Genomic DNA, 63,833 nt, shown 5'->3' with positions numbered 1-63,833 from the left:
TTTCCACAGGAATAGATCTAGTATATCATTTTGTTCTAACACGTGAAACCTACACGTGAATGCGCTACCATGGGTACCGAATTTGGAATCTACGCTGCGGGAGATTAGCGAGTGATCATGTGCCAATTGACGACCGCGTTATCTATAACTATACGACCTCTAATTTGCAAATCTTAATGAAACTATAAAATATACAAGTTGGCGCCAATTAAAAAGTGTCAAAACTGTAGCACCTGGGATAAAGTCTTGCTCAATGAGCATTCATAATCGAAACAAATAAAAAATTCATCACATTGATCATATGATCATGTTTCAAACATGAACTAGTTTTTGTATTGCAAATTAAAGAAAAAACTATTATAGATTTACTGATTTTATGTAGCTAAAATGTTGTTTTTGCACATGACTGATAAGATATAAATGGTTTAGAATCATGAAAAACAAGGAGCTGCGTTCAATAAATGCTTAATGCCGCCAGTGGCATCCTTGTCGATAGATTTTGCACCTAAGTTCAAAACGAGGTCAAGGTCAAACTGCGGTCAGGTGATGTTTGAAGATGAGGAATGGTCACAGTTTACATCTGTATTAGTATCAATTCATTCTTGTATGGGGTATTGATGCTAGACGAAACGGTCCCATTTGGTTAACCAAGAGATGGCCCATATAAATCAACCTAAGTCCAAAATGAGGTCAAGGTCAAACTGAGGTCAGGTGATGTCTGAAGATGAAGAATGGTCACAGGTTACACCTGCATTAGTATCAAGTCATTCTAGTAAGGGGTATTGATGCTAGACAAAACAGTCCCATTTGGTTAACCTCGTATGGACGGACAGGACAATCACTATATGCCTCCAGCATCAGTAGAAAAAAAAGTTCCGTACATGCCTGTTGTTGAATGCGCGTCTGCATCTAAAATTACAAGCTGTTGAATTGTGCATGTGTTATTTTCTGCCAAGAAACATGTAATGTAAGTTGGGTAATAATGCATGAAACGCAAATCTAGCAATTAATTTATGATATTTAGTAGTAGTTTACTACATGTCAGAAAACAAGAGGCCATGAAGGCCCTGTATCGCTAACCTGAACTATTGACCTAAAGATCATCAAGATTAACATTCTGACCAAGTTTCATTACGATATGGTCAAAAATGTGGTCTCTAAAGTGTTAACTAGCTTTTCCTTTGATTTGACCTGGTGACCTAGTTTTTGATCCCACATGACCCAGTTTCGAACTTGACCTAAATATGATCAAGATTAAGACTCTGACTAAGTCTCATGAAGATATAGTCATAAATGTGGCCTCTAGAATGTTAACAAGCTTTTCCTTTGATTTGACCTAGTGACCTAGTTTTAGACCCTACCTGACCCAGATTTGAATTTTACCTATAGATCATCAAGATCAACGTTCTGACCTAAGTTTCATTTAGATATGGTCATAAATGTGGCCCCTACAGTGTTAACTAGCTTTTCCTTTGATTTGACCTGGTGACCTAGTTTTTGATCCTACATGACCCAGATTCAAACTGAACCTTGAGACTATTAAGATTAACATTCTGACCAAGACTCATGAAGATACAGTCAAAATGTGGCCTCTACAGTTTTAACAAGCTTTTCTTTTGATTTTACCCAGTGACCTAGTTTTTGACCCCAGATGACCCAATATCTAAATCGTCCAAGATTTTATTGAAGGTAACATTCTGACCAAGTTTCATTAAAATTGGACCAAAATTGTAACCTCTGGAGTGTTAACAAGTTTTTCCTTTGATTTGACCTGGTGACCTAGTTTTTGACCCAAAATCAACCTCGTCCAAGATTTTATTGAGGGTAACATTCTGACCAAGTTTCATTAAGGTTGGGCCAAAATTGTGACCTCTAGAGTGTTAACAAGCTTTTCCTTCCATTTGACCTGGTGACCTAGTTTTTGACCCCAGATGACCCAATACTTCGAGTGCTTTGTGCTCAGGTGAGCTAATAAAACATTGCAGAGCGGGGATGAACAAAATCAAGTAATAGCCGCAGCATAGTGCGGTTGGCACGTGACGCTACGTCAAACTTCTATTTTTAGTATCTATTTTTACTTTGACGAGCATGTCGTACACAAACCACGAATAAATGTCTGAATGAAATTAATTGTCGTTTTTGTTCCGACGCATACCTATGTTTATTGTTGATGGAGCCTCCATTAACTACATGAAAGCTGCAGGTGAGTACAATGTACATTATCGTGGTCATAATTTTTCGTTGGGACTTAATTTCGTGGTTGAGCTGAACCATGAAATCTACAAAAAATTAATCCCCCACGAACAATAATGATTTCACAGTAGCCTGTCTTTCTCTCAATAAAACCTTAAAACATATATGACAGAAAGGTGCATTCTACATGCCATCTGATGGCAAACATTCATTACCTTGACAGTGAACAGACAAGATTTAAAGCTGCCTTCTGCATGTCATCTTAATATGGCACACATCTGTGGCAAATAAATAGAGGATATCACACGAGTGTCTTTTCATACTGAATTTATTAAACAAGTGGAATAAAATAACAAGAGATGTCCGTAAGACAGCCAAGCTCGACTATTCGAAATATTGTCCCAGAAGCAGGAAAATATTACCCAAAAAGGTTAAATATCAAAAGAGTTTAAAGTTCAAAAGGGGGAATAATTTTACCAAAATGCATATCAGTTATGGGACTTGCTGCTATCAACTAGTTTTATAACCCCAAAGGCACATGTGAAGTTTCAATTCAATATCTGCATTAGTTTTGGAGATAGAAACTTGCATGTAAAACTTTAACCAGAATTTTCAGTCCAAAAGGGGGCATAATTTGCCCAAAATACATGCCAGAGTTATGGGACTTGATCCAGTGGGGTAAGTAACTGATTTAGAAAAAGAAAAAATAAGTTTTAAATCTATATGCCTTTTAGTAATAGCTGTATGTACTTGCACGCAAAACTTTAACTAGAATTTTCTAAGTCCAAAAGGGGGCATAATTTGGCCAAAACGAAGGTCAGAGTTATGGGACTTGCTGCTATCAACTAGTTTTATAACCCCGAAGACACATGTGAAGTTTCAAATCAATATCTGCATTAGTTTTGGAGATAATAACTTGCATGTAAAACTTTAACCAAAATTTTGTAAGTCTAAAAGGGGGCATAATTTGCTCAAAAAACATGTCAGAGTTATGGGACTTGACCCAGTGAGGTTGGTAATTGATCTAGAAAAAGAAAAAATAAGTTTCAAATCTATATGCCTTTTAGAAATAGCTGTATGTACTTGCACGCAAAACTTTAACCAGAATTTTCTAAGTCCAAAAGGGGGCATAATTTGGCCAAAATGAAGGTCAGAGTTATGGCACTTGCTGCTATCAACTAGTTTTATAACCCCGAAGACACATGTGAAGTTTCAAATCAATATCTGCATTAGTTTTGGAGATAGTAACTTGCATGTAAAACTTTAACCAAATTTTTCTAAGTCCAAAAGGGGGCATAATTTGCTCAAAATACATGTCAGAGTTATTGGACTTGACCCAGAGAGGTTGGTAATTGACCTAGAAAAAGAAAAAATAAGTTTCAAAGCTATATGCCTTTAATTGATGGCTGTATGTACTTGCATGCAAAAACTTAACCAAGGTGTGACGCCCACGCCGACGCCAGGGTGAGTAGAATAGCTAGACTATTCTTCGAATAGTTGAGCTAATAAAATGTGAGGCTCTGCCAAGCATTTTATTAATTTTATTCAACGAGTTTAATCAATCCAATGTCGAAAGACGCAAATGCAATATTTTTATCACATGTAAGGTTTTCCTAAACATCAAAATTTATTCTTTCTTTACCTAGCTATTATAGTCCAAGTAAATTCGACCAGTGACTCCTATAAATAAATGATGTCAACGTCAAAGCTTTATTACACTAGCATATTATAAAATTTATGTAACAACTTTATTTCACTCCCGTGACATCAAACATGTGATAATTTGAAATTCCTTCGATCGGATTAAAGTTATAGAGAGGACCAGAAATACTACATACTAGTATTTGACAATTTGAATCTGCAACATAGACCTTCAGCAGACATGACCAGGTTGTCATACAGCAAACATTTTGTCCAAGCTATTTCGAGACCCTTCAAAAAGGACATAGACAGAATGGAAAGGAAATACTGAAGGCTTGACACATGATTTCACCATATGATCCAATACCTTAAATGATATGACCTTTAGTTATGCTCTGTTAATTGTCTCATTACGGTTAACCCTCTATGGGCAGAACAACAGACCACTGAACTAAAACCAATACATCTTCCAAGAACTTGAAGACATTATAAAAGCTAGCTGTAATGGCCGCTTTGTGCAATGGAGCAAAACCTTTGTAAACTTTACAACCACTGCCAAGTATAGTCTGAACAATGAATTTAATGATCTTTATTCATTTTTTGATCATTTCTTATACACATTTTATGCTGACAAAAAACATTAAAAAAACAACAAAATACACTACTTATTAGTAAATTTATGCTGCAGACTATAATATGAACACACTACTGAACTAAGTTCATATACAGAAAATATAAAAAAAATTTGATTCTGGAAAAACAACGTATGCTGAATCAAGTGTGTCTGTTTGAAACTTCCATAACACCTTTCATTTACTCCTTGCAGAATGTGTTAAATTAACTTTCTGATAAGTTTTGAGACATAAATTATAAATGGAATGGTTATGTCAGCTTATTCCTGTCCATTGTAAAGATGTGTAACACAACTGTCCATTTTTGTCCTCAAAACATATGACAACTGTTTTTTTCACACTGGTTCCGAGTCGTCCCATTGTGACTACATCGAGAGCTGTCATTTCCTCATCATGTGGTTTACATATCGCGATGAAAAATGAGTGAAATCTTGAAGGATCACCTGCAATTATAGCACGAAGACATACTACAATATTACCAGTTAACCCTTACCCTGCTAAATTTCTATAATGAACTGGTCCATCTTTCAATTTGGACAGTACCAATAACTGTTAAAAGGGGTACTTACAAAAAAGATACTGACTTAGTGGCGAAAACAGTGCAGATCATGATCAGACTGCATGGATGTGCAGGCTTATCTTGATCTGCACTGGTTCCAAAGGCAGAATAACTCGCCACCAGCAGGCTAAGGGTTAAATAACATGAGAAATCATGGTATTATTCTATCAAAAGAAAACCTGATAAATCTTTATTACACCTTTATCAAAAACTTACATTCTTGTCATGATTTCATTCTACTGTGACTTGAGCAAAATAATTCACAAGGTTTGGTAGGAGGGATTCCCTTGCTATTCATGTTTGAAAACCAATTCTTTAAGGAAAGTTGCAGCCAAATTTGTCATGTTGGACACGATTGATCCTGTCTTTGACTAGTGCAGATCATGATCAACCTGGTATGCACTCCTTTTAACAGTTAATACTACTGTCCAAATTGAAAGATGGACAAGTTCATTATAGAAATTTAGCAGTGTAAGGGTTAAACAGGAGAATTTTACCTTTCATTTTTGATATTGATGGTATAATAGCATAGAATGATTAGCTGAAATTGATCTAGAAAATGTGCAACAGAGTTTATGTCAATAAAATTTAAGGATCAGCAATAAAGCAAGGGCTGTCAGAGGTCAGCAACGCTTTACTATTCAAAAGCCTTGTCACTATAGAAAATTAACTGAATGCAAACCAAAAATCAAAGAATGTGTATAACTTTGTTAAAAAGCAAGGCAGAGCATGACTCTGTGAAAAGGCCAGAGTTATGGAACTGGAATATTGCAAGTCTGTGAAGTTTCAATCCCTTTCCACCAATGCTTACTGATATCTGGCATATATACAAAAACTAAAACGAAAACAAGAGGGCCATAATGGCCCTGTATCGCTCACCTGTTATCATTGCTGTTAAGGACAAGAAGGTCAAAAAATCATAATCAAGATCAATCAAAAGAATTATGAGAAAATATAGTTGAAACTTTCTTAAAGTTACTTCAAATAAAATTATTTTCAAATCAGGCCAGTAGTTTCATACAAGTTTTCTGTATAGCCATATCGGAAAATGAGCCCCATCCCCCAGGCGGCCACTTTTTCAATGAATCAAAATTATTTGAAGGAAATTGGTAGAGGGTCACCCAAGAAACATTTATGTAAAATTATTTTGAAAATGGACCAGCAGTTTCTGACAAAAAGATTTTCAAACTTCTATATAGGCATATAGGGAAAATAAGCAAAACCCCTTGCGGCCATGCTTTTCGCTGAATCAAAATTATTTGAAGGAACATAGTAGAGGGTTACCCAAGGAACACTAGTCTTGTGTAAAATTGTTTTGAAATTAGCTTTCTATATAGCCATAAGTCTGAAGGACAGGAACAACAAAGGGAAGAAATTTAACCAAAAAGAAAAAAAAAATTCTTATAAGGTACAGATATGTCAAAATACACCTAAAGATTGGAGGTACCATCCATGTTGTACCACAGAAAAGTGGTCTCGGTTTTTTCCTACGGCCAATAATAAAAAAATTACTAAATAAGCTAATTATAGTAACATAAAAGGGAAGTAATTAAAAAAAAAATATTGTAAGTGAACAAAAGAAGGATCTGCCAAATAAAAACAAGAGCACTGCAATGCAACGCAAATGCAGAGCAATATACACACAAAACAGAAGTCATATGACCTTTGACCCCTAAGTGCGACCTTGACCTTGAAGTGAGCCATCTGAAACATGCCCTCTGCACGTTGCTTCGATGAGGTGAACATTTGTGTCAGGTTTCTTTGAAATCCTTCAAGGGGTTCAAGAGTTACAGAGGGGAAGGGAAATTGCTAACCAACAGACAGATGGACACCGAGGCGATAACAAAATACGTCCTTTCAGGCGTATAAAAAGGAATCGAGATCTTATGGTGATACAAGTTGTGTGCAAGTTTGGTTAAAATCGAATCATAAATGAAGCTGCTATTGTGCAGACAAGGTCAAAATAGCTAATTTTGGCCCTTTCAGGGGCCATAACTCTGGAACCCATAACGGGATCTGGCCGGTTCAAGAAACGAACTAAGATCTTGTGGTGATACAAGTTGTGTGCAAGTTTGGTTAAAATCAAATCAAAAATAAAGCTGCTATTGTGCAGACAAGGTCAAAATAGCTAATTCTGGCCCTTTCAGGGGCCATAACTCTAGAACCCATAATGGGATCTGGCTAGTTTAAGAAAGGAACCAAGATATTATGGTGATACAAGTTGTGTGCAAGTTTGGTTAAAATAAAATCATAAATGAAACCACTATCGTGCAGACAAGAAATTGTTGATGCACGCACAATAGCAAATCCTGGCCCTTTAAGGGGCTATTACTCTAGAAACCATGATGGGATCTGGCCAGTTTTCGAAAGGAACCAAGATATCATGCAAATACAAGTTTTGTACAAGTTTTACAACCAAAATTGCTTGCAAAATGTGGTTTCTATCGTGTTCACAAAAGCTCACCACGTGACAAGTGAGCTAACAAACAAGTTGAAAGAAGGGACATAACTTAAAGAAAAAGCAAAACAGAATCTGTGCACTGTATGTCAGATCTTCACAGTAAAACACATGTGCAGTTTCAACCTATTGACAAAAGTGCTTAATAATGATATAACAACAACAACTTTATTTATTGAGGCAACACAATTAGGCAAGAACAATATTACAAGTGAGCCTCAAAATTATCTTAACTGAAAATTGCACATAAGTCATAAAAGGGGCGTAACTTTGTAACAATGAAACCTGTGTTTTCATACAAAAACTAAATCAAGTGGGGGTAAAGACAAATGAGTGAGTGCAACAGTTGTACATAATCTGTGAGTAGTTAAGCTGAAACATTTGTTGCCAAGTTGAGGCAAAAAACTGCATGGTACAAACGGTCACCTACAAAATTACACTTTCTAAATATTCCTACATGGTTTTCTGAGTCCAGGTCAAATACTTTCTCAGATACATGCAATGCAAACTTAAAGGCCCTTTATATTTATTTTTGACTAAGTCATGGGCCATAACTTTGGTTCAGCTGGGTGACATCACAAATAATAAATAAAGTGACCTTGTCCTAGATTTCATAAAAACAAACATTTTGACGAAGTTTCATAAAGGTGGAGTTGAAAATGTGGTCTCTAGCGTGTAAACAAAGTTTCCTAGTTTTTTTACCCCAGATGACCTGTTAGCAGTTTCATTAAGATAGAGTTAAAATTGTGACCTCTGAAGTGTTAACAGTCAAATTGTTGATTATGCATGATGATGGAAGATGGACACAGAATGATCACATGGCTCATCTTGAGCACTTCTTGCTCAGATGACCTAACAAAAGCGGTCCATAAGACAGCGCGCTTGACTTTTCTCAGTGCTTGACTTTGAATTAGAGCTTTACCAGTAAAAACTTTATAAAATTTTAACAAAAAAATTCTAAGTTAAAAACGGGCATATCTCTGTCAAAATTCAAATCAGAGTTATGGTGTTTGTTTCTTATGGTATAGACTTTGATCGTAAATAAATATTTTAAGTTTCAAGTCAAAAGCTTGATAGTAACAGAGATATTTGACTTCATCAAAAATTTTAACCAACGGCGTCGGTGTCGCTGGGGTGAGTGCAATAGTTCTACTTTTTCTTCAAACAGTTGAGCTAAAAATTCTAAATTGCAAACCAAAACTTAATATTTGACTACAATAAAGAAGAAACTGAGTTTCAAAAAGAACCATGAGAAATTGAAACTTTCTGTACCAGGATAAACAAGAAAGTCTCCACCAAATTTGCTCCCAGATGTGAGGAAATGACCACGTTCCCAGAAATCCTTGTAAACCTTGTATCGTAATTTTTCTTCCCTTGTGCTTGGGAACTGCCAGTCAACAGTAATACAGGTCTTTCGTCTGTGAGCACATACTGAAAAATACAAACACTGCTAGAATAGTGGTTCTACACAGGTGCCTACTCTTGCCTGAAATAATGTTTAAGTGGCACTGAGCATCTTCTCCCGATATTAAAGCTGTGAAGTAGCAATATTTGATATAAGCTGTGTCTGTGTGACATAAAATGCAACAACAAAATATATTCACAAAAAATATCATTGAGAAATGTTTCAACATTATCTTTATCTCTTTATAAAACTAGATGTGTGTCCACTGTATGCTGTTGCCCCCGCTACCTGTCACTGTACATGGTTTCATGACACTAGGTGAGATATTTTTTAACAAGAGCTGTCAGTGGACAGTGCGCTCGACTATTCTCAGTGCTTGATAGTATAATATAAGCTATGAGTAAAACTTTAATATTACAATAAGCATATTCTAAGTTGAAAAGGGGCCATAATTCAGTCAAAATGATTGATAGAGTTGCCTCCTCCTTTTTACAGACTGAGGTCATGATGGTAAACAAGTATGCAAAATATGAAAGCAATATCTCAATGGACTTTGAAAATATTTGGGGTGGTACGCAAACTTTAACATTTATTCTAAGTCGAAAACGGGCCATAATTCAGTCAAAATGCTTGATAGAGTCACCTCCTCCTTTTTACAGACTGGGGTCATGATGGTAAACAAGTATGCAAAATATGAAAGCAATATCTCAATGGACTTTGAAAATATTTGGGGTGGTACGCAAACTTTAACATTTATTCTAAGTCGAAAAGGGGCCATAATTCAGTCAAAATGCTTGATAGAGTTGCCTACTCCTTTTTACAGTCTGGCGTCATGATGGTAAACAAGTATGCAAAATATGAAAGCAATATCTCAATGGACTTTGAAAATATTTGGGGTGGTACGCAAACTTTAACATTTATTCTAAGTCGAAAACGGGCCATAATTCAGTCAAAATGCTTGACAGAGTTGCCTCCTCCTTTTTACAGACTGGGGTCATGATGGTAAACAAGTATGCAAAATATGAAGCAATATCTCAATGGACTTTGAAAATATTTGGGGTGGTACGCAAACTTTAACATTTATTCTAAATCGAAAAGGGGCCATAATTCAGTCAAAATGCTCGATAGAGTTGCCTCCTCCTTTTTACAGACTGGGGTCATGATGGTAAATAAGTATGCAAAATATGAAAGCAGTATCTCAATGGACTTTGAAAATATTTGGGGTGGTACACTAACTTTAACATTTGTGTGACGCTAACGCTAACGCTCACGCTCATGCCGACGCCGGGGCGAGAAGGATAGCTCCCCTATTCTTCGAATAGTCGAGCTAAAAAACTAAAACATAAACTTTTAAGCACTTTATGTATATTTTTAATTAAGTCAAGGACCATAACTCTGGTCTGGCTGAGTAAAATCCAAAACAGAATACCAGGTGCACAACACATGCTATATAAATTCCTCTAATCCTTTATGACTCTAGGTCAAATACTTTTTGAGATATATGAGACACAGATATTTATGTTTTAAATGTATATTTTACTCTTACAGAATGAAATCCAAAACAAAACTCTTGAGATACATGCAACAAAAACTATAAGGCCTTTTTATGCATATATTTGACTAAGTCAAGGGCCATAACTCTGATGTGGCTGTGTGAAATTTAAACACCAGGTGCACAACTTCACATGCTGAATGACAATCGTGTGAGATCTTGTGACTCTGGGTCAAATCATTTATTTTCAGTATTGTTATATTTTTTTGCCCTTTGGAATCATAGAGTCCATTCAAAAGATGTGTAATAGAGTTAGGTTTACGCGTAAGAGGTGTTGCACATTTCATTATCTCTCACGCATTCTATGCTTCCAAATGATCTTTTTACAGATTTCATTTTAGATATGCACAGACAGACAAAGGACACTCCAGGTACCCCCTGCCCCCTCAAAATTGTGTGTGTGTGTGTGTGTGTGTGTGTGTGTGTGTGTGGTGGAGTGGGGGGGGGGGGGGGGGGGGGGGGCGGCACAAAAGTGCCATCTAAAATACCCAGCCAGTTGGTATTATGTCTCCTGGAATGGCTGCTAAAGATAAGTTGGACTATATATGCTACCTTCATGTATCTGTACTAGCATATGCTCGGGGCGTATTGCCGGAATCTCTACACTGTCTGGATCCATTTCGATTTCTTTATCAAATTCAGCATCATCAATATGTTCTCCATTCTTCCGTCTCTCTAGCAACAGTTTATTTCTCTTATTCTTTTTCCCCTCTATGATGTCTGGTAACTTACGTCTGATCTCATTTCTTCTCTCATCTCGGAACAGTTCAATCTGTAATCAAATCCTGCTGTTAAAACTAACAAAAAAACTGACGATATGACTGATTGTAAAGTGGGTATTGATAAAACAACCCTCACTCAGCGATTTGAAAACAATACATATTACTTTAAAAGCTACTTTTCTGTCTGGTTGATTTTTTTCAACATGTTCATTTCTTTCATCTTTGCCGTAGAATGTATACATGACCCCAAAAATGATGAAGTGAACATAATTGTTAGATATTGGAAAAAAGGCAAGAAGATTTTCTCCATTATTTAGTGTTACACTTTTGCACTTTATTAGGATATATTTCAAAAATCATAATTATGCCAATATTAGACCTAAAAAAATTTTTTGTTTCCAGTATCCCGACCTACCCTAAATTTTAGGCCCGACCCTAAATGTTTTAATGGCCTTGGAGAATTTTTTTTCCAACTTTTTAACAAAAATTTGAAAAACTGCACTTTTTATGCTCTAAACATGGTCAGTGATGTTAGAAATCAACTTACTGATGCTCTAAAAGTATAACCCCCTTATTTGTATTCATTTTTTTGACTTAAAAATAATTTCAGAAAAGTCCCACTTAATAAAGAAAAAAATAAATAAATAAATAATAACCAACCTACCAACCCTATTTTTTTAGCATGTTACCGGAAACAAACATTTTTTTTTTGTTAGACCTTAAGTTTGTTCCACTGCTCACTTTCACAGTACCTATATTTTAAAGATTTGAGAGCATTTTTTTTGCCTCAGTTGTGTGAACAAGTCACTTTAAAATAATCTATGTTTAGACATTCAAAACTACCATGTAAATTCACATCTAGATAGATCAGAAGGTTGCATGAAAGACTGACATTCAAGAGGATTAGAGTTTATTCTATCTGACACAAGACAATTAAAGTAATAAGTCTCAAATCATTTACCCTCCACTGATAATACATGTAGGGAAGCTGTCAGTAACTTGCAGAGAACAAGCAACGTGTACCAGTAGAGAATCCAGGGACTCAGGTTACGTTAAATGACTGTTATGTAACCTTTGAAACAGTGTTGAACAATGGAGAATACTGTACATAATAGAAACTTATTACAGGCCCACTATTCACATACCCATGTCAAAAGAACACACAAACAAAGATCACCTGTTGTCTATAGCTCTCTTCTTTTTGCTGCTCATATTGACTAATGTCCTCCCCACTCGGTTTGTTATATACCTCAGTAACTACTTCAGCAACACCTGTATAAGACAACACACAGTCTTACGTTAAACACAGAGATGATGTTAAAACTCATGAATCACTAAGGCATACACTATGAGAGAGGTCCTTGGGAACACTTGTAGTTTGTTCATGCTTAACTTTTGACAAAAGCTTGAATATCTATGGAAAAATCACAATTTTAATGACATTTTTTGCTAATAGAAATTACTGTGAAACTTTTCATAGCTGTTAGTCAACATGATCATTGTATCATCATAATGGTCAAATAAAATGCATAGGTCTGTGTGTTTATTTCTGAGATATTAACTATATTGTATGAACTCTGCAAATTTCAAGCACATTCGAAAACATTATTTCGAATTGTTACAGGTGAGAACACTTTTATCGTAAATGTACAGATGAGATGACATTTATATGTAGGGTTCAGGCTTTTTTTTCTATTATTCAGATGAATGATGTTACCCTGTAATTTTGGTTGTATTAAACATGCAGAACTGCCTTCAGCAGCATTGTATCACTTGCTTGGCTGGCTGCTTCATACAGGTATGACTGTAGTGCATCATTTAAAATTGTGACCATTTCTTTTAAGTATTTCAGGAACATGGATGTGTTTTAAACAGAAAAATTTAAAACAAGAGTTGCTTGTTAAACACATAAGAGGTAACTATGTATGTAATTTTAATTGCTGTGACCATGTCCTTTGACTTAACCCTAATCCTGCTGGCGGCAATTGACTCTGCCTTTGCGACCAGTGCAGACCAAGATCAGCCTGCACATCCGTGCAGTCTGATCATGGTCTGCACTGTTCGCTATTCAGTCAGTAAATTTTCAGTAAACACCCCTTCGAATAATAAATGGTATTGCCCAAATTGAACGATGGACCAGTCCATTATAGAAATTTAGCAGGCTAAGGGTTAATGACTTCAATCTACCAACTACCAGCAATCATTCTATGATGTATTAAGCATTCTCCAGATATTGATCAAGAACCTTTTTTAGTCTCCAAGTCATTGTGACCTTGACATTCAACCTACTCTCCAGATATTGATCAAGAACCTTTTTTAGTCTCCAAGTCATTGTGACCTTGACATTCAACCTACTGAGTCCCAAAATAATAAAGTTCATCTACTGACCACTGGCAACTATTCAGTGAAGTCTGACAACTGGCATTTATTTAGTAAAGTTTGAAAACTGTAAGCTAAAGCCATCTTCAGTAATTGACTGTAAACCATACTCATTCTCAAGGTCACTGTGACCCTGAGCTTTGAGCTACTGATCTATTGATCACAGGCAATCACCTTATGAAGTTTGACTACATTAGGCAATGCAAAGCATTCTTTATTTATTGAGTAGATACCATTTCCAATCTCATTGCTTCACTTGTGAACAGCAGTTGTTAAATTCTTTTCACCCATTTAAAGATATTTTAATCGTACACAGATAAAAAAACAAACAAATATCACAGAGCTGATAAAATAATGAAAACAACAAACCATTTTCTAGAAGAAGAGTAACTTCCTCTGGGATAAGCTGTAAAGGTAAACCAAGGTGTGCATTCTGACGTGGAGCTCGTGGCAAACAACCAATCAGGGTTCCCACTATCCGAAACTTTTCTCGAAGACTCCTTACATCTGCATAACAAGAGGGTCATGATGACCCTGAATCGCTCACCTGAGTAATATAGGCCACATGTTTCAAATGGCAGACTAATGCTAAAATATTAGAAAGTAGGTCAGTTGGTCAGTAGGTCATGATCACTGAAAGTCAGTTTTAAGATTGGTGTGCAAAACTGTACATGTCATCCAAATTTCATGGCTGTATCTTAAAAAACAAGAAAGTAGGTCAGTAGGTCAAGGTCACAGTCAAGTGACTCCTAACTGCTTGGGGTCATCAGGTAATTATAATTAAACAGTCTAGGAAATACGATCTGATAATTTTTGAAGTATTTATTCCTATATAACTCATACAACAAATGAACCCCAGGGTGGGGCCTCTTTTCACCCCAGGGGCATAATTTGAACAATCTTGTTAGAGATCCACTAGGCAATGCTACATACCAAATATCAAAGGCCTAGGCCTTGAACTTTCAGACAAGAAGATTTTTTATTTGTTTTCCTATATAAGTCTATGTATAACTTGAGACCCCACAGGACGGGGCCTCTTTTCACCCCAGGGGCATAATTTTAACAATCTTGGTAGATGACCACAAGGCAATGCTTCATACCAAATATCGAAGGCCTAGGTCTTGCGGTTTCAGACAAAAAGATTTTCAAAGTTTTTTTCCTATATAAGTCTATGTAAAACTTGGGACTCCCGGGATGGGGCCTCTTTTCAACCCAGGGGCATAATTTTATCAATCTTGGTAGAGGACCACAAGGCAATGCTTCATACCAAATATCAAAGGCCTAGGTCTTGCAGTTTCAGACAAGAAGATTTTTACTATACAAGACTAAGTAAAACTTGGGACCCCACACCGGGCGGGGCCTCTTTTCACCTCAGGGGCATAATTTGAACAATCTTCATAGAGGACAATTAGATAATGTCACATGCCAAATATCAAGGCTTTGCGCCTTGCAGTTTTGGACAAAAAGATTTTTAAAGTTTTTCCTTTCGGTTGCCATGGCAACCAGAGTTCTGCATTGAATTCAATTCTTTGAATAATTTTGAAAGGGGGCCACCAAGGGATCATTTCTATTAAGTTTGGTGTAATTTTGCCCAGTGGTTCTCAAGAAGAAGATTTATTTAGAAACTGTTGACGGACACATGATGCACGTCACACGACGGACAACGCACGACGGACATTCAGCGATCACAAAAGCTCACCGTGAGCCTTTGACCCAGATGAGCTAAAAATAACAGGCAAAGCTTTTAAGAAAGATTTAGGAAAACAGCCAAGGAAAAAAAAAACAAATTAAAATGCTGTTAAAAGGACAGTGAACTCTCTGCACTATTAACCCTTAGCCTGCTAGTGGCAAGTGATTCTGCCTTTGTGACCAGTGCAGACCAAAATCAACCTGCACATCCATGCAGTTTGATCATGGTCTACACTGTTCTCCATTCAGTCAGTATCTTCTTGGTAAACACCTCTTTTAACAGTTAATGGAAGTGTCCAAATTGAAATATGGACAAGTTCATTACAGAAATTTAGCAGGGTAACTGTTAAAATGTATAGAAAGGTAAAGTTATAGAAAATTGAATGCAAAAGGAAAATTTAAATATACAAACTGCCATGCTTAGTTTTAGCTATTGTGAAAACTAAAAGAATTTCATATAAAATATATGCAATATATCCTCAAGATTTAAATTTGCATCAAAAGTTTCATGTAACATGTTATTTTCATTTAACTGAGAGGATAAAATTTTGTATGTTGTTGTTTGAAAGTTTGATAACCAAACATGAACTGGGAATGAGGATATAAGGGTAGTCTGGCTACCGGCTAGATAATCTTTTTTTTTAGAAAAAATAATTCTTTTATATATTCTGACTTCATCAGTCTTGGCTCTGATTATCTATGTTCTGAAAAGAAAAGGGATGTAATTATACAAAATTTGAATAGCCTCAGGAATTATCTCCTGTGAGCAAAACATAGGGTCTGAACACAAACTAATATATGGGCAAAGCACTGCAGATTTAGGATAAAGATAAAAGACAAATGCCTGTAAAAAAAAAGAAAATAATGAGCACAAAATTACTGGTCAGGCGATGTTATAAGAACCAATACAGAGGAACATTAAAAACTAAAGAATAAACATTACATGTATTTTAGTTTTGGGCAGGCGGAGTGTAGTTTTGGGATTAGGAGGGGGTGTAAGTTTTGGGATTATTAGTTTATTGGTTTGATTGTCATATTAAATGCATCTGAAAGTCAAAGAATGATTTTATCTAAGAGACAATCACTGCATGAGATAAATCGTTTCAGTTCTAACACAATAATTTTTAAGCACTTTATATGTATTTTCTAATAAGTCAAGGACCATAACTCTGGCCTAGCTTAGTAAAATCCCAAAGAGAACACCAGGTGCACAACTTCACATGCTATATAACAATTCTCTAATGTTTTATGACTCTAGGTCAAGTACATTTTGAGATGGGACAAAAACTTTTATATTCTGAATATGCCAAGGGCCATAACTCTGGTCTTGCAAAGTGAAAAAAATTCAGGTGCACAAATTTACATGCTGGATAATATTCCTACATGGTTTCATAACTCTAGGTGAAATATTTTTAAGATATATGCACACAAACTTTTAAGCACTTTGTGTATTTTTCACTAAGTCAAGGACAATAACTCTGGTTTGTTTGAGTGACATCCCAAACAGAACACCAGGTGCACAACATTATATGCTGTATAACAATCTGCTTAAGTTTCATGACTCTAAGTCAAGTACTTTTTGTGATTGATGTGACACAAACTTGTATGTCCTTTGTGCATATTCTTGAACATCAAGGGCCATAACTCTGGTCCGACTGACAGAAATCAGGAACAAAATCTCAGGTGCACAATTTCACATGCTGAATAATAGTCCTACGACAAATGGACAGACAAGGGCAACTCTCATGTTTAGTGTTTCAACCAAGTTGGATGTGTCAGTAACAGATATGCATTGTAAATAGTACAATGTACATGTAGTGTGATGGTATTTTTGTCTTCTTTCTTCTTCTATAGTGATGGCAAACTTTCATTATGGCCATGCGTTGGGGTGGTGGTGGGTTGTAGAGGAAGTTAAAGACTTGGGTGGGGGAGGGGGGGGGGGGTTGTAACTTGTAGAGAAAGTTAAAGACTGTCAGGTTCTCGAGGCTACTCAATCCAACTAGTGCTTCCTAATAGTTGTGATAAAAAATGGTGCAAAAACCTAACACCATAAACCTTAACTGTGAATTATATATACACATAAATTGTTGTGCAGAAAGAAAGACATCAGTAGGGTTAAAAACAGGATAAAAACAAAAAGATGACTCAAGTGTCCAAAGCGATACATGACACAAATGACAATTTATGTCAATTTACTCAGATTGAATCATAATAACCCTCTACCAGGTCCCAGAAAAGTCACAGTTTAGCAAATGAGTGTCGAGTTTATCATGTCAACCAGTACATCTTTATCATCGGACAAAGTGAGCAGCATCCGAATTTGCATGCACCCGAATACTGCAACGTTTTGTAGCTTTCCTTCTTTCTTCATGAAATGACCAAAAGTTACCTTTAGAATTCCACACCAAGTATTCTTTACCGCACTGATGTATCTTAAAAGGTTGTTCTTGTGATGACATGATGTTGTCGCAATGTACCTGAAATGTAAACAACGTCGGCTCATGGGAGCGTCCATATTTAATGTTGCACAAGAGTCAAATGTTTTCGTATCACCATGAATTTATGCATAAATTAAAAACGGTAAACTATTTACTTATTTTGTCATTATTTAATAAATTTCAATTGACAGGTGATTTTTGAATATTTATTTTCAAGTGGCTTTTATCAAATTTAACTTGAAGAATAAAACCTTTATGATGCACATTGAATATGGCAACAAGAACCTGGTTCCCTTATTCGTGGAAATAACCAACCAGAAAAGGAAAATAACAAATGACATCCGTATTTGCCCACACGTGGGATATCTGGCGGGAAATTACTGGCGCCGGTAAAGTGAACGAAACAAAAAACACAAAATGGATCCAGCTGCCGATATTGATCAAAGGCAAAGGGAGATTCAGAGAGAGTATTTAGATTTTCTAGACGATGGGGTATGTTTTTTGCTTTGTGTAGACATACATCAGGCATGAAAATTATGCCTCTATCTCGTAAATTCCGAGCTTCCTCATTTATCGGAGCCTTTGCAGCTATTTCTTGTTTCTAAATTTTATGCTTTTGGTGGCAATCCATATGACATTTAAACCGGAATAAAAGGAACATCGTAATATGAACTTAGGTGCTACCTAGAAGGCAGAGCTCCCTTGAAAAATCACCAGTGCCCCTTGAAAATTAAAGGAGTGCTGCTGGAATGACCTGGAATTATGGATCCGTTTTAGGAAGTTTGTTCTTTAAGATCTATTAAAATTTTCATGAATTAATGATAATTCCTGATTTCTGAATGAATGTCTTAGAATGCATTAAGTATTCAATACGGCTCCCCGTGCCGTCCTCCTTTTTTCCTGGTTAATCAGGGTTATATAGGAAAAATACCCAAGAGCATTGTTGGTAATTAGCTATCATGTCCGAGCGTTATTACAAATATGGTGATACAACATTCTGCGGACTGCTGAATCTGCATGAATCTGCAGTGTATAATGGAAATATGCCAGCGTCCAGTTGGCTACCTGTATGCCTGGTACAGAGAAGAACTGTTAACCTTAGTGATGGGCCGATTAGCGGATATAATCGATTGACGGCTAGAAAAGTCCAACCGATTCCGATAATCGATTATGTTTTCTCAGAGTCGATAGCGGGTACGAATCTACACGGGTATGGACGAAGGTTTCCGAAGGGAAATACGGTGCGTGAGAATTTATGTTTACCTGGAAATATCCGAAATATGGACTACCTGCATACATAACGGATAAAAAAGAAGTATGCCGACAATCAAACGTTAGTATTTCGTTTCAGTTATCCAATGAAAATGGATTTAACATCTTACAGTTAGGCACAGCTGTTAACATGGTGGCGTCCATAGCGTCAATAAAAGTGGGGCAAAATAAATTAGAGAAACTTTGATAAATTTTCGTATTTTACAACGGTATGCCCGAGGGAATTTATCTGTTGAAACTGGACACTAATGCCGTTAGATTTCCGTGTCCATAATGTAATTTCAATGGAAAGAACTTTGGTGTTTTTATGCAGTTGCAGTTGTCATCGAGTTGTCATGATTTTTTTCTGCTGAAATTCCGTTTACCCAGTACCGCTGACCAGTGTACATATGGAAACAGATTAAACTCTGATTTTTATCTGATCATTTTTTACCAAGCTTCATGACATTGTTATATGCCATAGCAACAAGCAGTTGGAACATGGTGCTACTCAGTAGTGTCAGGCTATGGTAACCATTGTATGAAAATATTTTATATTACCGAAAAATAACTGAATTCATTTAATGATTTTCTACAATCACTATTTTTGTCAGCCAGAGAAAGACTGAAATATCTGTACATCCTTGCTGTATGCTAGATATGTTACAGGTACAGGTATACCAGTCAACTGTCACAAATGACAGCTATGAGTCTATGATACATGTACACCAGATTGCAATTTATTGTTGTTTCCCTGTCTGCAACTAATTAGTCATTACTAAACAAGTTTCTGTTTACCAGGAACCGGCTTTAAAACATCTGATTAATGCTAGTTCTTTATTTTTCAAAAGAGCATATGAATTTTAAGTAAAACAGTCATTTTAAAGACATGACTATCTGAATAAACAAGTATGAAAATAAATAACATTCAACCGATTATTTTTCCGATACATCGCATCGGTTTGCTAACCGATTCCAACCGATAATCGGTTGGAGTTTTCCAACCGATGTCCCATCACTAGTTAACCTTAGGATAAGCAATATACAATTATACATGTGTATGAAACAGAGAGAACAATATTTCGGAGAAGCAGTATTTTAGAATACTGAACTGTTTCTATATTACTTTATAACTATGTCCTGAACGGCCATTACATTACAATCACTGGATATAAAACCCAATTTATAGGAAACAGTAACCACTTGCTGTAAAATGTTTTTGTCTGCAAACACTGGATACCATAACTAAATAAATTCTTTATGTACAGATGATGACCTTTTAGTTATGGAATTTTCCTCTTTCAAAATCAACAGTATAAGACCACAGAGGTTGCGAAACTGTTGGACATCGGGTAAATTTTGATCCCCTCCGACGCGATATATCAAGTTAACAAGACCGAGTGTCGGATCAAAATTACAGGTCAATATGATAAAATAAGAAGAAATTCCTCCAGGATTTCGCTACAGTTTGCGGGAAAAAAAACCATTATTACTGTAACACGGAATCCTCAGAAATTGTTGTCAAACAAGTGCTTGTTTGATAAGTCCTTAAAATAGAAACAATAGAAACCCCTCACGACAATTCTAAGAATGCACGTATCATTGGATGCGTTGTTCCGACTAATCGTGGATTGTACTCGATTTATGTACGCATTCACTTTCTCTATCGATAGCGGATGAACCAGACGGGGAAAACTCTGAAATTCCGAGGGCATCTTTCTCTTTCAGTGTCGACATCAATGTGACTGTGTGTTTTGAGCGGAGGCTAAGTGTATCTGTGATATAGAGGATTTTGATGACAAGGAAAATTTTGAGGATTTTATGCAGATAGACTAATATAAATGAACTTTGTGGGGGAAAAGACAGCAATGATATAGAAAATGAATATGAAATCTTGATGTCTGAAATCTTTTTATCATTATGTGGAAGTAAACTTAAGGGATGTAATTTGTGTAATGCTATCAATATAGACTATGTATAAATACCAGTTTTAAAGATAAGATACCAGTTTTATTAAAAAGATTTCGGTCTGACCCAGTAAAATATCTGGTCCTGTAAACAAATCATGTTTACCAGACCGACTGCCCTGTGAATTTTCAGGGTCTTTCGTGAACACAGACCAGCCCATAAAATGTTAAGTTCACTGTTCGAATATTGCAAAAAAGTAACGTATACATATAATTGTGATGTTCAAATGTTTTGTCAACAAAATTTTGATACAAAACCTACATATAACAATTTTATGCCGAAAATTCCATTACTTCCTAATTTTGAACAATTTACTGACACCCACGAGAATCTTGCAGGTGTGCACATGCACTGTTTTTGGAAAATTCTTGATTAAAATAGAATAGGCTAAGTTAGAAATAGACTGTATCTACATCAGCAAATACGCAGTTTAAAATGTGTCCATGGAAAAAGTTTTCATGTCCACTCTGTAACTCTTGAACCCCTTGAAGGATTTCGAAGAACCTTGACACAAATGTTCACCACATCGAGACGATGTGCAGAGCACCTGTTTTGGATGATTCGCTTCAAGGTCAGAGTCATACTTAGGGGTCAAAGGTCATATGACTTTGTTTCGTGTCCACTCTGTAGCTCTTAACTGCTCGAGGATTTTAAAGAAACTTGGCACAAATGTTCACCACATCAAGACAACTTGAATGTCTTCTAGCTTTCTCAGAATTATGTAAAGACTTAGTGGCTCCTCATTTGAACATGAGTCCCTTTTGGAATAAAAGAGCTTAATAATGGGTACCGGTAAATGTTATTTTCAGGATGACCAAGGGATACATTTGCAGAAAGTTCGGGATATGATAGCAAACAGTGAGGTGCGGCTTATAGTCAACATCAATGATCTGAGGCGAAAAAATGCTGCAAGAGCCACTGCGTATGTATATTTCTAAGTTGATTGATATGGTCTTACGGTAACATGCAACTGTCAATATGGGTCGCGAGTTTGAATCCAGATCCAGGCACTAGACATTTCTGACGGTGTCCAAGAAGCCAGGTCTGGCTTTTCTTGGGTAAGACGGCTTCAGGTGTATTGGTCTACACACTGGGCACTTTGAAGAAGCAGATTATCCATAAATTTGTGAAAAGCTGTATCAAAAGACTTTTCTCTGTTTCTCTTTTCTAGGGGCTTTCTCTTGCTTTGACCTTTTGTTCAGATTGCTTTGCGTTCGCAGTTGTTTAGGATAAATTTGGAGGCTTTATGTTTAAAATTCCTAAAGATATATTTATCATTAAAAGAGCACTATATATATCTGATGTATTTTTTCTCAATGAAAGATTGATCAGTGAACTTTGATAAATTTGCCTACACTGATGTCAATAATTTTTGGTTTTAGTGTAAGGATAACACATGCTTTTTATACCCCCCGAAGGGAGGCATATAGTTTTTGAACCGTCTATCAGTCTGTCCGCAATTTTCAAGTCCGGTCCTTATCTTTGTCATCGATGGATGGATTTTCAAATAACTTGGCATGACTGTGTACCACAGTAAGACGACGTGTCGCGCGCAAGACGCAGGTCCGTAGCTCAAAGGTCAAGGTCACACTTGGACCTTAAAGGTCATTTTTCATGATAGTGCATTCGTGTCCGGTCCATATCTTTGTCATCCATGGATGGATTTTCAAATAACTTGGCATGAATGTGTACCACAGTAAGACGACGTGTCGCACGCAAGACCCAGGTCCGTAGCTCAAAGGTCAAGGTCACACTTGGACGTTAAAGGTCATTTTTCATGATAGTGCATTCGTGTCCGGTCCATATCTTTGTCATCCATGGATGGATTTTCAAATAACTTGGCATGAAAGTGTACCACAGTAAGACTACGTGTCACGCACAAGACCCAGGTCCGTAGCTCAAAGGTCAAGGTCACACTTAGACGTTAAAGGTCATATTTTATGATAGTGCATTGATGGGCGTGTCCGGTCCATATCTTTGTCATTCATGCATGGATTTTAAAATTATTGGGCATGAATGTGTACCACAGTAAGACGACATGTCGCGCGCAAGACCCAGGTCCGTAGGTCAAAGGTCCTAAACTCTAACATCGGCCATAACTATTCATTCAAAGTGCCATAGGGGGCATGTGTCATCCTATGGAGACAGCTCTTGTTTTGTATTATGGTATCTGCAGAACCTGAGGGATTGGTTATGCCTAAACCCGGTAGGGTCAGGCAACCAACGTATCTCAAGGGATTCTGAAGAAGTTACAATGCAAAATGAACATGCGCTATTAGCCTAACGCTATTCTAGCATAAACTGTGTAAAAACTAATCGTAGTATATTGCGGTGTTTTAAATGTTTGTAAGCTATTCAAGACATAATTATACTTTCCATAATCTTTGCAGACTGTTGAATGAGGCATTCCAGGAATTGATAGCACTTCAGCGAGCTTTGAAAGAGTTTGTGGCCTCGGCTGATCCTATCTACAGTAAACAGCACGAGGAATTCTTTGTCGGATTTGTTGGAAGGTGGGACAAGCAGTCACAAGCTTGAATTTATCTGAACCAAGAGATTTATATGCTTAAATTGGTTTAAAGTGTCAAGTGATTAATTCACTTCTTGAGCTATATATATGCTGTAGGTTTTCAGTGTAGTTTGCTTGTAGTAACCATACATAAACCTCACGATCCAGTGTAACCCCAGTAGCCATAAATAGATTTGCTGATCACATAATGAAATCATGTTTTCAGAACATCTTAATTTCTGTAGTTTTATTCTTTCTTTTTATTTGTTAGATAGTCGATGCCTTACAAGGGTTCAGATCTGCAGGAATTGAGCCCCTTGCGGTGTTAGCCCAAGTAGTTTAGTATCGAAGCATCAGAACTATGAACTACGGTAAACAGTAGAAAATCCACAAGAAGACATTGTTCATTTTCATTTTAACAATCTTATTAAGCCTGATGATCAGATGTAATTATACTGAACTTTATTCATAGCACAGTAATGAACTGATCATCATGTTCTCTCTCTCTGGTATGCCTGACAAAAGTTGTTTAAAGCAGAACATACAACACTTAACTTCCTTCATTGTATAATGAGGAAAAATGAGCTTTGTTAGAATATTTAATTCATGACACATCATGCACTTGTTTTGTGTGTTTTACAGTTTTGGAGGGAAACATGTTTCACCAAGGACACTTACATCAAGGTTTCTGGGCAATCTTGTCTGTGTTGAAGGAATCGTTACAAAATGTAAGTTAACAGTGTACCATATGTTCACAATTTGAATATATTCTAAAGAAAGGAAGCTTTCTAGATATGTTATAGAAAATGTATTCCTGGTTGTTCTTGTAGTAATATGATATAACGGAACAATTTTTTGTGTATGTCAGGTTCTCTTATCAGACCGAAGGTTGTTCGAAGTGTGCATTATTGTCCCACTACAAAGAAGACTATGGAGAGAAGATACACAGACATGACATCTCTCGAGGCATTCCCATCAAGTTCTGCATATCCAACAAAGGTATGGCTTTGCAAAGTATAGTTTTCAAGTGCAGTAAAACTGTATAAAGAAAAGACTTGATTATGCAGAACCATTAAATTAATCTGGAAGTGCAGAGGTAATCTGTTGCCTGATTTGTGATGATCCATATGTATCAGTGCTTGAGTGAAGTGAACAATAAATATAAAGAAGAATGCAAATGTAAACAGTAAGTAAAGCTGGTGACAAATTAAACACAGAAATGGAAAGTCACATTTCAAAGACCTTTTTTTAAAAAATTGTCCTGAAAAAAATAAGAAAAAGTTTTGGAAAATGTTCAGGAAGTTTTGCATGGGAGTCTGTTTAATCTGTATATATTTTGACAGTTTCAAGGCCAGTTGTAAGACAATATTGGTTACAGGTTTTATGTTGATTGTTGCACCACAAAATGTAAGATGATATTGTTCGCAAAATTTATTGCCTAGTCCGGGTCAGTTCTGTATTGCTATTTTGACTGTTTCAGGATGAAGATGGAAACTTGTTGGAAACAGAGTACGGGCTGTCTGTATATAAAGATCACCAAACATTCAGTATACAGGAAATGCCGGAAAAGGCCCCTGCTGGACAGTTGCCAAGAAGTGTAGACATTATCGCTGATAATGACCTGGTCGACATGTGTAAGGTAGGTCTGTGAAAGAGTTCTGATAAAATAATAATAAAAAATGAGTGTTTATACTGTATATACAGCATAGACCTATATTCATAACAAAACTCAAGACTTGGGGTTGAAGATTTGAATCCAATAAGTGGCATATATTCTGTAATGATTGTAGATGATACGTCTGAGATTATTTGCTTCCAACGTCCTATTTGTGTCAATGCACGGAAGGAATCAAGGAACAATGTGTTAGGATGACTTACAACAACAGTAAAAATACCGAAAACTAGCTATTGAGTCCAAAACAGATCTGTCATTTACCCAAAGTTATCTCAAAAAGTTGACTAGTTTAGACAGATACAGACTGAGATTATACATAGAGTATTTATTTCCATTTCAGTAAATTGTAAAAGTGCTGATAACAGTTATTTATAAAGTGATACTTTCTTTATAGCCTGGTGATAGAATACAATGCATTGGAACATTCAGATGTCTGCCTGGAAAGAAAAATGGCTATACCTCTGGAACATTCAGGTAACTGCATATACTGGTATTTCAACGTGTAGTAAATGTTTCCATTTGTAAAACACACATGAAGGTTCTGGTGCCCCCAACTAAATGAGTATATTAGTTTGCTGTTTGAAGGTTGCAGACTATCATTTCTAATCAGTAAGTATAAGCTTGGTCTTGCAGTGATCAAACTTCATCGGATGATAGCTTGCGGCCAATAGGTGTTTTATATAAGGTTAATAAGATTACCTCTTGGGCCAGTACCTTGATGGACTAATGACAGAAGCCTTGGGCCTGAAAAAAAACTGCATTATTTACTATAATCAGTAGTTGACCCCTGTTGTTTTTGAGGTCATTAGATCAAAGTTCAAGCTAACAGCCTACAAGTTGTCTGAACAGAATTGTTCCAGATACCAACTGGAAAACAGTTCTTAGTTTCAAGATCACTGTGGCATTGATATTTTATTATATATCGACCCCAAAAACAGCCATATGTGTTTTACAGATACTTCCTTAGAATTTTTTGTGTACGACATTGCTCCAGAGTGAGCCCCGTACATTAACGGAAGAAGAAGAAGAAAGCTAAATGGTGTATTTTGTCAGTTTGATGTAACCCAACTGGAACAGAAACAAATTGTTAAGTGGTAACCTGGAAAATGTTGATGTGTTTCTTGTATATTTCAGAACAATCCTATTAGCAAACAACATACAGCTCATGAGTAAAGAAGTGTCCCCAACATTTTCTGCTGAAGATGTGGCAAAAATTAAGAAATTCAGTCGGCAGAAAAGTGTAAACGTGTTTGATGTGCTGGGTAAATCACTAGCACCTTCAATTCATGGACATGAGTATATCAAGAAGGCAGTATTGTGTATGTTACTTGGAGGAACAGAGAAAGTGTTGGCTAATGGTTCAAGACTTAGGGGAGATATCAATGTTCTGTTGATTGGAGATCCGTCAGTGGCGAAGTCACAGATGTTGAGGTTGGTAAATTAAGGATATCGTGATCAAACTTTCCATGATAAAAAGCGTCATTGGTTTTGGTCTGGATGGCATCTCAGATTGGTTTAATATTTACTGATTTCTGGATTTCGGCCATTATTCAATTCTTTCTGATCATTTCAAAGTAAATCCAAGTTGACAGTTTTAGTGCATTAAATCAGATTGTTGAACAGAAGTGAATTTTCCTTTAATTGTATATAAAACATAGAATTTCCTTTGGGGCGGCGTAGGGGAGGCACTTGCTTTAAGATTTACAGATGATGTCATCAATTACAGATGCCACTGGGTGTAATATGTTTATATCTTTTCATCTAAATGTTCAAGTGTTTTATATTTAGATACGTGTTGCACACAGCACCAAGGGCTGTCACTACAACAGGTAGAGGATCATCGGGTGTTGGTCTGACTGCAGCAGTCACAACTGATCAAGAAACGGGTATGCTTTCTTCAAATTCCCTAATGCATATCTGTCTGATAATTGAATTTAAGTTTAACAAAACGGATTTGCAAGCATGGCGTTAAAGTTTTTATCAACAACCAATTTTCAGCTTTCTTGTAGGATGTAAAACTGTTAATTTTTGTTTATTATTTAATTATGATATAGGGGATACTGATTTGTCCACCCACAAAAAAAACCCAGCAAAAAACAAACATCCTGCTAAGATTGATACGGCATTAGTTGTAGAAGTTGCAACAACTTTTTTAAACAGAGATACAGTCTTGGAGACTTACACTATACAATATGAAATTTCAGGAGAGAGAAGGCTTGAAGCTGGTGCTATGGTGCTTGCTGACAGGGGTGTTGTTTGTATTGATGAATTTGACAAAATGTCCGACATGGACCGTACAGCTATACACGAGGTCATGGAACAGGGCAGAGTAACCATTGCCAAGGCTGGAATACATGCCAAATTGAATGCTAGATGTAGTGTGCTGGCAGCAGCTAACCCAGTCTATGGAAGGGTGAGTTACTGGCTTCTTAAGGGTATTTCCACCAATTTTGATATATTGACATCAATTTTGCATTCATTGGGTGGGAAGATAAAGATGGAAATACTTGGTTAAATTGTAGGCAAATGGATTTGTTTTTCATTAGCAGGATGTCAGTTTAACATCTTTGCCTTGTCTTGATAGTCTTTGTTTAATTAAGCTTTCAGCATGTCCATTATCTGGTAGGAAAACCTACAACAATCTGTGAAAAAAAAATGTTCATATATAAATAGTACACATTAATGCTATTTTAATACTGAAGTACTGTTCTAGGCATTGTCAATAACTGGAATTTTATTTCAAAAGTTTAATTATTTTGTATTTCAGTATGATCAATTCAAGACCCCTATGGAGAACATTGGCTTGCAGGATTCACTGCTGTCACGTTTTGATCTCATCTTCATAGTTCTTGACAAGGTAAGTATTAGTCCAGTCTTTGACAAAATTTAGTTTGTGGTGTTCAATACCAGGGCTCCGGAAATTTTGATAACTCAATCGGTCCGAAACGAAAATCCTGACATCTGCGCTACCCCACCCACCGCATTCCCAATATTACATATTTTGTAAAACGTGATAGAGTAAAGAAATAAGCATGTCATGCATTAAAACTGAGTTACCGGTCACCGCGTGTTTCCATACAATGAAGACAGTTACTCAGTGTTATGTGTGATCGTTACTTTGTTTAAATTTAGATGTTTTTTCCGAGAAAATACTTGTAAGGATAAAATTACCGAGGCATTGACACCGTGTGCGTAACTAGTCTAAAAGCCAACGCACGTGACCGGTACCGTATACACGGCAGATACTTTGTGATGTTTCATCATTTTTTGACGGAATTCTATAAAATACAATGCGTCAAAGTGAATTACACGACACATATTCTCTGCTAAACAGTCTCAGTATTCTAAGAATACTCTGCCGCGGACACATATTCTCTGCTAAACAGTCTCAGTATTCTAAGAATACTCTGCCGCGGACCGAATGTGTACGTTATATGAACGCAGAGGTCGAATTTCCCGCATGTATAGTACCAAAAGGTCACGCGTGTTGGCAACGGATATTTCATTTCACTTATGATGTACTTAATAAGCAACTACATTTTATAAAGTTATATGTTCTCTTCTGATGTAAACAAAATTTCATTTTGAAACGTTTTTTAAAAGACCGATTTGATAAACAGCGCCACTCCGGTTTTCTTTATCATTCGTGTTTGCCAGTCCATTTTTTTTCTTTTTCTTTTTTGCACAGTCAGGTTGCAAAGACGATTTTCTGCACTTGTTTCAACTGGAGCCCCAACAAATGTATCTTGTAATTTTTTCAAATCAAGTAATTTGTAAAAAAATATTTTGATCGGTTTTCCGTGTGATGTCTCATTATAATGTACAATTATAGCTCTTTGATTAAATGCAGTGATCATTTGTTTTTTACTGTGATCAAACATAGTCTTTTGAAATAAACCATCCGTCGGATTCCAAATAAAAGAAGTGGATCCCCGTCGAAATGATTTGGATCCAGTCAGACATATTTGGAAACCAGTCAAAAATGCAGTCGGCTGTCTGCAAACATTAAAGGATGTGCCGCGCGAGCACTGGTTGCGTCACGTGCTAATTACGGACCGATTATCAAAGTGACAATCAGACCGTCTGACACGTTCATTGATTATTTGAGGGTGCGACCAACAATTTCCTGCTTGGCAGGTGATCGTGTAGTGAGATATCAGACCGAAATTTATACTTTTCTCCATTTTTACGGGACCGATTTTTTTCGTTTTTTCACTTCATGAATCGGTCTGAAAAGTCAAAAATCGGTCCAAAACCGACAAACCGGCAAATTTCCGAAGCCCTGTTCAAGACTTTTAGTTAGGTTGTTGTGAGAGTTTGGATTCCAGGTGAGATGCATGTTCTCGGATGGTTGAATGAAATCAATGGATCTATGGTGGTAGTTTATCATCCTGTAGGGAAATTGTAAGGTATTTTGTTTGATTGTGTAACGCTGTTAGGAACTCTAGGAACATTGTATATAATTGATTTATAAGAAACAAAATGTGTTAGAAAAATTGCGAAAAATAACTCGATAATTGTCAAAACATTTGATTTCTCTTAGCTGAGGTCTTTTCCTGTGTGATGGAATGATGACTTTCTTTCCAAAAATAATTTAATACCTTCAAACTGAAATTTGCTTGTACATACAGATGGACCCAGAGTTAGACAGAAACATTTCTGACCATGTGTTGAGAATGCACAGATACAGAAGTGCTACAGAACAGGATGGTGATGGTAAGTGTTAAAATCATTAAAAATTGGGTGAATTTGAAAATACACCGAGTGTTTTATTTAAAGTTGTATCAAAAAGAACTTTGCTCACTTTGCACAGTAGGGTAGTCGGAAATCTATAAAAGATCGTAAGAGTTTTAACCCCAGATGCATCTTATGTTTCACTATTTATTAAAAGAAAATCTGAAGTCTTCTGACTGTAGCACCATTTTAAGAGCCTGAACGTCAAGTTACAATGGTACAAAGAATGTAGGTCAAGTTAGTTCTAAAGTTTGATTAAAACTCCTGTCCCCACCAGAAGCGAACATTTATTTAAATTGGACAGTTTCTTTTCAGGACTCCATTATCAGTACTTTCATATGTACATGTATGTAAAAATATTTTGCAGTACTACCATTTGGCACTGGAGTAGATATGCTGGCAACTACAGATCCTGACTTGGAGGATACTGACGAGACAGAGACACCAATTTATGAGAAACATGACAAACTATTACATGGAGTTGCCAAATCTAAACAGTATGTACAGCTTGATTCAGTCAAGTAGCATTAGGCACCAGGTTTGTTTTGTCTGATGGGATTTCCTTGGTTTAGCTCTATTAAAAAAAGAAATCTAAAAAGTGATTGCTGCCACAAGTATAAAAGCTGTCAAATTTACTGTGTACTTTGTCCAGCCTGTGTATCTTTAAAAAATTATTTTCCAACTGAGTAATATAGTGGCTTTAATTTATGCTTACATATAAGCTGCTTGGTCAAACAGAAATCAGGGTTCCAGGAATACTGGTTAGGATACCTGTCCACCAATACTGGCAATACATGACTGAAATACTGTTGAAAAAGGGCAAACCCGAAACAAATTTAAAAGTTATAAATGTTTTGCAGAAGCAAAAACGTGCAAGTTAAAAAAAATACATGAGGTCTGGGAATCTTGTCTATCATATGGTTATATCTTGCAGACAGAAAATTGTGAGCATGCAGTTTATGAGGAAGTATATCCATGTAGCAAAGGCACTGAAACCGGGTTTAACACAGCCTGCTGCCGAGTTACTGGCGGAGGAATACTCCAAGTTACGTAGCCATGACAGCATGACGCAGGATAATGTTGCTAGGGTAAGGTTGCATGTTCTTGCTAATATATCTTGTATATTCTGGGTAGCAGAGAATGTTAGTCATTTTAAAATTCGGAGGGGCCTGCCAATGAACAGATTGTTCATCAGTTAGAGGAAATTTTGGGGAAAATAGTTTGTTGAAACAGAAGGTGTTGTGTAAAAATAGACAATTTAATTATTCAAATGACTATAGGTTGACATTTGTAAAGCGCCCCATACTTACCCAGTCTTCCCGCATAATAGTCTTACTGGTATATAAATTGAACACAGTTTTTATTTGTCAGTTGATATACTGATAAAAAAAAAAAATTTCAGTCAGTTCTTTGCTTGCATGTTTCAGACTGCCCCTGTGACAGCTAGAACTCTGGAAACGATGATTCGTCTGTCGACAGCTCATGCTAAGGCTCGTCTCTCCAAGACGGTGGATCTAGAAGATGCCGAAGCAGCTGTAGAACTCATTGAATTTGCATACTTCAAAAAGGTAATTTTGTGACACCTGTTTAGTATGGCATAAAAATGGGGATCAGTTTACCATCTGGAGGGTTCTCAAATAACTCGCCTGCCCATTAACTAAAGTGTCTGAACTTGGTAGATTTTGTGTGACTATTGTTTAGGGTTAATTTACAGTGGATTAAAGCCATACATTTAGGGATCAACAAGACACGAGTTAAAATGCGAAGTGGCACTTGAATAGAAAAGCTTGATGGCTCTTTAGATTAATGTGCCCGATCTAGTTATCCTCTAATTTTTAGCTCGACTATTCATAGAATAGTGAGCTATTGCACTCGCCCATGCGTCGGCGTCCGCATCCGCGTCCGCGTCCCGATTTTGGTTAAGGTTTTGTATGTAAGCTGGTATCTCAGTAACCACTTGTGGGAATGGATTGAAACTTCACACACTTATTCACTGTGACAAACTGACTTACATTGCACAGGTTCCATAACTCTATTTTGCTTTTTTACAAAATTATGCCCCTTTTTCGACTTAGAAATTTTTGGTTAAGGTTTTGTATGTAAGCTGGTAACTCAGTAACCACTTGTGGGAATGGATTGAAACTTCACACACTTATTCACTGTGATGAACTGATCTACATTGCACAGGTTCCATAACTCTATTTTGCTTTTTTACAAAATTATGCCCCTTTTTCGACTTAGAAATTTTTGGTTAAGGTTTTGTATGTAAGCTGGTATCTCAGTACTTACTAATGGGAATGGATTGAAACTTCACATACTTGTTCACTATCATGATCTGACATGCACTAAGCAAGTCCCATAACTCTACTCTCTTTTTTTTTCAAAATTATGCCCCTTTTTCGACTTAGCAGTTTTTGGTTAAATTTTTGTATGTAATCTGATATCTCAGTATCCACTAATTGGAATGGATTGAAACTTCACACACTTGTTCACTGTCATGATCTAACATGCACTGTGAAGGTCCCATAACTCTACTTGGCATTTTTACAAAATTATGCCCCTTTGACTTAGCACTTTTTTGTTAAGTTTTTGTATGTAAGCTGGTATCTCAGTATCCACAAATTGGAAAGGATTGAAACTTCACACACTTGTTCACTGTCATGATATGACATGCAGTACAGAGGTTCAATACCTCTACTTTGCATTTTACAAAATTATGCCCCTTTTTCAACTTTTGTATTCATTCAATTGACAAGGCTGTTGAATAGTCGAGCGTTGCTGTCCTCCGACAGCTCTTGTTGTACAATTTGGCAGTGTTATTTATTGAATGATCTATGATCATGAATTGTATTTATTGATAGGTAGAGAAGAAGCAGCGTAAGCGACATCGAAGCGACGGTGAGGATGAGGGAGAGAGCAGTCAGGATGAACAGGAGACCGATAGTCAAACAGACAAACCAGCAAAGAAAAAACAGTATGTAATAAGTATACTGTATTCAAATTAAGAAGATGGAAAGAAATCGAACTTTTCTGAAGTTAGTGACCATACTTGTAAAGATAGATCATATTACATACATTTTAAAGGAACTCGGTTGCTGGGTGGTTATGGTTGGTTGCTAACTTTGAATCACTAACTCCTTTCCTTTCCGAGTTGTCCTTTGAGAGGAAGATAATCCAGTTGGTTTGTGAAGTCTGTGGTTCTACCCAGATGTTGCTTGTGTCTGACATGTTGCTGTAATACTTGAACTGTTGCATTGTGACTTAAAAACTAACAAACTGAACTTGATTGTATATTGAAAAGTATACATTTGTGTTTCATATTAATTTTGAGAATGATTGCATTTTGGTACTTTAAAATAATAACATGATTTTCAGGCGAGCTGCTCGTGAGAAGCGTCCAGCACGTGAAGAAGGATATGATCCCTATGATTTTGAGGAAGATGAGGCTTCTGCAGATGAAAGTAAGTAGTTCCTCCCTGGCCTGTCATGTACTTCTGTCATGTTTCTTAATTTTAGCACAGAATTTGGCATGCATGTTGCAGGAAGTACAGAATACATTTTGTCTTGGAACAACTATTTGAGACAGAATATTACTGGTGGGAACATATTCACAAATGAAAAGGAGAGCTTTTGAAGAGAAAACCAGTTGTTATTCCAGGATGATACTTACTATAGGAGAACTAAGGTGCCATTAAGCCAGGCTGTAGATGGAAATGGAATAGTGATGTTTTAAGCTAATGTAGAAGTCTAGTCTTGTTTATTTGGCAGTCATGGTACCAGATCATTGACCAAGATGTGAACTCGAGCATTTTGGCACTGTTGTGGTGCTGTGATTGCTAACATTGATCCTCAGTCCACTCTGCTGTTGCTGTCGCTGATAACATATACTAGTATCCTGGAGGATGAGTGTGGTGCTATGATTGCTAACATTGATCCTCGATCCATTCTGCTGTTGCTGTCGCTGAGAACATATACTAGTATCCTGGAGGATGAGTGTGGTGCTATGATTGCTAACCAGAGTCCTCAAGGGGTGGGGGGGGGGGGGGGAAGGTGCTGTGATTGTTGATGATGGTCCTCAGTGGGAAAGCCTGTTGCTGTGCTTGCTAACACTGATTCTTGAGGGGGAAACAGCATAAAAGTATTAGGAGTTGAAAGATATTTTGGCTGTAGAAGTGGAGAATGGTGTGAAGATTGATTGAAGAGTATGAGACATGATAGGCATCTAAGCATTGAAGATTTTAAGTGCTACTGTAGGAAGAATATGCTAAATGAAGGGTGTCACAACAGAAGAATGTTACTGTATCAAGGAGGACATGTAAACTGATTGAATAATATAAGGGCATAATAGGGGTTGCAAAAAAAGTGAACGTGCTGCTTCAATGCCTTTAGCCAGTCTGGCTGGCTAGCCTGATGGAAGGTTTGCATGTTTGATATAATTGAGCAAACATTGAAATATTAGCCCTCGCCTCTTTTTCAAGTTGGATGGTTCGAGTTTCATTTAGAGAGCATTATACAACATCTACTGTTTGTGAAGTGTTTGTAAAAAAATATTGCTAGTTGTGCTTGCATAATGTTTATATGAGAAACTACCGTATGTACTTCATAGTTTGTGTCGACAATGATTTTGTTTACTGAAGGTGCTTAATTACTATTTTTCTAACTGTACTTCTTTTAATACATATTTATCCGTATGGCAATAATAAGAACTACTTTAAAATCATTTTGATTTCATGGTTTGGGCTCAAAACAGCTGTTCCTTGATAAGAATTTCAACTTTTGAAGGTACTATCAACAGGAATTTGATATGTTCTTTGGGATTTAATTTTATGGATTGATACAACTGAAATCTATGAAAACTAGTCCCTATGAATATTAATGATTTTTTTAGAGATAATTTTAATTGTATCTGTTATTAGCTCACCAGAGCACAAAGTGCTCAAGGTGAGCTATTGTGACCGGTCATTGTCCGGCGGTGTGCGTCAGTCATCCGTCAACATTTGCCTTGTTTACACTCTAGAGGCCACATTTGTAACCCAATCTTTATGAAACTTGGTCAGAATGTTTGTCTTGATGATCTCTAGGTCAAGTTCAAAACTGGGTCATGTGCAGTCACAGGGCCCTCGATCGGCCGTTTTTGCCGCCGAATATCGGCTGCTTCCCCCGCCAAAATAGTATCCTTTTTTCCCCCTCCAGAGAAAAAATTCCCCCTTACTCAGTTGACCCGAGGTCCCAGGTTTTTGATCCGCGAAAACCGAGAAAAACTCGTATTTGACCCACACAAAATATGCTCCTTGCGTAGGGTTGACTTGCGGAAATTTTGTTCGATGCGTCTCGAGTTCAAAAGTTCTGCCCCTTGTCAATCAAAATCACAGTCAATTTCAATATTGTTCGCCGTCATACGCAGAAGTATGGCAGTAGGCGGAGCGTCATATGTTAATTAGCTGCTAACAGATATCAATCACGACACGCGCCGATTGACACGTGGTCCTCTCGTGGTTTATATTTAGTACAATAATCCCCGTCATTATCAAAGGCGTTTACTGATCAATGTGTAAAAATTAATTGATAAACAATGCAGCTTTAGATTATCGTCTTTGCACAAATTGGATAATTGAAATAATTATTTTGTTTGCTTGAACGATTACGTGAGCCGGTCAACCGTTAAGGTCTGTAGAAAATTTATTATCATTGCCGAGGCTTTATTTGGTCCAAATAAATTAAATGCTTTAATAAGCAGAAATTAAATTGTAAGTATTGAATAGGTATGGTTAAAAAAGAAACTTAAAACAGGTATTTCATCAAGAATTTCAAATATTTACTTTCGTTTTCCATATTTGTCGCCCGTTTTTGCGACCATGATTTTCGGACATTTTCATCATTTCTTACAAGATTTTTTAGTACAATCTAAATAAAAAGCCATTTGAAAGTCTGCATTTAAGACAAATATGATCACTGTTGCAAAAGCAGCCCTTATTTTGAAGCATTTTTGATAATAAAATGCAAAGGCACCAGACCCCACCCACATTTAGACAACTAAAATATAAATTGATTAAAAAAATGTGTAATGATAAATGTACTTGTTTTAGATAAAGTTTGTCGAAGTTTCATTAATAACAGTATAGCTTGTCCCCTGAAGCTGATCTTGACATGATATAATTGCAGTTACCAGTAGTATGTTGACAAAAAGAAACAACTTTAGTGTAATGAGAGTTATACATGTTATAGTTCTTACATAGTATGTTATTCTTTGAAGGCAATGAAAATTCCCCCTTTTGGCTAAAACGACGCGAAATTCCCCTGCCTGAGGGCTGCGGACCCCTTCCCCCAAAGTAGAGTGAGGGCCCTGAGTCAAAAACTAGGTCACTAGGCCAGATCAAAGGAAAATCTTGTTAACACTGAGTCCACAGTTAAGTTTGAAACTCCTGAGAATTAGAATGTTTGTCTTGATGACCTCTAGGTCAAGTTCTAATCTGGGTCATGTGGGGTCAAAAACTAGGTCACCCGTTCAAAACAAAGGAAAAGCTTGTTAACACTCTTAGAGGCCACATTTATGACCCTATCTTCATGAAACTTGGTCAGAATGTTTGTCTTGATGATCTCTAGGTCAAATTCGAAACTGGGTCATGTGCGGTCAAAAACTAGGTCACTAGGCCAGATCAAAGGAAAATATTGTCAACACTGAGTCCACAGTTAAGTTTGAAACTCATGAGAATTAGTCAGAATGTTTGTCTTGATGACTTCTAGGTCAAGTTCGAATCTGGGTCATGTGGGATCAAAAACTAGGTCACCCGGTCAAATCAAAGGAAAAGCTTGTGAACACTCTTTAGAGGCCACATTTATGACCCTATCTTCATGAAACTGGGTCAGAATGTTTGTCTTGATGATCTTTAGGTCAAGTTCGAAACTGGGTCATGTGGGGTCAAAAACTAGGTCACCTGATCAAATCAAAGGAAAGCTTGTTAACACTCTAAGAGCCCTTATCTTCATGAAACTTGGTCAGAATGTTTATCTTGATGATTTGTAGGCAAAGAATGAACCTGGGTCATGTGGGGTCAAAAACTAGGTCACCCACTCAAATCAAATGAAAAGTTCATGTAACTTGGTCAGTATGTTTATCTTGATGATCCCTAGGTCAAGTTCGAATCTGGGTCATGTGGGATCAAAAACTAGGTCACATGCTCAAATCACATGAAAAGCTTGTTAACACTCGCGAGGCGAGATTTATGATCCTATCTTCATGAAACTTGGTCAGAATGTTTGTCTTGATGATTGCTAGGTCAAGTTTGAAACTGAGTCATGTGGGTTCAAAAACTAGATCAGTAGGCCAGATCAACTCGTGTGAGCGATATAGGGCCATCTTGTTTTTTGCTATGTATTTGATTAAGAAGTGTAATTCTGTTTTTCAGGTCAGCCAGACAGACCAAGGAGGAAACCACGTGGCAAGAGTCAGGAATCCGAGGCCATGGATACAGGGAAATCTGGAGATAAACAGATAGATGAAAAAAAGTAAGACAGTGTATTATTCTGTTCTTTTAGGGAAGAAAAAAAGTGTGTTTTAGGATAAATGTTTTGTAATAAACATTCATGTGAGTTCTTAACCTTAAGTGATTCTGCCTTTGTGACCAGTGCAGACCAAGATCAGCCTGCACATCCACACAGTCTGATCATAGTCTGCACAGTTCGCTATTCAGTTAGTAAATTTTCAGTGAACACCCCTCTAAATAGTAAATGGTATTGCCCAAATTGAGTGATAGACTAGTCCATTTTAGAAATTTAGCAGGGTAATGGTTAAACCTGCACATTGAGAGGTTGATGAGGAATATGCCTTCATATGAGTTATGATATCTCGAGACTAGTTCCTCATTCCAGTTCTTGGCTTTTGTTAGTAGGCAATAAATGGAATTAAGTAAATGAAGATTCATTTCAGCAAATACTAACCATTTTACTTGCTTTTAATGCACATTGGTTTATTTATTGGTTTGGTCGAGTGGGGTATCAGACAGCTTAAATTACATTACAAGTTAACAGCTTACTATTATAATACCTTGAATGCTCTCGATATTTCAGAGTTAGATGAATACTGACTTAACACTGGCCTTCCAGATGACTTGTTTTATATTGGGAAGTTAAATGATTGCAAATATTTTATTTTACAGATTGAAGACATTCAGAGCTAAATTGTTTGACCTGTTCAAAGCAGAGCATGCACAGTCTGTAGCCTTAGACAAGGTGAAAGGTCATATGGGTGCAGACTTTTCAGAGGACGAGGTGTTTGGGGCTATAGAAAAAATGATGGATGCTAATCAAGTGATGTTAGCAGATGATGTTGTTTTCTTGATCTGAAGTCTCTTGTTGGTCCTTGTAACATCTTACTGAACAAGCTGAACAGGAAAGTCGGTGTCATCGTCTTGAACAAACTGATACTGTGCAATGTAGAAGTTACATGTAGATAAAAACTGTAGCTTTAGATCAATTCTACCAAATGTGTTCATCAAATTATTGACATGCAGTATCACAAATGAATGATATTTTTCTGCATGTTTATTGGTGACTTCATAAAATGTATCAAGTTTACAAGATGATAGACTGAAACTCACTTTCTAAGTGTGAATAGGCGACTTCATAAAATGTATGGAATTTACGTTATTTCTAGACAACATAACTTGTAGGTTTACAGAAAATTTATAGTTTTCTTCGCTATGTAATGAAGTGCTATACTGGAAACTTATGTTATTTAACATGATTGTTTCTGGAAGACAAGTCTAAGATGTAAAGTGTCCTTTACTAGTAGTAACTATTAGAATAGAACTATATGGTTATTCAACACCTGCTGTATACCTCAATGAAGTATTCCCAAGAGAATTTGCATGGTTTGACACCGGTTTAACCTGTTAGAGGACAACAGGTTTTAGCAGCTAGGGCTTGTCCAGATTTAACAAGAAGCATGCTATTTCAAGCAATAGACTACATCAGATTTAATGCAAAGACTGAAAGACTACTACACTTATTTTGCTATAATGTTTGTTGTATGACAGATAAGTTCTATTTATATCATTGATAATTGCATTTACAAGTACTTTAAATCATACCTGTGTGCAACTGACAGTTCTCTTGTTGTTTCACTATGTAAATACCAATATGATATACAAAACAAATTGGTACCCCAAAACAGTTACTGATACCGGAACTCGAAAAGCAGTTTATCATGGTTTCAATTAGTTTTAGTAAATGGACGTTTAATTATCTTATTTTATAGAAATACATGGCCAATTCTTGTAGTGTATATTGGAGTGTCGTTTGAAATTTGTTATCCAGCTGAAAAGAGTTGTCTGGAAATTTTCAACTGCATTGCTCATTTTTAGATACGTTTAAACACAACACCTTTATGTAGAAGCAAATTTATAACTATGTCAGTGAAAAGCAAAAACAATGTCCATTGGAATTAGAGATGGCCTGGTTCCAAATGTACTAAAGATGCATATGTATATTTATTTATTGTTTAGGCAATGTCATCTGTTTAATATAACCTGGATTTTGTTTGGATATGTTTCAGTGTAAAATTTTGGACAGTGTAATTCCACACTGTAAAATATTCCTTCTACAGATAATATTTATGTATCGATTTGCATTTAAAACTGTGATAAAATTCGATGAAGAATAAAAAAAATTTTTTACTTAGATCTGCCAGTTGTAAAAAAAAAAATGAAATAAAATACCTCCTCAAATAGATTTTTGACTTTGTTGATCCAATAGTCTGCAACTGTTGATTTTTTATGCTACAATTTCAAGCAGTTGTTCTGTTAGTAGAAACTGGCTCTAAACAGCTCACCTGAACATGTCGAGGGCAGCTATTAGTTGAGGTGTATAGACCATATTCCTGTGCAACACTTACCCGACATGAACAAAGTGTCCACACTTTCCTGCAGATGACATCTTTGAAACTTGGTCAGAATTGCAGCAATTTTTGTCAGTAGCATACCTTTAAACAACTTCTCATGAATACTCTGATATCCATTTTAAAGATCCTTTCCAAAACGCCTTCAGCTCCAATTGTGTGTATTTTAGTTGATGTCCGTCCATCAACAATTTATAAAAAGATCATCTGCAGAGCCACAGGGCAGATTTACACCAAACTTCATAGGAATGATCCTTTGGTGGCCCCCTTTCAAAATTGCCCAGAGAATTGAAATCCATTCAGAACTGGCAACCGAGAAAGGAAAATCTTTAAAAAAATCTCAGAAACTGATAGCTGGATTTCAAAAATATTTTGTAGAAATGATCTTTAGGTGACCCTATACCAAAATTGCTTAAGCCGTTCTGTTTCGGTAAAAAACATGGCCGCCAGGGGACAGGGCTTGTTATCCCTATATGGCTATGTTGTAAATTTCAAAACCACGGCAGATTTACATCAAACTTCACTGAAATGATTCTTGGGTGACCGCCTTTCAAAATTGCCCAAAGAATTAAAATCCATCCAGAACTGTGGTTGCCATGGCAACCAAAAGAAAAATCTTGGAAACTGTTGGCCGGATTTCAAAAATATTTTGTAGAAATGATCTCTAGGTGACTTTCTACCAAAATAGCTTAAGCCATTCCATTTCCTTAAAAAACATGGCTGACAGGGGGCGGGGATTATTTTCACTATATGACTATATTGTAAATTTCAAAAACCTCTGAAGACCTAGAGCTTAGATATTTGGTATGTGGCATTGTCTAGTGGACTTTACAAATTTTGTTCGTTATGATCCCAGGGTCAGTATTGGTCCCACCCAGTGTTCTATAGGAAAAACTAAAAAATGTCACTTAGTTTTTATACGAGTTCTATAGGAAAAAATACTTAAATTATCTGATCATATTTCCTAGACTTTTTAATTATAATTACCTGGTGACCCCAAGTAATTAGGGGTCACTTGACTTGACCAACTGAACTACTTTATTGTTTTTTAAGATACAGCCTTGAAATTTGGATGACATGTACAGTTTTGCACACCGACTTTCAGTGACCATGAATATGACCTACTTAATATTTTCTTATCAGTTTGACATTTGAAAAATGTAGGTCATATTACCCAGGTGAGCGATCCAGGGTCATCATGACCCTCTTGTTTCCATCCAGTTTTAAAACCTGAGAACCTGTTTGAACTGGTTTTCATCTTGTCAGTCAACTTCTACTGCCTCTGGAAGGTGCTCCTCCGTGCATTATTTCATCACGAGCAGGCACCTGGGTAGAACCGACCTTCTGTTAGCCAGCTGGATGGCTTCCTCACATGAAGAATTCAACGCCCCGAGTGAGGCTAGAACCCACATCGATGAGGGGCAAGTGATATGAAGTCGGGGAGCTTAACCACTCGGCCACGGAGGCCCCCTAGGTCAAACTTGCATCCTTGTATGTGCATCTTACAATTTCTTGTAAATGGTTCAGCATTGTCCCTTTTTGTACCCCCCCCCCCCCCTGACAACAAAGTTGGGGGTATACTGGTTTCAGGTTGTCTGTCTGTCCGTAGACGCAATCTTGTGCGCACCATCTCTCCTCATCCCCTTGACACAATTTATTGAAACTTCACACGAGTGATCAGTACCAACAGTAGTTGTGCATGGGGCATGTTAGGTTCTTTTAGAAAAACAATTTGCAGAGTTATGGGACTTTGTTTTTTTGTTACTATACTATATACATAGACACAATCTTGTGCGCACCATCTCTCCTCATCCCCTTGACACAATTTAATGAAACTTCACACAAGTGATCAGTACCAACAGTAGTTGTGCATGGGGCATGTTAGGTTCTTTTAGAAAAAAAAATTGCAGAGTTATGGGACTTTTTTTTTTTTGTTACTATACTATATACATAGACACAATCTTGTGCGCACCATCTCTCCTCATCCCCTTGACACAATTTAATGAAACTTCACACAAGTGATCAGTAACAACAGTAGTTGTGCATGGGGCATGTTAGGTTCTTTCAGAAAAAAAATTTGCAGAGTTATGGGGCTGTTTTTTTTTGTTACTATACTATATATATAGACACAATCTTGTGCGCACCATCTCTCCTCATCCCCTTGACACAATTTAATGAAACTTCACACAAGTGATCAGTAACAACAGTGGTTGTGCATGGGGCATGTTAGGTTCTTTCAGCGACAAAAATTGCAGAATTATGGGACTTTGTTTCTTGTTAACGTACTATGTACATACAGTCTGCATATGCAATCTTGTGCGTGCCTAATCTACCAAACCCTTGCACACAATTTAATGAAACTTCACACAAGTGATCAGTACCAACCCTAGTTGTGCATGGTGCATGTTACATTCTTTTAGATAAATATTCTGTATAGTTATGGGACTTTGTTTTTTGTTACTATACTGTATACTTACAGTCTATATACACACAGTCCACATAATTATGCAGTCTTGTGTGTGTCAGATTGCAATGTACTGTGTCAGTGCATGTGGGGGGTACATTCATCACCTTTAGTGATAGCTCTAGTTATATGCCTGTTTTGGACACTATTTTGTGATGGCGCGTCTGTCCATCCGTCATATTTTCCCAAAAAAAAAAATCATTTAGTTTCTTGGCACCACCCCACACTCGCGCCTCCCACCAGTTTTTTTAGCTCACCTGTCACAAAGTGACAAGGTGAGCTTTTGTGATCGCGTGGTGTCCGTCGTCCGTCCGTAAACTTTTGCTTGTGACCACTCTAGAGGTCACATTTTTCATGGGATCTTTATGAAACTTGGTCAGAATGTTCATCTTGATGATATCTAGGTCAAGTTCGAAACTGGGTCACGTGCCTTGAAAAACTAGGTCAGTAGGTCTAAAAATAGAAAAACCTTGTGACCTCTCTAGAGGCCATATATTTCACAAGATCTTCATGGAAATTTATCAGAATGTTCACCTTGATGATATCTAGGTCAAGTTCGAAACTGGGTCACGTGCCTTCAAAAACTAGGTCAGTAGGTCTAAAAATAGAAAAACCTTGTGACCTCGCTAGAGGCCATATATTTCACAAGATCTTCATGAAAATTGGTCAGAACGTTCACCTTGATGATATCTAGGTCAAGTTCGAAACTGGGTCACGTGCTTTCAAAAACTAGGTCAGTGGGGTCAAATAATAGAAAAACCTTGTGACCTCTCTAAAGGCCATTTTTTTCATGGGATCTGTATAAAAAGTTGGTTTGAATGTTCATCTTGATGATATCTAGGTTAGGTTCGAAACTGGGTCACGTGCGGTCAAAAACTAGGTCATAGGTCTAAAATAGAAAACATTGTGGACCTCTCTAGAGGCCATTTTATTTCATGAGATCTTCATGAAAATTGTCAGGAATGTTCACCTTGAGGGATTTCTAGGTCAAGTTCGAAAGTGGGCCCAAAATGCCTTCAAAAACTAGGTCAGTAGGTCAAATAATAGAAAAACCTTGGCTCTCTAGAGGCCATATTTTTCATGGGATCTCTATGAAAGTTGGTCGGGAATGTTCATCTTGATGATATCTAGGTCAAGTTTGAAAACCTGGGTCACGTGCCATCAAAAAACTAGGTCAGTAATCAAATAATAAGAAAAACCTTGTGACCTCTCTAAAGGCCATATTTTTTCATGGGATTTAAAATGAAAATTGGTCGAATGTTCATCTTAAATGATTCTAGGTCAAGTTTGAAACAGGGTCATGTGCGGTCAAAAACTAGGTCAGTAGGTTTAAAAATAGAAAAACCTTAAGACCTCTCTAGAGGCCATACTTGTGAATGGATCTCCATAAAAATTGGTGAGAATGTTCACCTTGATGATATCTAGGTCAATTTGAAACGGGGTCAAGTGCCTTTTAAAAAAACTAGGTCAGTAGGTCAAATAATAAAAAAACTTGTGCCCCTCTCTAGAGGCCATACTTTTCATGGGATCTGTAATGAAAGTTGGTCTGATGTTCATCTTGATGATACCTAGGTCAAGTTTGAAACTGGGTAAACTGCGGCCCAAAAACTAGGTCAGTAGGTCTAAAATTATTTAAATCTTTGACCTCTCTAGGGGCCATATTTTTCAATGGATCTTCATGAAAATTGATCTGAATGTTCACCTGATGATATCTAGGCAGTTTCAACTGGGTCACGTTGCAGTAAAAAACTAGGCCAGTAGGTATAAAAATAGAAAAACATTGTGACCTCTCTAGAGGGCAAATATTTTTCATGAGATCTTCATGAAAATTGTGAGAATGTTCACCTTGATGATATCTAGGTAAAGTTCAAACAGGGTCACGTACCTTGAAAAACTAGGTCAATAGGTCAAATAATAAAAAAAAACCTTTGACCTCTCTAGAGACCATATTTTTCAATGGATCTTCATGAAAATTGGCCCGAATTTTTATCTTGATAATATATAGGTCAAGTTCAAAACTGGGCCACATGAGCTCAAAAAGTAGGTCACTATGTCAAATAATAGAAAAAAACTTGGTCATGTGGGAAGAGGTGAGCGATTCAGGACCATCAGGGTCCTCTTGTTTAAATTTTGCTTCCGTCCTCTGATACAAACCTTGGGGCTTATATTGCTCCGCTTGGCGGAGCTCTGTCAGAGCTAAAAAGTGGACTTAGAGCCACATGATAATCTTCAGCAAAGCTAAGTGTAGCATCCTAGGTAGGACCTATAGAGTTTCATAAAATGATTGCGCTTGACCACTTTTCGGGGCTGCAAAAGGTAAAAAAAAAGAGAATTTGTTCTAACGAAGAGGTTGATGTTTTTTCCCGGACTTGATAAGTAGCATTTATTTAATTGTAATTGTTTAGATAGTTGCACTTGGGGCCCCCAGAGCTGAATGTAAAAAAGAACATCTTTGAACCACCTCGTGAACCTGTTGATTGATTTTTCCCAAACTGTAGCATCCTTGGATGAACCCGTTTCAGTTTTAAGTCCTAAAGCAGCTATTGATTTTCAGTAAACGAAAACGTTACCTTTTATCGTAGCCTTACTCGTTCGGCATAATGGGATGGCTTATTTTATGATCTGATATTTTATAATTGCAATCCCTCTACTTTTAACGACAAGACAGCGACAGTCGGACCCAAAATGTACGGAATTCCGTTGGGGCCATCGCCTTTGAATGTGTTGATCTCAAACGCGATCCTCTATAGTACAATGATGACGAAAACGCGACAACACGATAATGATAACGCGATACTACGATAACAAAAACGCGATAGTACGATGATGATAATGCGATAAACTATCGCGTTTTCACCATCGTACTGTCGCGTTTTTGTTACCGTAGTATCGTGATTTCGCGTTTCACCATCGTGCTATCGCATTATCTCATCGTACTGTCGTGTTTTCACCATCGCACTGTCGTGTTATCACCATCGTACTGTCGCGTTATCATCATCGTACTGTCGCGTTATCATTATCGCATCATTGCCTTCCGATGCGCATGTGCATGCTCAAAATTAGAAGATTAGAAGTTATGCTTTTATAACTACAGCTTCCGCCAAGATCGCCACTGAAGGTCGAAATGTTTAGCCTTTGATTTCATGTCTGAACCAAATTAAAAAGTAAATTTGTTTCTGAAACATTGGTTGTATGTCCTTACCAAGAGGACGTGATAAGGCCCAGTGCGCCTGGCCAAGCTCAAGATAACTGAATGTGATTGAGCCTTCAATTTTTGTCTTGTACATATCTTCTTAACCCACTGTAAGGATAATAATACACAGTTTAGGGCGGGTATACAGTAGTCATCCTAAGGTTAGCCTTTTGCAAGAAGTTAGCGGTGGGATCTACATACAAAGTTTCATAGGGATTCCAAAGAAACATAATACAGATGATAACCATGAAGTGTACTAATATGGAAGGCACGGGGGCACCTCAAGATTGCAAAAAGTTTGTGGAGAGAACTACTTCCACAGTTCGACCAATGGCATGATTTTCTTTTCGGTGGAGAGGGGGATGGGTGTACTGTACCCTACTCCAAATAGTTTCTGATAATTTTATAAAAGTCAAGGTCAAATTGGATAAGCCACTCCTTCAAATATTTTTTCCAAAAATGATGTGTTGAAAGTTTACAGTAATAAATGTAGGTCAAACTGAGCTTTTGATTCTATATCTGTTCAGTATCCTAAAATACAGTTAAACAAGACTTCTTATTTCATCCCCTCTCCTTTTACTATGAGTAAAATATCGTGCCCACCTTAATTTTGGCTGCCGGAATCCTTAGGCGGTGCCCGATTGTTGTTTTTTTTCCTGCTTGTGTGTGTACTTGGACGTCTGTGTGTCTTGGGTGGTGCCCTACAGTGTTGTTGTATCTTACTGGTCTGTTTGTTTATCTATGTAAGTTAGTTATGTGTGTGTGTGTGTGTGTGTGTGTGTTTGCGCTGCTGTGGTTTACGTTGTAGATCGAGTAACTGTGATTAAGGAACGTAGCATTCCCTTTTGAATATTCATCCTTGTTCCACTTTCCCCTTCAATTCCACCTCCCCTCCCTACCCATTCCTCCCCTTTTTTCTAAATTTTGCATCAAAAAAATTAATAGCAATCCGTCTATAATATTTTTTCGTTACGGCTTCTTTTTGTTGTGGGCCTGCTTTGCAAATGCGTGGCCCTGTGGCTGTGTTTGTGGTGCTCTGTGCTTCCGAGAAATCTACCCTTACCTATTACACGCCATGTACCCGGATAATCTTAACTCTGTTCAGCGACCCTAACTCAGTGCCAACATGGCGGATGTAAAGCCGATACAACTTTGTTTTCTGTGTAATTACGATGTATAAAGGAATGTTTCTGTTGTTATATCTATCTCCATTGATCAAGCGTATGTTTATTTCAAAATGCATCATGTTAAATATATCAACCCTTGTGTTTTCAGGTGGAAAAACGACGAACAAGGCAACTTTTTCAATGAAAACTTTTACAAAAAATCTTTAAAAATACTTCTATGCTTTTGATGCCTCGACTATTTTGCTGTTTGAAAGCAAAGATATGCTGCTTTATAGGCCCGTTTACACTATGTTGTTAACCCACTACATGTTGAACACAATACATGTTCAAAGTACTGACAGCGAGAAAAGGGATAAAAACCTAACTTTGAGTTGATAAAAACCGAACTCAGTTTACACGGGGAAATGGATAAAAACCTAACTTACACGAAATTGCATGACGGATAAACACCTAACTGACTAGTATTCTATAGAAATGAATGAGTTGACATGTACATGGTGTGATTATTGTAAACATTACTTTATAAGCGGTTATGTCTTAAAACTTTGTCATTAATTTTACAAGATGTTATATGTATGCCCACTACAGTCAAATATTTTTTCATAATTTTAATATTATGCAAATAGGAATGTTTGGAAAAATCTGGATAAAACCTAAAAAGATAACTCAGTATAAAAGTCAAAATTATTAAAATTCATATAAGAAATTATGTAATACCACCGATGTTTCGAAGTTCTGTAGTCCCCAACCCTCTCTCCCTCACCCCCCCCCCCCCCCACCCCCCCCCCCACACACAGAAGAATTGTGTTTGTTTCAAATCTTGTATATCGTATAGTGTAAGAGATTTTTATAGAGGTGCTAATGGAATATTTTTGAAATTGTTTAAATGGATTAGATTTATGATTAATTATTAAATATGATATTTTTCAGACGGTAAATAGGGAAGAAAAGTGTGTGTGGTGTGGTGTGGTGGGGTGGGGGAGTGATGCCATGGACTGACGGGACAGGGTGTGGGTATCCTTACATTTTCACTTGTCCACGGAACTTAAAAATCCACTTGTTCATAGTCAAATTTCACTTGCTCTGTTTGTAATATTAAACCTTCATGAAAGCGCAAATAGACTGGAGATCGAGTTCTTTATTTAGGACAATAAAAGAAAAGCATATCACAGTAACTGTGGTAAAAAATAAGCTATTGAAATATTTGCCTTTTATACGTTAATAAAAGTCTGAAATCGCGTAAGTAGTGTTCGGGATCTTTTGAGGTCATGCCCGAAACACTGCCTGCCCACGCAATGGTGCAAAGCCAGATGAATTCAGAGAAAGATTCTTAAAACGTTCCGACTTGTTTTAGTCATACTTGCGATCTCTGTGTGCTTTTGATTTTAATTTGGCTGACTACTGGCTCAAATATTTCCTTTGACAGTGACTTATCGTCTCAGCAGTAACTGTTGGAATTCTACTTACAAACTTGTCATAATACTTTTTTAAAGGTGTTTACATTTCTGATGTCTTTAAATGTCCTTTTTGTTCTCTGTGTGTAACCCTTGTTTTCCTTTTTTAATTTTAGTTACAGAATGCTATATGCTGATGATGCAAATATTTTTCTTCAGCTACTTTAAGTAGTTCTTATGTTCCCTTTAGCATGTATATGATTTCTTCTTTTATGTTTTTTTTAAATGCATGTTGTAAAATGTGACTCTTTATTTTTGTGTAGTGGGCAGTTAATCTTTTTTTATGTTGCTTTAAATGTGCCAAAACTGTTAAAGTGGTAAATTACTTTTCCCTTTTATTTGCTAGTACCTAAGTGCTATTTTTGTTTTAATGCGCTGTAACATGTATGGATTAATTTTGTTTTGTTCTTATCTACTTAGCGCCAGGTGCTTTATTTGCTTTAATGTGCTTTAACAATTTGCATTTTATTACAGCTGATTTACTTATGTTGAGCTTATTTACATGTGTTTGCCGGAAAATAGCTTTAAGCTAGTGTTATATATTTATACTTATCCGACGTTAGATAAATCTTCTTGTATCTAAATCGTCTCTGATATTTTTATCATAGTCACCGAGTTACAGTGTGCGCGAGACCTAGTCAAAGAACCCATTATCTGTATCACCTCCATACACTTGAAGCAACACACAATCTAAATGATATTTTATGTTTTCTCATTTTATACCTGAAAAAGTATGCTTGTCCGCGGACACACAGAATGAAAAATGCACTTGTCCACCGGCAAAAAAATCACGAGTCGGATTAGTTGGACATAGGAATCCCACATCCCTGCAGGGGTGGGTAGATCAAAGAACTTTGAGCATCAACAGTCCATAAAAAAGCACAGACGAACAGCCGTTTCGTTGGTTAGGTGTTTATCCATTCTAAGTTCGTATTTTCCAGCATTGTTTCCTAATCCAGTTAGGAATTATCCGCAAATTTAAAACCACCTCCTAATCAAAACAATTTTTAAGCTATAAAAATCAATTTCAAACTTTGATACTGTTAAACATTGTCAAAGAGATATTTATGGAACTAATACATTTAATAAGTAAGGTCTTACTGCAATTTCTGGTACTTTAAAACAGTTAGAAACATAAAACATGTTCATTTTGAAGACTTTTTTGAGTACATTTTAATGAATTCCAGCCACATAATGTGACATTTCGATTGAATTATTTAGTACACAAAACATGTTATCAATACAGGATATTATGACTATCAAAAGTTTTACGCTAACATTGCATACTCACATAAAAACATGAAAAAAGACAAGGAAATTAACTACATATATCGTCTTTCTGTCAGCCATGTTGGCACTGAGTTAGGGTCGCTGAACAGAGTTAAGATTATCCGGGTACATGGCGTGTATTATCGTTCGTTTAAATATTTATCTCTTCAAGACGGCATGCAATCCAAGGTCACTACTGAAGGACAAACGTTTGACGGCCGGATTTCATATCCAGTGTACATATATATTTTCATTACCTCTCAAGAATATTTATAAAACCTGTTGAATGTATGCCTTATGATATCAATACAAACTGCTAGAAGCACCGATTTCCAATTTTGTTAATCCATTCAGATTCCAAAACGTCATAGAATTATATATGTCGAAGAAAATGCACCTCTGGACAAAGACGCGTGTGTAACTTTATATACCACTGGTTACTTCCTATAAGGATTTTGTTAAAATATCTTTCTTTCCAAAAAAGGAATAGTGGAGTAACCCAGTAACCAGAAATCAAAATCTAAGAACTGTGTATTAGTAAGTATTCAAACTGTAGTATCCAAAGAACAGGAAGTAGCCAAAGGAATAAGGATATTAAAAAAGTCATGCCTTGTGCAGAGGTAAATACCTTGGCCATACCTATTTAGCATGCTTCATTTCGGAATGAGGCAACCGTGAAAAATTGTCTTTCACAAAATATTTAATAATGATTAGATTGCATATAAGACAAAATTTAACTTGTTGATACAATTATTGAGAGAGGGAACCTTACATCTGCAGTCATCATAAGATCTACAAAGAATGTTTCTGGATGTAAGACATGACAAAGATCTTTTATGGTTGCATGACTATGCTTTGTTCATGCAGGTGAGTGGTCTGATAGTGAAACACTAGAGCATATTTATTATCCACCAGAATGTTCGTCTAGATCTTTTTTTTTTTTTTTTTTTTTGTCTTTATTGCCTGTACACTTTTAACGATTTTCACAAAACTTCAGTTCATCAAGCAGGGCCCTTACTTTAACTACACAGACACAATCCAGGTCAAAGTTAGGAATCTTTGATTTCGTGGCTGGATCAGTTGTTAGACCCTTGATGGATGACCATGAAACTTTGACCAAATGTTCACGTCATCTCGTCAAGACGATTTGCAGATAGTACCGATGTAAGGTCAGTCACAACTTTACGTGAGATATTCTCATGCTCTTGGAGTATACATAATAAACTCCTTGCGGAGGGGCACTTATGGAATTTACATGCTATATCTTAAACAGCTTCCGGAGAAAGTCAATACCGATGAAACACTTTATAGAATCTGGACATCTCAGATATTGTGTTCAGTACTCCCTGAATGCCCAACACATCAAGAATAAGTAAAAAACTTCTGTCTATATACATTGATATACACCTATGGTTAAAATGTTAATCTACTGTATCAATAATGGGAAGTAACACTGTGTCTAAGTTACTAAGGGCAGGAGTTTGTTTACTGTATTGATGAGTGGAAGTAACACAAAAAATGTCGACTGCTTGACCTTCACTTTGAAATAAGCTGCATCTTGATCTGTCAAATAATGTAGCTGCTTGATTGCTTGACCAGGCAGCTTTCCCTTTAAATGTATGTAATTATTTGTTTTTAACTTAAACACCGTAGATTTTCGTCTTTAACTATGTACCTCGTTTGTGCTGTCTATCTCCCTTTTAAAGGCCTAGATCTTAGCAGTTGGCCAATGAATTTCTGTCTTCGTTAGCTCAGTTGGGGGCTAATGACTATCACAGTACGGTTCCAATAAACAAGGGCCATTGTTTATTGGAAAGTCAGTCTAACATATAAGTGTATCAAGAAGTGAGAAGAGGAAACAGTGTATTTGATATAACAAATATGTGATAACTGTAAAAGTTTTTTTATTAAAAGAAAAAACTTGTTGACCAAACATAATAATCCAATAATAAGAAACTTATTTAGGGATATATTACAAATGTCATCATGTTTTTAGGGGGAAAAGTTCTGTCTGAATATATGCACAAGATATGCACAAATTCAAATGGAATTCTCGTGCTTATATTCTCATGTTTTCGAGTTGTTTACTATAAAATAAAAGTATATAGGGTGTTTATTCTGCGAACCGCTTTCTGAAATGCGGCAATATGAGGGTACCTGACTTCAGTTGACTTGCATTTTACTGCATGCTATTCAACACCCCTTTTTCTTTTCGCTTTCTTGAAGCAAATTTATGAATATCTTGCGGAAAATAGGTCTACGACGGAGTGAAAATCTAGAAACTGTATCAAAATAGATCTGAAGTAGCTGAATTTTATATGAAACAAAGAAAATTTCTTTTATTGGTATATAGCCTCTAGGTCTTTTAGACTATTCGTGATGACCACAGGTGCTCGTCCAGTCTTGGTGCCCATATGGGTCCCCCGTTAAAAAAAGGTTAAAAACCACTGTTTTTAATCCTTAAACGAACAAAAATTTTGATTTTTCCACCCTATATACTGATACATTGAATGTATCTGTATATAGAAATTTTTTTTAAAGGGGCACCCATATAAGACTGGTCAACATTACAGTCGAACCAGACTCCTGACCATTTACTGGAAGACGAAGACGGAGACTGGACGAGCACCTGTGGTGATGACAACGTCTCGTATAAAAAGCGATGTTTTATTTTACTATACCGTGTGAAGTAGTTTCCGCTTCCGGTTAATTTTGCAAGTCAGTCGCCGGTAGAATATCATTGTTTATCAACTGTTTTGTAGGTGTTATTGATACATTTAATTTTTAGGACAATATTTCAATTATTTTGATTGTCTTACTGAAACAACACATGCTATTTTGAAAATTATATATTGCTTCCAAAAGATATTATGGTCGTGCATACTTTTTGATTCATGATTGTTTAGAATCACATCGCCATCGGATGACTAGCCTTTCCACTAGAAGTTTTCAAGGCATCCAGTAATCAGTGTACTTGTGTATTACGTGTTAGTGCTCCCCAAATTTTTTTGTGAGGGTGGCGGGCACTGAGAGTTGCTCTTGTCCGTCCGTCTATCCGCAGGTCAGGAGTACAGGGCTGTCTAGTGGTCCGGTAATCAATATGAATACGGCAGGGCTTTCACTAGGATTTCAAAAAAAGGAGTCCTGGACTCCATTCCTGTGAAAAATAGGAGTCCCATGGCAAAAAGCAGGGGAGCAAAGGCCTCCCAACCCCTCCACCCCCACCCCTCTGCAGGGCTCACGCTGTCAGTCGCCATTATCGCCATTTGCGATTATTTTATTTAAATGGCGAATATTTTTCCATTTTGGCGACAAGAACTGGCGATTATTTTATTTAATAGCTACATAAATGATAATGCCAAGTGAGACAGTAACCAGCGGTCTGCTTGTGTAGAAAATCAATAAAGTGGACTGTTTATTACCTCGTGTATTCCAAACACGTGTCAACTATGCCGATAACATTGCCTGAGGCGTTAGGATGCAGACGACAATTTAACCGATTATAACCGGAAATTAATCTTATCTAGCTATCAATCAGATTGAAATGGCAGGCTACTTTTTGGAACATTTTAAAACGCCAACGCAAATTTTCTTCAACTCTAATGTCTCTATACTCGGCAGACGACAATTAAACCAGTTTCCTGATGAATTAAATTGCCATCTATAGTAACCGCTAATTTAAATAACTTTAAAAACATATTATAAACTGACCTAACTGTAGACGATTTCAAAATATCTTTAATCAGATCTAGGTTAGATGTGTATGTGTTTTTAAACTGAAATGAAATTGTTCGAAGCGAAAATTATTTTTTTTTTCGAATTTTCAGAGTTTGTAAAGAACGCGAATTTGTTGAAATATTACAGGCCAGATATTTTTAATAGTCTAATATTTTACCAAGACTATTCTGGCATAATAAATGTTTGTTTTTGCCCATTAATTAAAAAATTATCGGGAAACCCAGTCCTGTTTCTATTTTTAGAAACATGGCCGATACGGGCAAACTAAAAAAATCAACAAATAAATTTGCTTGCATACTGTAATTAGCGTAAGTAAAAACATTCTAAAACACTTAAAAATAGTATATTTATTGAATAAAGCATAAAAAACTTGTTAACAAAAAGCTGTAATTCAATAGTGTGCATAGATGCCAAATATCACGTATTTTCGCGACCCGATTGTTTTGTACTTTTGGAGCAATTTAAGTGCAGTTATGGTCAAAAGAATCAAGAAAACTCTTGTGTTATATATAAAGAAAAAGTATTAACATGAATGATACTGAAAGACTTGGTAAACTTTCCATTGTGAGCAACTAGCTGTGTCCATACTGTGTGTGCATGAATGGGGCCAAATGAGCCATTGCCCAGTCCATAATGTCAGTCAATATCAACCATTTCAGCTGCCTTACACAAACTAAATATGTGTCCTGTAAATGCCTTCAAAGTCCATTAGAATATAGCATTTTAAACATTTATAGTGGGACCCCACCACCAATATTAGGAGGTAATTTCCCTGAATCCCCAATTCCCAAACCCCCTGTTGGGGCCAACTACTTTTTAAAGCAATTAAGAAAATATATATGTTAAAATTCATCATTTTTGTTTTTATCAAAATTGCACGCAAAGATCCGCATGATAGATAGCGCTGATCATACTTTTTCTTTGATGGAGAAGATGCTGAGAACTCAAATTCTCAATTCAGTAGGTTTTCAAGAAATGGAAGATAAATTTTACTTCTGATCAAAACAGTTTAGACAATTTGCTAGGAACATTTTCCCATTTCCACCAGTTTTAGTGTCATTCCCAAATTTATGAAACAAGGCCTGCTGCTATACCATACTTTGCAAGGTGAAAAGTTGCCATATGACTTCAGTAGGTTGGGTTCATGTTAGTTGTTTGAATTATGTGACAGTCTAGTGGTGAGGCAAACTTGATGCTGCATGTATGAACATTACACTTTATAATACTGACTTCATTGTTTTTTTTATTTCAGAAAAAAAAACGTGATGGACAGACTATTAAGGCTTGGTGGAGGAATGCATGGTTTAGGACAGGTATTAGATTGAAGACCTATTGTATTATGCAAAACTAACTGAACCAAAGGTTAAAGTTTTGGCACCTGTCTAGCTGTATTCATGGTTTGAGGTATTGAATATTTATGTGGCTCTTTCACAGCACTTCCAATGTGTAATAGTTAATATAATAGATTCCAGCATTTGTATTTGAAAAAGGTAAATGTTGATTTACAGGTACATTTGTAAGCCCTGTACAGTCTGTTTGGAAATGGCCTGATTTGTGGGTCTCAGATTGTAAAGTTGAAATAAATTTTAAAAATGAAATAAATGGAATTTTTATTAGCTTTCTTTAAAGGCACTGACCTCCAGATCATACAACAAGAAAAAAGAGAAAATTTTTAGATATCAGAAAATTATTGCTAAATTTCTTAAGAAGGCTTAAAATCTTAGTGACTAACAGATTGTATGTTATGAAAACACATAAGAAGTAGTTGTTTTACTATTTTTTCCATTCAAAATTGGAAAGCATTTGTAACTGGTACCAGAGGTAAACTGCCTTAATTATGAAACTTTATATTTAACAACTGCAAAGTACGTAATTTCCATTGGTGTATTGGACTCAAGAACACAGGAAATTTTTTATTGCCGCGGTGGCCCGGGTTCGATTTCCGACTCAGGCATGATTTTTCTTCTTTTTGAGTTGGCATTTTTAACACAGTTGAAAAATATTAGCTTGTGTTCTAATTTTTATAATATGACCAAACTTCAATTTTAAAGAAAGATCATTTTTAGCCAAAATCTGGAGGTCAGTGCCTTAAAGGTCCAATACTAAGGAAAGTGAACATTTTAATTTCTTTTAAAAAGCACAGAAACTATTTCATTTTATTGGAAAATGAAAGTTGGTATGTAGAAATTCGAAATAAATCGCAGTATATGTACAATTATTTTTCTATGAAGTATGAAGAAAGTTAAAAAGACCTGGGGGGTCATTCTGTCGATTCATTGAAATTTCAACATAATACACATACATTTCTTTGAGTTCCAAAGACCTTTTATAAATTTTGACCTGCCAATCTTCATTTTTTAGTGTCTTGCAGAAGTCTATGCACTGGCTATGAAAAATATTGCCAACTCACTTTCCCTTAGTAATGGACCTTTAAACGACTTTACCACAAAAGCAATGAACATTACTAGGCCATGAATAATAATGATTTCACAGCATGACATAATTTGGTACAAAGGAGACAGACATATTATTTTCTAATAAACATGATAAAGCAAGCTAGTACATGTTGTACAATAAATGAGAAATTGTCTATTGATTACTTGCAGGGAGCTCCCCCGTCAGATGCTCCAGCAGTGGATACAGCTGAACAAGTTTATATTTCTTCTCTTGCTCTATTAAAGGTAAGGGAATAAATTTACAGTATTGCTCAAAGTTGTGTTTATTTCTTCAGAAGGTGTGCAGAGTTTGATGCTAAGGTTATGGAACTGATTTTTGTGACCAAGTCTCAGAATACAATCTTTCCATTGTTCAGTTTTAAAGACTGATCAGAAGTAGGGTCACTACGTGGTGCGAGTTTCAAGACTAGTTGGACTGTCCCTATGCTCAGTATCCTCGACCAGATATTAACGTTAAAAATTTGCAGTAAAGGTCAACTTATTTCAAAATGTACAGATATAAACTGGAAATAAATATTACTTATAGTAACAGTTCTAGTGTTAGGAAAAATGAAATCTGTTTGCATTTTTAAACACCAACACTACAGCTGTTCATTTTAATCTTAAATGAAATATTGGAGCATTCAACAGACCTAATGTATTATAAGGATTTACAATGATATAACTTGGCAGAACATCATGATATGAGATTAGTTATGACAGTGATGTTGTTTTTGTTACAGATGTTGAAGCACGGTCGAGCTGGGGTACCAATGGAGGTCATGGGTTTGATGTTAGGAGAGTTTGTAGATGACTACACTGTCAGAGTTATTGATGTCTTTGCTATGCCCCAGTCGGGAACAGTAAGTTCATGTGGCAACACTATATTACACTGTCAGAGTTATTACATGTTTTTGATTATGCCCCATAGTTAGGAACAGTAAATTCATGTAGCAACACTCTTTATTACACTGTCAAAGTTATTGATGTTTTTGCTATGGCCCAGTCAGGAACAGTAAATTCATGTTGCAGCACTCTGTATTACACTGTCAAGAGTTATTAATGTTTTTGCTATGCCCGAGTCAGGAACAGTAAATTCATGTGGCAACAGTCAATATTACACTGTCGAAGTAATTTTTTTTCCTATGGCCTAGTCAGGCGTTAGGCATCTGTGACTGGTCTGCTTGAGAGGTAAAATGATTTCATGTTTGGAAGCTATCTGTCTGACAGGTAGTATGGTGATGGTTGTACCGAGGTGAAAGTATGTTTTTTTACACCTTGGATCTACCTTCCTCCATTAAAGCTGCGAAGTCAACTTATGAATTTATGTCGACGTGACAAATTGCTTAACAAAGTGATTTTCTTTGAGAAACAAGGAGTAATAACAGATGTGTTTCTGCTTGCTAATTTCATTACATGTAGCATATCAGATCACAGTATTTTATACATTCATGTAAATTGATATCTTTTATAGGGTGTTAGTGTGGAGGCAGTAGACCCTGTATTCCAGGCTAAGATGTTAGATATGCTCAAACAGACTGGCAGGTAACTACATGTATTAATATAACTTAAAATCTGTTAAAACAAAATCCAACAAATCAAAACAAATATCTCAGGCATATGCAAATGATTAAATTTAAAGTTAGATACCTCAAGCTGTGATGTTTTGCAATTACATTTGTGAAAGCAGTGATATATTTGTTATTTTAGACCAGAGATGGTTGTAGGCTGGTACCATTCCCATCCAGGATTTGGCTGCTGGTTATCTGGGGTAGATATAAATACACAACAGAGTTTTGAGGCACTTTCAGAGCGAGCTGTAGCAGTGGTTGTAGATCCTATACAGAGTGTCAAAGGCAAGGTATGGCAATGGTATATAGGTACTAAAGTTGTGGAATGTGAACAGTGTTTTAATGCCAGGTGCAGTCCTTACTAAAGGTGCAAGCTAGGTTGTAAAAATATAACAAACGGACAAACTGTAGCAGTTTCTGAAGTTTTGAGGATGGTATAGTGTCATATACCTTGTGTCGTAATTGTTGGCGGAACAAGACCCTATACACAGCTGAGATTGCCTTGATTGTTAGGGGATCAAGACCCTATCCACAGCTATGTTAATACTGAAAAGTCATGTTAGATACAGATGCTCTGATTTTAAGCTCTGATACTGTTTTGTGCTGGATCATGTCTTGCTAACAATTAGCAAAAAATTGGGCAATAAAACATTACTAAAACATGCTCTGGAATTGTGTCTACATGTAAGTTGTTTTTTGTTAATGTATAAAAACGTCATATATATTCTTTCTATTTACAGGTGGTGATAGATGCATTTAGATTGATCAATCCCAACATGATGGTACTAGGACAGGAGCCCAGACAGACAACCTCTAACCTAGGACATTTACATAAACCCTCTATACAGGTAACCAGGGCTGCCATTGATGGCAAATTTTTAATAAAAATTAAATTTTATACACCAGATGCTTAAGACCTGGGACATTACTCTGTTTGAACAGTTCATCTGCCTGTTATCATACTACTTGTGTACTCAACTCTTAACAGTTTTCATCCAATTCAAACAAAACTTGGTATACATCATCAGCAAAGTGGACAAATGCATGTTATTTAGCTCAACTATTGGAAAGTTTTCAGATAGTAGAGCTTTTGTAATCTCCATTCATTGTCATTGGTGTCCGCATTACAAAGCTCAGGCTAAAGTTTTGCATGTAATCAGGTTTCTCAAAAACTACTTAGCCAAATGCTTTCAAACTTCACACATCTTTGACATCATGTTGATCTCACGGAACAAGTGACATAACTCTAGCTTTTATTTTGTCACAATTATGCCTCTTATCAACTAAGAATTTCAGGTTAAAGTTTTGCTTGTAAGCAGATTTCTCAGAAACTACTTGGCTAAAAGCTTTCAAACTTCACACATGTTTTCAGCATCATTAGATGAAAACAAGTTATATAACTCTGTTATTTTAACTTAAAATTATGTCCAATTTTAACTTTTCATGCTTTAAATTGTCCCTTTCTCTTAGAATTTCAAAGTGCTCATGACCTTTGTGGTTTTGAGTCTTGCTTGTCTGTCATATGTGGAATCCAGTAAGCTGGTTTACAGCCAGTTAGTAGTTCTAGCCAGGTGCCTGCCTGTGTCTAAAATAATTTCTAGTCCGGCACCTTGTATTTTCCTGTACCATTGAAACTAGAGAGTTGCCATATGACTTCAATTTTGTTAGTTTGACTTAAAACAAACAAGAAACAAACAAACCACTCTGAATAATAATGATAACAATATCTGCTTTTCAGGCTCTTATACATGGTCTCAATCGTCATTATTATTCAATCGCCATCAACTACAGGAAAAACGAGCTGGAACAGAAGATGTTGTTGAATCTCCACAAGAAATCTTGGGCAGATGGCCTCACATTACAAGATTATAAAACACATTGTTCTACCAATGAAACAGTTGTCAAGGAGATGTTGGAACTCGCCAAAAATTATCACAAGGTACAATCTAACCTCTTGATATGGACATGCTCTTGAGCAAATACCTGTCTGCTTGTAAATAATGATTGCTGTACACTATGATAATTTTAACATGGCACATACGTGTTACTAGATGAATCACCACAGTCAGATAGTTTCATTCTTATGAAGAAAAACTTCTTAGTGTACTAACCTCTCAAGAGCTACAACCTCTGTACAACATACACATTTTAGTGTTTCCCATTTTGTTCAAACTGTATAGGTAACATGTTGAATGTTATAAAATGTGTATGTTTGTTTTCATGATAAAAGATTGGACCACTTTGAAAGCACTTTTAAGGTTGTTGCATGCAAATCTCTTGCTCCTTAAGAGCTGTAGGTTCGAAACCTTGTTTCAGTGGTAAGAGTGCACCAGAGAGTAATCTTGTGGGGGGTTTTTTTGCTGAAGATCAGTGGTTCTAGCAACTTCTAGCTAGGTACCAGCCTATGCTTGTAATGTCAACTGAGGATCCTCCATCTGATCTAATACTTTGCTGAACAAATCATTTTAAAAAGAGGTACTTTCTGGCTAAATATTTTGAAAGTCAGTTTATAACTTGTAATATATATTTTCCTAGAAGGTAAACAAATGCTTTTGCCAGTATTTAAAGCTGCGCAGTTGAAGATGTCTTCGTATCAGTGTGTTTGCACCAAAGGTCACTTACGAATACAAATTTTCAGAAACTTCCAAACAAATGGTGACCCTGTTTATCAAATGGAATATTTCAATGTTAACGAGTCAGTAATTTAAACTGTTCCCCAGTAAAGGTTTCTTTGCAAGTTATTACCTTTAACAAGATGTCACTTGATTGTTATTAGAAGAATTGAATTGAAGAGCTAGGAAATATATCTTTTATGTGGAAAATTATATGTGTCATACTTAATCATTTCTAAAAGCATTTTTGGTGGGATTGTTTATAGTTGAACATCCACACTGACATATTTTAGTTTTAAATAGAAAAAATATGACATAACTTTTACCCAATGACCTCCCCTTGTTGAAGTGATTTTATTTAATTTGTAGTTAAGTATTCAGATATAGCTATTCTTTTTTATTTAAACTAATAACTTCTCCATCAAAACACACACTAGGGATTTAGAAATAACATTTATCACATCTTGAGTTGTATGACAAATTATCACATTATCATGAGTTATAATGCATAGGAAATATATATTTGAAAACATAAAAAAGATGATTTAAACTAGTGATCAGCATATTTAAAATGAGCTACTGTTGTTTTCAGGCATTAGAGGAGGAAGAAAGCATGACACCAGAACAACTTGCAATAAAAAATGTTGGGAAACAGGTAAACATGTTTCATTACCTGTAACTTAAGTGCTGCTCTTGTACTTTGTCATGCTGATTAATGGCTGTTTATAATGATGCAGTTTGCATTCTACTGTTAGATTCACAAAATCTGTAACAGGTTGTTCTTTACCACTGAAGAGAGGCATTGGAACTACTCTGTCCGTCTGTACCTTAGTCTGAAATGGACTGGTCCACTATTCAATATGGGCGGTACCATTAATTATTCGAAGGGGTGTCTTTTCACTGAAAATTTACTGATCGAATAGCGAACAGTGCAGACAATATAATGAATTAAGTTACTGCTGAAATTTATAAGATGTTAAAATTAACTTTCTTTCCCGTCTTTTGTTTTCATTATGATAATTTAAGATAATTCTGGATGTTGGATAATGTAATTTATCTTTATAACATAGAATAAAGTCTGACACTGGCATACTGAGAGGGAAATCAGCCTGGTTATAAATGTTATCCTGTGTATACATTAATAAAATAAAACCAGTAACATTACTTTAATTTAAGTTAAAAATTGATAAGAAAAAATGTTGACACATGAAATAATTCCAAATCATGCGTTCAGAGCTGTTTGAAATGTGCGAATCTCTTACATCAGGGTCATTTATCTAAAAAATAAGCAGACAGACTAACACATTATTAGAGATAATGTGTTAAGTTGTAACAATTTCAGTAAAGTTTACAGTGTAGAAAATTTCTATTCACAAAAATATCATCAAAATTTAAATTATCCTGCAGGCTCCCATAATGAAAACTTTGGTGATGTCCAAACTTTTGAAATGCGTCCAGTAAACATGAAGCACACAACCTGGTCTTTTTAGCTCATCTGATTTTTTGATTGGCGTCGGCGTTGCCTGGTTAAGTTTTATGTTTAGGTCAGCTTTTCTCCTAAACTGTCAAAGCTATTGCTTTGAAACTTTGCAACACTTGTTCACCAACAATAGCTGACCATAAACAGCAAGAAACATAACTCCATCCTGCTTTTTGCAAGAATTATGGCCCCTTTTGGACTTAGAAAATCAGATTTCTTGGTTAAAACTTGAGTTTAGGTCAGCTTTTCTCCTAAACTATCAAAGCTATTGCTTTAAAACTTGCAACTCTTGTTCATCATCACAAGCTGACCCCATACAGCAAGAAACATTTCTCCATCCTGCTTTTTGTAAGAATTATGACCCCTTTTGGACTTAGAAAATATCAGATTTCTTATTTAAGTTTTATGTTTAGGTAAAATTTTCTTTTAAGCTATCAAAGCTATTGCTTTGAAACTTGCGTCAGTTGTTAACCATCATAAGCTGACTCTGTATATCAAGAAAACATAACTCCATCATGCTTTTTGTAAGAAGTATGGCCCTTTTTGGACTTAGAAAATCATGGGTAGGACAATATTTCTATTATACAGAGACAAAAAAATCAGATGAGCGTCTGCACCCGCAAGGCGGTGCTCTTGTTTATTTGCTGAATTTTCAAAGAGTATTGTGATGTTTGAAAAATTAAAAGTTTTATATGAATGTTTATTGTTTAGAACTGCTTAAAGTGTACGAGGGGCGTTCAATATGTAATGTTACTCCGTCTGTAGTTCGGTAACTGCTTATCATTTTTAGATGCGGTTTTCGGCACATTATAGAGCAATTTATTGGCAACACAATGCTGTATAAATTATAAAAATCTGTAGATCCAAAGTAAAAATATAATCATTTGAGTGAGGTGTACTCGGGTACACTGGACAATTTTATGTCCGAAATATTGAGAATGTAATATGCAATTCCTTGATTCTACTATTCAACAACTAGAACTATAGTTCAATGTTCAGTTTAAACAGATAAAACAAATCATGATCTTCACAAAAACATATGAAAACTAAAATAAAAATGTTTATAACAGTTTAAAATTGAGTGTGTATATTTTACTCGAAAAATGATAAGGTGAGTACAATAAGCCTCTGCAATTTTGTCAGGCACGATAATCATCGTTTAAAAATTCTTGTATTTAAAGTTGATACTAGTATCTTAATTCTCGATTGCAAAACTAGTCCTTACAACTTTGATTAATCGCTCTCAACACCCATTCCAGATGGAATCAACCTCGAGTTTAGATATTTTTAGTTGTGTTGTAAAATTCAAAATGCAATAAATAGTTTAAAACAAACTCAAACTCATCACAAATTGCTGTACCTCGTAGAAAAAAGATAGAATTTTGTGATTTTACAAGTTATTCTATTTTTCTGAGACTGGATGCCCAGGACAAACCTAAATTATAATTATGGTTCAGTATACCTAAGTACACCTCACTAAAATGATTATATTTTTACTTTGAACCTGTCGATATTTATAATTCATATAGCATTGTGTTCCCAATAAATTGCTTTATAATGAGCCGAAAACCGCATCTAAAAATAGCCAGCGGTTACGGAACTACATACGGAGTAACATTACATATTGAACGCCCCTCGTAATTACTATTATTAATCAGCTGGTAAAAGCCCCACAAAAACCTGTAACAGAATTTGTGAATCAAACAATAGCTATAAGAGGCTGCATGTTTCAGAATGTTGGGCTAGTCTGGATTTAAAACACATTCTTGAATGTCTAGGGTGTTATCAGTAAAACATTTATCACAGTAAGAAAACTTGTGATAAATTTATCTAATACTTGTTTAAAATGAGTAACTTTAAAATTGGATGGGAATAAAAACTGTGTTTTGGAAAGCATTCAGATTTGTTAATAATTTTAAAATTCTTTTATACAAGTTTTTATAAATGTTGTAATGGGTTGGCACATTCTTGTACATAAAACAGTTTTGATTATACTTTTAATAATGTCAGTATAACCTTTACAAAGAAAGCCTGACTTATTTATGCAAAATAGTTGTCTGCAAGGTATGCATGTTTTAGTTTAACATTTGTGAATAGTTTTTAGGATTCTTGAAGCATGTACATGTAACCTAGGCTCAGTTTCATTAGCATTGACTTAAACTTAAATACTGAATTTCTTTAGCCCTATATTTGTTAATTTAATACCCTCACTAAACTTGTATGGATACAGCACTTTCTATTGTTTAAAGACAGCTAACATTTGGCTCAGTATGGAGAGCACAGATCTACAGATAGCAGGGTCGTGAATTCGATCACTGAGCTAGGCGTATGTTCTCTAAAGTCTATTTGATAAAAGACATTGTGTCTGAAATCATTCGCCTCTGATTCATGTGGGGAAGTTGGCAGTTACTTGTGGAGAAACGGTTTGTACTGGTACAGAGTCCAGAAACACTGGTTAGGTCAACTGTTCGCCATTACAAAACTGAAATACTGTTGAAAAAAATGGCGTTATACCCCAAACAAACAAAAAATCAGCAGTTCAGATGCATTTCAGAAGTTACAGCAACTTTAGCTTTTAGAGATAATGTTTCAGACTTAGAACATTGATAAATATGGTACCAGGGCTCAGTTAAAATAATTTCCCTATTTCTTGGAACAGGGTAAAAGGTAAAATGTGAAGTAGCCATGAGGCCAGGTGAAAAGGTTAAGTCTTAATTACCCATTACTGTAATCATAAACAAATAATTAGGAATATTGGTTAAGTATTCCTTCGGACAAGTGCTCCAAAAA

At 36.2% G+C, this 63,833-nt stretch overlaps 3 protein-coding genes across 5 annotated transcripts in view; 2 read left to right on the top strand and 1 right to left on the bottom strand.

Annotated features, from left to right (window-relative positions):
* Positions 1 to 4,408: 4,408 nt before the first annotated feature.
* Positions 4,409 to 17,776, bottom strand: LOC128549686 (tRNA-splicing endonuclease subunit Sen34-like). The gene is made up of 6 exons (XM_053526973.1): positions 17,620 to 17,776; positions 13,911 to 14,048; positions 12,340 to 12,434; positions 10,993 to 11,212; positions 8,756 to 8,914; positions 4,409 to 4,909 (listed from the first exon to the last, which is right to left on the bottom strand). Exons 1-6 carry the CDS (start codon positions 17,687 to 17,689, stop codon positions 4,722 to 4,724), a joined length of 870 nt encoding a protein of 289 aa, XP_053382948.1. The 5' UTR covers positions 17,690 to 17,776; the 3' UTR covers positions 4,409 to 4,721.
* A 1-nt stretch (position 17,777) lies between these two features.
* On the top strand, positions 17,778 to 39,534 carry LOC128549685 (zygotic DNA replication licensing factor mcm3-like). 2 transcript variants are annotated; one of them, XM_053526972.1, is made up of 19 exons: positions 17,778 to 17,810; positions 21,697 to 21,809; positions 23,278 to 23,400; positions 24,039 to 24,124; positions 24,265 to 24,395; positions 24,877 to 25,035; positions 25,466 to 25,545; positions 26,206 to 26,502; positions 26,860 to 26,957; positions 27,276 to 27,484; positions 27,839 to 27,928; positions 29,703 to 29,787; positions 30,173 to 30,302; positions 30,740 to 30,893; positions 31,233 to 31,373; positions 32,667 to 32,779; positions 33,181 to 33,266; positions 37,212 to 37,311; positions 37,962 to 39,534. In XM_053526972.1, exons 1-19 carry the CDS (start codon positions 17,793 to 17,795, stop codon positions 38,146 to 38,148), a joined length of 2,400 nt encoding a protein of 799 aa, XP_053382947.1. In that variant the 5' UTR covers positions 17,778 to 17,792; the 3' UTR covers positions 38,149 to 39,534. The 2 variants fall into 2 exon arrangements, with proteins under 2 accessions (XP_053382947.1, XP_053382946.1); XM_053526971.1 differs by lacking the exon at positions 17,778 to 17,810 and adding an exon at positions 18,004 to 18,160.
* Positions 39,535 to 51,871: 12,337 nt separating this feature from the next.
* Positions 51,872 to 63,833, top strand: part of LOC123540616 (26S proteasome non-ATPase regulatory subunit 14) — a 12,324-nt gene continuing 362 nt past the window's right edge. Inside the window, exons 1-9 of one of the 2 annotated variants that reach the window (XM_053526970.1) lie at positions 51,872 to 51,936; positions 54,198 to 54,258; positions 55,552 to 55,626; positions 56,124 to 56,243; positions 56,855 to 56,925; positions 57,091 to 57,241; positions 57,692 to 57,799; positions 58,690 to 58,890; positions 60,156 to 60,218. In XM_053526970.1, coding sequence (XP_053382945.1) covers positions 54,211 to 54,258; positions 55,552 to 55,626; positions 56,124 to 56,243; positions 56,855 to 56,925; positions 57,091 to 57,241; positions 57,692 to 57,799; positions 58,690 to 58,890; positions 60,156 to 60,218 — 837 coding nt within the window. In that variant the 5' untranslated portion in view covers positions 51,872 to 51,936; positions 54,198 to 54,210. Of the gene's footprint in view, positions 51,966 to 54,197; positions 54,259 to 55,551; positions 55,627 to 56,123; positions 56,244 to 56,854; positions 56,926 to 57,090; positions 57,242 to 57,691; positions 57,800 to 58,689; positions 58,891 to 60,155; positions 60,219 to 63,833 lie in introns of both variants that reach the window. The other variant, XM_053526969.1, reaches the window with a different exon arrangement.

The sequence above is a fragment of the Mercenaria mercenaria genome, chromosome 16 (genome assembly GCF_021730395.1).
Source record: "Mercenaria mercenaria strain notata chromosome 16, MADL_Memer_1, whole genome shotgun sequence".
NCBI classification, from domain to species: domain Eukaryota; kingdom Metazoa; phylum Mollusca; class Bivalvia; order Venerida; family Veneridae; genus Mercenaria; species Mercenaria mercenaria.
The sequence above is the reverse complement of the archived record's forward strand: the minus strand, read 5'-3'. Positions and strand labels throughout refer to the sequence as shown.

Coding starts and splice junctions, on each gene's coding strand:
- LOC128549686 (XM_053526973.1), bottom strand. CDS start 17,689: ATGTCATCACAAGAACAACCTTTTAAGATACATCAGTGCGGTAAAGAA. Junction 12,435..13,910: donor TACTCTTCTTCTAGAAAATG/GTTTGTTGTTTT, acceptor TGTCTTATACAG/GTGTTGCTGAAGTAGTTACT. Junction 4,910..8,755: donor AGACTTTCTTGTTTATCCTG/GTACAGAAAGTT, acceptor CTATAATTGCAG/GTGATCCTTCAAGATTTCAC.
- LOC128549685 (XM_053526971.1), top strand. CDS start 18,086: ATGGATCCAGCTGCCGATATTGATCAAAGGCAAAGGGAGATTCAGAGA. Junction 29,788..30,172: donor TACAGAACAGGATGGTGATG/GTAAGTGTTAAA, acceptor AATATTTTGCAG/TACTACCATTTGGCACTGGA. Junction 37,312..37,961: donor AAACAGATAGATGAAAAAAA/GTAAGACAGTGT, acceptor TTTATTTTACAG/ATTGAAGACATTCAGAGCTA.